The sequence below is a fragment of the Medicago sativa genome, chromosome 6, assembly GCF_051527215.1.
Source record: "Medicago sativa cultivar Bolivia chromosome 6, Bolivia_mono, whole genome shotgun sequence".
Taxonomy (NCBI): domain Eukaryota; kingdom Viridiplantae; phylum Streptophyta; class Magnoliopsida; order Fabales; family Fabaceae; genus Medicago; species Medicago sativa.
This window is the reverse complement of record NC_140754.1, coordinates 78,034,366-78,106,454: the sequence shown is the minus strand read 5'-3', so window position 1 is coordinate 78,106,454 and position 72,089 is coordinate 78,034,366. Positions and strand designations below refer to the sequence as shown.

Genomic DNA, 72,089 nt, shown 5'->3' with positions numbered 1-72,089 from the left:
AAGAATATAATAACAGGAAGAGATGTTGTGGTGGCAGTGGTGGTGGAGGAAGGAATGAAGAGACGAAACCAAAGGTTGCATGTGGGATCCACAACGACGTCAGAGGATGAGACGTCGTTGATGGATTTGGTATTAGGGTTGGGAGGCATTTTCCAGTCAATGAAGCTGAGGAGGCGACGGTTGATGGTGCCATTGGAACGACCGGTGATATCGCTTATGGCGGAGAGGATGGAAGTAGAGAAGCGCACTTTCCATGGTAGGCGTGGTTTGGTTTCTGAGGCCATGGTGGCTATAACTCTCTAATCAAAGTTGAGAAGTTGAGTGGAGAACGAGTGAGGATGTGTGTTTGTGTTTGTGCTTTGTTGAGTAGAAGAGAGATCATGCATGCGTGCAATATATTAAGGGAAAGAACATGAAGAGAGTAAACGAAGGTGCATGTTAACATGTTGATAACCGTCCCTTCAAAAATCATTGACAACCGAGTAGGACCTTCCTTGAATTGATTTAAATCTAACTATTTTTAGGCTCACCACTTGTTATGAACGTACCTATCCTTTTTAAGTATTGAAAGAGAATTCATTAATGCTTTTGAATGAATCTAACAATCAAAATTATAGGCATAATATTTTTTTGGGGTAAAATTACAGGCATAATATTTGTGAGTCACTGTTGTAAGTATTGCTCATTTTTCAATTTAAATTATTTACAGGTGGGGCGGATACATTAATTGTTATGTGGGGCTAAAGTTCTACATGATTTTTTCTTTTTTTAGTAAATAAAACACATGTTAAAAATAAGATCTTTTGAATGCTTTGTCACTTGTTAATGATACCAAAAATTATTTATAAGAAATGAGGAATGAGGGATGAGAAGAACTTATATCTAAAGTTATTAAAATTTACAATAAGCATGATATTGATGTGTCTAATATGGATGCACCGTATACGCAAAAGAAGTAACTTTTCATTGAAAAACACCAAATATTTATTAAAAAATTATATATTTAATATAAAATACACAAGTTACAAGACAAACTAATCATTTTAAATTTCATAACATGTGCAAATTTTCACATAATAGAAAAAACATTTTTTTTTTTTAATATAATTTGCATTTTTTTTTTTGAGGAAATATAATTTGAATTATTATTTCTTCAAAATTTTAGCCTTACGCATACTAAATGTCTGGATCCACCATGTATACAACGAGAAACGTTTTGAAAGAAAAATAAAAGAGAGACGTGTAAGATAAGCAAATCAAGTGGCAAACCTATTGACAAAACATCTTTAGATGTTGATTTAAAAAAATTATTTAATTTTGTTTCTTTGCCTTTATTGACCGACATATTTTTTTTTTTTTTGAGTAAAATGATTGGCCGACATATTTTGTTTGCCTTTGTTGTTTATAATTGCTATCAAATATATTTAGACTTTTTTTTTGACAAAAAATATATTTAGACTTATATTATGTTGTTTATAATTACTAGGGTTAGAGTACCATGTAAGGACAATTCGGGTAATACCTGCAAAAATAATAATATAAAGGGATTAGATTCGAACTTCAGACTACTTTAAAATGTGTGACCCTAGCTAGTAGACTATTAACGAAAAGAGTCTCAAATCATCATTAAATAATTGCTAAATGAGGTCACCTGAAATCATTTAACGATCATATAATTGTTGGTTGCTACAAAAAAAGTCATTTCTAAATGAGTTTAATATTGTTGAGTCTCAAATCCTTTAGAAATCATTTGATTTAAAAAACAAATTAGGTCACCTACCAACGCAATGTCCCGGCCTTTGAAAGATTGAGTTTATTATAGTAAGAAAGTACTAGGACCGAAAAGTAAGAAAGTTTGTTATACCATTATTATTATGAACAAGTGGAAGGACCGAAAAGTTTGTTGTGCCATTAGTATGGTTTTTTTATGAACAAAAGAAAAACGTGTCATTCTTATTGTGTTTTGTTTTCTTAGACTTTTTTTTATACACTTTGTATGCATTTTTTCTTAGACTTTTTTTTATACACTTTGTATGCATTTTGATGATGATGTTAGAAAATTGCTCAACATGACTTTTTAATTGTTCACATATGAGGGACCTGGGAGCATAGTTTTAAAACTCGGACCGGTAATCGACTCGGTAAGGCTATTGGGTCACTGAGTCAATAGTCGAACCACTGGGTCACTGGTCGAACCGCATGAAAAAATCGGATTAAATCGGTTGACTCAATTGTGTCACTCGGTCTTTATAATAAAAATCTCGTGTTACATTGGATAATTCTGTTCACTAAAAAATTTGTTACACTTATAAAAAGTCAAAAAATTAACATAATTTCACAAGTTTATTTTTCAAATTTAATCAATTGACTATGATACAATTATCAATCAAATACAAAAATTAATTTTAAGCACAAAACTGATTTTCGTAAAAAAAAAATTACACTATTTTATTTTTGACAAAAGAAATATGCTATTAATCACAAAAATATTTAGAAGCAAGTGTTTTTTTTTTTATAAAGATAATTGTATATAATTTTAAGTATAAATTGCAATATATCATTAAACTAAAATTATGAATAATATCATTGAAACATTAAAAAATAAGAAGTAAGACAGTAGCACAATTATAGACTATATCGTTAAAAATAATTTTGAATTTCAATTTTTATAAGAAAGAAATGTGAGTTATAGTGATTTTTGGCAATTGAATTTAATATAATAAATAAGTGGCTGGAGCACTCAAGAATTTAAGTGATGTTGCCAGTTCGATTGCCTCTCCCAGCAAAAGTGGAGTTTTTTTTAGAAAATAAATATATCACGTTGTTCCTTGTCCAAAAAAAAAAATCGTCCAAAAAAAACCGAACCATTGCTGACCCGGCCGGTTTGAGCAGACCTCCGAGTCGCCGATTTAATCCGGTTCTGACCGAGTTTGACCAGTTCACAGCGGTTCAATAACATAACCGATCCAATAAGCGGACCGAACCGGCTAACCCTCCGGTTCGATTGGCCGGTCCGGTCCGAGTTTTAAAACTATGCCTGGGAGTGTGCTCCTCCTTGAGGTCTCAGGTTCGATTCCCTCCGGTGCCAATTTGAGTGGGCTAATTTAACTTCTTAAAAAAAAAAAATTGTTCACATGTGACATTTCCCTAAAAAATCCTCAAAATGTCCATTTTGGAAGTTATGAACCGATCACATCTTGCAGTAACAAGTTCGGTTGTTACATTCCGATATGCTTTTACATATATATAAAATCCTCAAAATGTCCATTTTGGAAGTTATGAACCGATCACATCTTGCAGTAACAAGTTCGGTTGTTACATTCCGATATGCTTTTACATATATATCAGGCACTGGGTTTGTACTCCACATTATCCTCTACCTATACTTTTCATTTTGATCTTTTATCTGTAGTTGATATAATAGTCACAAGGAAAGAGGATTTTAATAGTGAAACTTTTAAATTTAATCTTGTATCTAAAAATGATTATCAAGTTGAAACTTAGAATGGCTAAGTTAAAAACTGACTTCAGAATGTTCTGAAGTGTTAGTGCAAAAACAGTATAATTAATTATACGTGTTTGTGTGTGTTGTGTTTACTGTAAGTAAAAGTATAAGGAAGAGAAGAAGAACACACAGAAATTTATAGTGGTTTACCCAACATGGGCTAATCCACTCCTCACAATCTTGTGAATATTTCCACTATGATGCTTGAGATACCGTCTCAAATCCTGCACCTTACAACCTTGTTCCCTTGGAACAATTACAACTATATTCTCTAAGCTTCAACAGGCTTACAACCTTGTTTGCTAAGTCACACAAGACTTTACAATTTTCTGCTCAACCTAACACTTTAATACCCTTAAAGCTAGATGAGATTTTCTCCTTACAAGGATTTGGAAGTTTGAATGAAATCAGGCAAGAGGAAGAAGAGGAATAGAGGAAGGTTATCTTTGAAAAGATAAGAGAGAAGTTTGATTCACACTTTAAGAATCTTTAGAGTTGATTTATGAAATCAAAGTTGTTATGAAGCGTTAAACACTTTTAATAAGATGTTTAATTATGCTTGTTAATTAGATGTGTGCTTCAATGCTGAGCCTTCCTCTCATTTTATAGAGTTTCTTGACATCTTGAATCTGTTGGAGTGTGACCAATATTCTTGTGCCACATGCCCTGGGACTTAGCAACTTTTGCTTGAAAATCTGGGTGAACATTCTGAACTTAAACACTTCAGAATGTTGTTGTGTTCTTCAGAATACTTTAGAATGTTGTTGTGTTCATCATGATATTGTTCTTGGGTTCACATGGATGAATGTCAGATGTGTTTCTGGGTTTCATCTTATGAATGTCACATGAATTTCTGGACTTGTCCAAGAGTTATGTTTTTCGTACATACTTTAGAATGTTGTTGGACAATAGTTTTTCCCGATCTCTCTCGGAACATGTTCAGGAGAGAGGAAAGTGGAAGTGTCACTTCATGCCCATGCTTTAGGGGATTTGGTTTTCTTTGTACAGTACATGCTCCCTTAGGTGTCGAATTCGTATTGAATCAGACTTGTAGATGCTTTTTGCTTTGCATTTTACTTTTCACCAACTGTATTGTTCAAGTCAAATAAAGCATGTAGCTGTAATGAAATTTCTGAACTCCAGAGACTTCAGAATGTTCCTTTTGTTCCACATAGGATGATTTGTAAGACTCCCATGTGATGTAATCCGTAACACTCTATTTCCCGACTATAATTAGAAAATATTAAGAATAAATTTATTAATTATGATGTTACAAAATTTCACGTGATATCACATAACAACATAAATTTTCTTTTTTAAATAATAATTCCACAACGGAAGGACAATCCTTTGATTTTATTATTAAAATTTTCTCTTGTCATTCAACATCGAGATAGAAATAACAATAGTTCTCAAGATTTAAACTTAAAGATAAATAAATCCAATATCAACCCCAACCTTGGTGTTACATATCAGAGCTCGTATTCGACTACATGTCTAATCGTCATAAAAATAAATTTGACGGAAGATGATTTCCATCGCAACCTTCAAGGTGTCCCGCAACTAGATCTCCTCGTCCTAAGTATTTGTACCCCACGGGCACATGTACATACGCCATAAATACAACAACAAGAAAGGGGTGAGAAATCCAGCTATAACATAAACATAGGGAAAAGACGCACATTTAATAAGCATCAGAATAATATAATCTCTACTATCACATTGTCTCAACAACCATTATGTATAATCTCTTCATTTCTCATATCACCAACACATCATTTTCACACATAAAACACCAACCACAAACATTCACATATACATGCATATGGACTCTCCTAACGACCTATATGAATGTGGTACCACACTTACCTGTCATTTTGCCAGAGTTATTTTACTGGACTTTGCTTGTCATAATTGCCAGGGTTATATTACTGGACTTTTCTCGTCATAAGCACGACACCATGCCTTAGACTCTATATGGACGTGGAGAATTAAATTCGGCAAGTATTACACGTATACACTTAATCACATAATCCACATATTAATGCAAGACTCCTCCTTAAAATGCACAACTTTAATACAAACACACAAATCATCACCACTCTCATCATCGTCATATACAATATCCTCACTATCATCATAAATTAACCATCAACACTCCCATCATTATAATTTAATCTCATCATAGATAAACATCATCACTCTCATCATTATAATAGTATAGTTATCGTCATTCTCATCATCACTAAAATATAAACATTATCATCCTCATCTTCATCATAATTTAATCATCATCACTCTCATCGTATTTATTTATTACATATATATAATATTAATCGTCGACACTCTTTGCCATAGTTATAGAATTCCCCATCATTACTATCTATCAACCGTTTATATCACCACTTATTCTATTCATTAATCTAACCCTTACGTGTGACTCATTTCTACATCAAAATCCCTATATTTTATTTGATTATTCATATTACGGACATACTATATCCCATCATCTATTCTAAGGCTCTCTATATACTTTACTTCTGATAGCATAATCTATTCCCCATTCTTAGTCTCAAGATGTATTCTTAATCATTATCATTACATATAATGTCTCATATCTTATATAACTAGGTTCTTCTCCACCATCGTTGTTAACTCTTTGTTTTATCTTGGTTTTTCGGGTGTCAAACATTGATTAAGTTTGAACCTTTTTAACCTTTGATATCTCATTTTTCTTGGGAAGGGAAAAATAAGAAAAAAAAACCCTTGAGAATCGAGGTCCGGGAGTTGTTTTCACTACGGGAAGGTGTTAGGCACCCATAACGACTATAGTATCCTATAGGAACCGTCTTTACTTTCTACGCGCGCGCTTTATTTTTAAATGCTATTTGAAAAATGATATTTACACCTGAAAGTTTACTAAGTCAAGAATTGGAGGGAGAAGAAGGTGTTTGAATTTTTGTTTTATTGGACTTGGAGAAGTTTTGACTTCTTGCCTACATACCCTTTCAAGGGATCAAACTCCATGTAGTTCTCTTCCAAAAAATGTTTTTGTTTTTGTTGGTTGATTTTAATTTTGAAAATGGGATTTTGAAGAAAAAGAGAGAGGCCTCAAGGGCATAAGATTTGGAAAATGTGAGGTGGAATTAGTTATTTTGCAAAAAGGTCTAAGTATTATTAGAATTCATTGAGGTTTTTGTTTAAGAAAATAAAGGGAAAATTCAATGGGATTTTGATCCCAAGGTTTCTTTGGAAAATTATTTGAGTGAAGTTGTTCATATTTTTTGGGAAAAGAGGATTTTTCTAAGTATCGTGATTCCTAAGCATACATCTAAAGCATACATTCCCTAAGCATACATCTAAAGTATCCATGTGATGTGTGTGCATGTGTCGGTGCTTGTGTCTGTGTACATCATTAGAGTCCATTGTCCTTTACATTGGCCCTAGTTTACATTCTGTAGTCTTGCAAGAATTTAAAATTGAACGAAGTAAAATACACCACCCTAGGTTTTACATTCTAAGTCTTGGCATGAGAATTAAAGTGCAAGAAATGAAACTAAAATTGAAGGATGAAATATGCTTATGGAATGTATGAAACATGAGATAAAAATGTTAGTAGCACAAGATATAAAGCAAGTAAAAGCTATCATAACAAAAGTAAGAAAATTGACATAAAAAGCAAGCAAAAATAATGTGAAATAGCCCTAAAAATTCATCACCAATGCAAGGCTTGAGTATGACCTATAATCCTCATAATTCAACATACTTTCAAGGCATAAAATCTAGGTTTTAAAATGAGAATCAAAGTGTCATTGTAAACTTTGCATTTTTATGTGAATTTAGACCTATTTGCACTATTTATTCACAAAACAAAACTTGCAAAGCAAGCAACCAAGCATCACATGCACATATTCAGTAAAAACCCATTCAAACAGTAGTAAAAAACTTCATAAAATCATATATCATGAACCACAAACATTTATCAAGAATTGGAATTAAATCATGCAATCTTCATGGATTTTTAACATGAAATTCAAGTAATAAAGCAAGAAAATGTCACCATATTTTTTTTATCAAGTTTTTCAGTAAACAAGTAACACAAAAACATCACAAAATTATCAAGAAAGTATATGTGAATTTTATGGAATTTTCTAAAACAAATTAGTCATGACAGGGGTGCAAAGATCACAAACAGCGGGGAAAATAGCAAAAAATAAGAAGGAAAACGAAGCTTGCAGGACAAAAAGGTCCAAGCCCACACGTAAACTGGATCAGGATCTCAGGGACGCGGCAGAGGCCGTAGGATTGATCCAGATGGATCAAACCCTAGATCTAATGGCCAGGATGCAAGGACAGGTGAACCAAGACTGAACCGGACCGGTTCAACTGTCTATATAAGGATTTGTGGACCGGTTCACCTCACTTTGCACTTCTCTTTCTCTCTCTAAGTCTCAGACTTCTCTCCCTTCTCTCTAAAACTCCGGTCATCTTTTTCGGCGGGTTTGACCCCCGCCGGTGAAGATTCCGTTGACGGAACCCTAACTTTCTCCGATCTACATGGATCTAAACCCTAAACTACTCTATTTTTCATGCTGATTTCGGATATGAGCTTAGATTTGAAAAATAAACGGTGAAACGCTGTAGATCTACGTTTGATGTTTTGGTATCAAATCTTTTTCAATCTTTTTCAATCTTTTTCGAATGAACAAGTCTCAGAACTTGTTAATCTACTTCGATTCACCGTTTATTTATGTTTATGAACCTTCGATGAAGCTTTGAAACAGAAACGAGAAGGTTTTATAAGTTTTACCTGAGTTTGAACGGAAATTCGAGTGAGAAGATGAAGAGAATCTTCGTGGATCTTCTCTGAGTTTCTGGTAAGTGATTTGTTGTTGCAAACTGAAAACGAACCGGTGAAATTCTTCTTCTTCTTCTCTGATTTGATTCTTCTTCTTCGATTCTTCTTCTTCTCAAGTTCGAACGCTGTGATCGTATGGATTTGTCACTTCGGTGACGAATTCGTACTGGAATTGCAGTGATTTTGGTTCGATGATGAAGATTCAGCTTTGAATCTCTGAGAACTTCGCGAAATTCACTTCAATTTTGTTCAATTTGTGATTCTGGAAAATTAGGGTTTGTGATTGTTCCTTTCTGTTTTTGATGTAATCGTTACTCCTAACAATCTTGTGATGCTGAATTCTGTGGGGATTGATGAATTTGGGTATGGATTTGGTGGTTTTTGTTGGAATTGTGGATGAACAAAACGGTTAGGGTTTGAAGCTTGCTTCAACCTTCATCGTGTTCTTGAGTTTTTTCTGGATTTAATTTCTTTGATTCTGGAGAGAGATGGGTAAATGTGTGTGTGATGTGGCGATGAATGAATGGTGATGTTGTGTATTGATGAGTTGGCCTGTATTTATAGCTGACATGTGTGATATCTGGGCCAATAGCTTGCTGACACCTGTACTGGACTTGTTTGATTCGAACTTCGACTAAATTTGGGACTTAAGGACCACCCTGCAATTTTTGGAACTTTGGGACCAATCTGCGATTTTAGTAAAAGGACTAAAAATAGACTTTAAGACAATAAGGGACTGGACTGCAATTTTAGAAAAAGGACTAAAAACAAATTCAAAACTAAAAGGACTTAAATGCAATTTTCAAAACTTTGAAGGACTAAAATGAAAATAATAATAAAATTGGAATAAAATTGGTAAATTGGAAAAAACGTAAAGTGAAACCAATAAAAAACACAAAATGGACTAAAATGAACCAACTACATAAATGAGGTACTTCAAAGTAACCTCTCTCTGTCAAAATTTTGTGTGAAATGACCAAAATGCCCCTGGGGACTAAAATGACTCAAATGCAATTTTAAAATGGTTTTTTAACAGGGAATTAAAGCAAGAGTTTATACAAGCAAATTAAAAGACTCAGAGACAATTTTCAGGGATTAAAATGAGTTTGAATGCAGGAAATGACTAAAATGCCCTTTTTATGAATTTTGCAAATAACATTGTAATAAAATGCAGAGAAAGATGCAATTGATCAGGGACAATTTCAAATAGCTTGGAATGCAAGAAAGACCCTTTGGATGGTTCAGAATGCAAGAAAACATAGACAAAGTTACAGTTGAAATTTTTTCAAAACAAAGGCAGTAAAACATGCAGCTAAAACATAGTGAAATATCAGGGTAAACAATATCAAATTGGCAATCTCTCAAGAGTAATAGACACATATCAGAGATGAAAAAATATTTTGAGCAAGTATTTTTTGGTCCAAAATTAGGGTATAACACTCTTTTGTACTTATTCTTCTAATTCAAAATGACTTTATATCTTAGTACTTTGTTCTCATATTCGTAGTCATTTATGCATTGTCCATTCCCCTAATCTTAACTTCGTTCTAATTTAAAGTTATTATTTCACCTTATCATTAATTTCGAATTCAACAATTTTCCTCACTAAGACTACATTATAATTCAAGGTTTCATTCTCTCTATACTAGTCGTTATTATTATCGTTAACCATTATAACTATTACCTCTTATCCTCTTTCCCTTTCATCTTGCTCTCTTCTAATCGATCCCTGTCTTATTCATCATTATCATCATTCGTATTATCTTTTATTACTTAATCTACAACTCATTATCCCCCCCCCCTTACATTTGTCTTAACGACCCTCTCATCGTGTACAATCATCTAAATTAGACTTCTATATTCTCTATTCATTTTTACACTTTATATGTTACTATCTAACATTCATCTTAAGTTCTTAACTACCTTGACTCTTTTACTCTTTCACTTAATGGTATTCCTAAACTCATTATTGGTTTAAGGATATTATGTTTAACCTCATCAGTTACTCGGAAAAGCACCTAGTTAATACCACCCTTTATCATCGTCTTATACCCTTTTTACTAAATCGTGTGTTTTTAGACTCACCACGTACCCACACTATTTGCTCTATTAAATTCTCATCTAATTAACCTTAGTTAACTGGATACATTTCTCACTGTTATTATCATAACCGACCTTAGCCAATGCTTTAACTCCTACTCACAACATAACCCACTTCATCCTTTACTCGTCACCTTAAACAAGATATGCAGTTGGTATTACTAAGTCATTCACAAACATAATTAATTACATCATTCATCATCACCATTCAAAAATTATTATCTCAACATAGATTTTCATCATACGACAGTAACCTCTCATCATTAAACATCTTACACGAGCATATGTACACATCACATTCCTTTATTATTCATTACTGCATTTTGGAATCTACTCTTGTCATTCGTTCCCTCCATTATTACATCTTTCATCCTAAAAGTATACCTCATTCTCCATTCTAATTTAAGTGTTTACCTTTCTACTAATATTCTTCGTAGCTTCATCCATATTATTTTTCACTTCCTATTGTCAAGCCATCTTGACATTCTTAGATTCTCATAGGCTACTTTCTTCGTTTCATATTTAAGCTTGTTATTATCATGAGGTAATCACTTCTATTTATGCTCGAACACACTCCATCATCTATATATGTAATCTAAGGGTCCTTATATTTACTTTACACACTAATGGCTTTCTTAAAATACTATTACTTTAATAGATGTTGAAGAGTCCACTAGAAGGAATGTACTAAAATTTCATTAACAACACATCATGATATAGGTACGGTGTTTAAATCATAACTCAAGTTCTAGAGGTACTAATAGATTCCAACCAATGGGAAATTAAATCTAACACTGTTACCTACATCTTTCATGAAGACACCAAGATCCAATTCTAGACGTAAAATGGTGGAAAAGTTTATTTTCTTAAGGTTTGGAGAGGTACACGACTGTGCTAACCTATGCGTGGTATTTTGATCGTAACACATGTTGTGGATGTCTGATTGAGATGAAACCAAAGCCATTGTAAATCTGAAATCCATACCTACAACTTTCATGAAGACATCTAAGCTCAATTCGGAATGGAAAATGGTCGACAAGTTGGTTTTTCTATGCCTAGACAGGGCACATAACTGTGTTGAACCATGTATAGTATTTTGATCATAACTCATGTTGTGAATATCTAAAAGAGGTCAAACCAAAGCCATTGAAAAATTAAAATCCATGTTTACAATTTTCATGTTTACACAAAGACCCAATTCAGAATATAAATGGGTGAAAAACACCCATAAGTGGGCGCTAGGCGCAAGGAACAGACACCTGAGGCGCTAGGCGCCTTTACTGCAGCGCTGCGATGTGTCCAAATTCTACGTTTTTGAGCTACAAAAATACTTCTAAATTGCCCTAGATGTCCACTTTAAGAGCCATTGTGATCCCAAACTGATATGAAACATTACCTAGGATTACCATATCATCCAAACACTACTTTCTCACACAATTTACCTAACTGCATCACTCTTCACATGATTAAAGGCTCTAATTCAATTATCTAATTCTCATAAGCATTTCAATAACTCTCCTCCTCTACTACAGTCCCAACAAGAAAAATAAACCCTAGAGATGAATAGATTCTCCCCCTTACCTTTAATCCGTAGAAACCTTCGGTTGGACTCGATATCGCTGCACTAGGGTTCCGTTTTTCTCTTTTTGCTTCTGTTATCTCTTTTCTCTGATCAACAAAACTGATTTCTAATCCCTAATATTCTTATTTATACATGGGCACACTATTCTTTATGGTTGCCCTCCTTTCCTACGCGCTACAATTTTACTTCTCCTCTCCCCCACTTATTTAAATCTTACTTTCTACACCTCCCACCCTTTATTTATCTTGTTTGGACTTCTCTCTTCGTTTCATTTAATTTCTCAAACCACTTCTCACTCAACATCGTTATCTTATTCTCTTTTCGACAACAACTCATCATATATAAGCAAAACAACACCAATCATAATATTAATTAAACTTTACATGTTCAACATTATTGAATTAATTAAAAATATAAAATTGGGGTGTTACATAATCAAATCTTAATAGTGAAACATCAATGAAGTGTGGTATGAGAAACATCTAGGATGACATTCTTGATGGAATATTTCTAATGTTTTGTACTTCAAATGTTCATAGTCTTGAATGAACATTGAAGATGCATTTTTGACCTTAATCAAATAAATGTATGTATTCCTTGATTGATCTAAGTCAATGTACTTTACTGGGCTTTTATTTATGTGACGTGAGCCTTGCATGTTCTTCATATTGTTCATGAATTTCTGGGCTTGTTCTTGATATCCATAAGAACAACCTTCTGAACTCTAACCAACCTTCTGAACTCAGTTTAACTTTCTGAAATCTGACTGGGTTCATAAATCTTAGAGCATGTTTGACCCTCCTTATTTTCTACTTATCTTCCACTTATAAGGAGAAGTAGGGTCAAACACAATTTCAATAAAGCTCTTTCTAAAAGAAGTAATTTATAAGGAAGAAAACCATATAGAAGTGACTTTGAAAATAAGGTGTTGAAATCAACTTCAAAACTACTTACACGGCATTTTACATTTTTGGTTCACCATTCGATACCTACATGGAACATTTTTACTTTGATTTTATTATTTATTGTGTACCTTATTTCAAATTTTGCAGGTGCCCCCAGCTCCAAGCATTAAATATTTTAGTTTTATTTTTTTTATTTTTATATTAATTAAAAATGCTATCGCATAGCCAGCCCAATGGCCAACGTTATTATTTTCTAATAATTTCAATATCAACGTATGTATACAACTAAAAAAAAAAAACTATCTCTTCGTGAGCTTAGCTCAGTTGGTTGGAACAATGCATAAAATATGCAAAGTTCGGGGTTCAAACCCCGACAACTACCAAAACAAAAAAAAACTATCTAATTTCTTTTGAGGAAAATATTATAGTAATATATACATGTTAGGCTATCTAATTTTCTGACCAGATATTATCAAAATATTAATTATCAAAATGATTAAATATGTTACATAGTATTATAATTTCTTTTGAGGAAAATATTATAGTAATATATACATGTTAGGCTATCTAATTTTCTGACCAGATATTATCAAAATATTAATTATCAAAATGATTAAATATGTTACATAGTATTATTATATTTATAACTAATATATTATTGAATTCTCTTCAAATTAATTACTCTTGTAAAATATTTTGTACGTGTTTCATAAAATTATTTATGAACTTTTATTTATCACATATGCAAAATTCATATCTTTTCCTTATTTATCAATTAAGATCAAGATTTTCAATGAAAATATATATGAATTTTGCTCTTTACCCAAATGGTTTTGCTCACTCCCAAAGTAAAAGTCCAAAATGCCCCTACGCAACTTAACATGCGCTAGTGTATTTTTGTACCTATGTTAAGTCACGCTACGTGACTTAACATGCGTTACTGTATTTTGGACTTAAGTTACGTTTCTGTTATAACTAGCGCACGTTAACCCACGTAAGTTGCGTAGGGGCATTTTGGACTTTTACTTTGGGAATGAGCAAAACCATTTGCGTAAAGAGCAGAATTCAATATATATTAAAAAAAAAAGAGTTTGTCTAATATGTATCCGGTCCAACAATAGACCATCATATTTTTAAAAAACTTTAATAAAATGTTATATTTATTTTCAGTTTTTTATTATCATAAAATTTATGTTGGGACTATTTTTGAGAGGTCTATATTAGACAACCTTAAAAAGTTTTACTAATTAAGTTGGAAAAAAACAACAAATACCAAACAACTTTAGCTTTAACTTTAAAGTTTTAATTTACAACTTTATTATCAAAGTAGCTTTTAGAACTCAAAAAAGTAGGGCCAAATGCACCCTTAATGTCCTTTGATTGCATGCTTCTTATATTGATTTGTACTTTGTTTTTGTCTTAGTTAAACACTCAAGAATACAAATTAAATACCAATAAATTAATCAAAGTCTATTAATTCCTTAATCATCAAGGTTTGTTATCTTTAAAATTAATTGGGGATTTTGCCTCAACCCCATCAAAGTTCAATTTCTGTTTTCTTCCGAAAAAGAGTCTCAAAAACATCATTAAATGATTGATAATGATTTATACATTCATTTGACGTCAAAGAACATATTTACATCTTTTGAACTGTTTACATTGATGATTTTTTTTTTTTAACATGTACCTCTTTTTTCCAGGAGTTATGACCCGAACCATGTTAGGATCTTAACTCTCAAACCAATCAGAAAACTGATTCCTCTGTTTTGAACCCATTTTGTTGATGTTTTGTAAATTTTAGGTTAGTTTTATTTTTATTTTATATTAATATTTATAGTTATTTTTTAACTCCCTCTTGATCCAAATTCAAACAGTGTCGAAGATTTCCCTGATTTGAAACCAAACATTGTTCAGTCTTTCGTTGATGTGAAACCAAATGATGTTGAGGTCTCTGTCAATTCGATAACTCAGGTATGGTGGTTGGTCACGAACAGTGCAGGAAAACTTGAATGGCGAAAATGTGAGGACAGTGTGAAACCAAACATTCCGCCGAACGTTAAAAATCTGTTATGGCGTATGTGTCGGGGATGCTTACCGAGTAGAGTTCGCTTGCAAGATAAAGGGGTCTCGTGTCCGACAAATTGTGAAAGTTACGGTGCTGATCATGAGGACTTGGATCATTTACTGTTTGAATGCCCTTTTGCAATTCAAGTTTGGAACTCAGCCGGAATTTGGTATGAGATTCAACATGCTGCCATGCATCCAGATTCTGCTATAAACACCGTTTTTAATTTGTTACAGAATCTGCCCATGAATATTAAACAACGAGTTGCTGCTATTTTCTCGAGTTTATGGAAGCATCGAAACCTAAAAATTTGGGATAATGTTGATGAAAATAGTGTGCAGGTTGTTGACAGGGCTAGGAGCATGATCGATGATTGGCAAGAGGCCAATCTGCCACGTACAGTCACAGCACAGCAAGCAGATGCGCAACTGCAGCAACCTGCTGCATCACTGCAGATCCACGGACAGAACTATAACAGACCAGCAAGTTCTGTTCAGCCGATGTGGACGCCACCGAGCAATGGGAGATACAAATGCAATGTAGATGCAGCTTTTTTGGAATAGTTTAAGAGGACAGGTATCGGCGTGTGTATTCGGGATGATTTCGGAACCTTTGTGCTAGCTAAAGTGTTGCAATTTGATCAAGTCTATCATGTAGCAGTCGATGAAGTGTTGGGTTTGTATCATGCTCTTCAATGGATGCAAGACATGCAATTTGATAATATAGACTTTGAGCTTGATTCAAAAATCACATGAGATGCTTTCCATTCTCGCACGGTCGATGTTACAGAGTTTGGCCATATAATTGATGCGTGCCAAGACATTTTTTCCACCTCTTTTACAAACTCCCGGGTCGAGTTCATTAGACGACAAGCGAATGCGGCGGCTCATGCTCTGTCTAGAGAAGCCACATTCTTAGCTAGTCCCATTATTTATTATGCTATCCCACGTTGTATTGAAACTATTATTATTAATGAAATGCTATAAGCATTTTTCCTTCAAAAAAAAATTATTTGGAAGTTTTAGGACTTTAACTTTATTTCAAAATATTTTAACTTTATTCCCTCCATTTCTTTTCTTTTGATGTTTTAGGACTTTAACTTTATTTCAAAATATTTGATGTTTTAGGATTTTTAATATTTTTATCCAATTTTACCCTTGTTGAAAAACACACCAATTAATTGGAAGTTTAAATAATAAATGCAATAATAAGGACATTTTAGTCTAAACCTTACAACTATTCTTATACTTTAATTATTCCTTGATACTTGTGCAATAACCTAAAACATCAAAAGAAAAGAAATGAAGGGAGTAATATACCTAAAACATCAAAAGAAAAGAAATGGAGGGAGTAATATACTAGGGTTAGATTCGAATCCCAGACTACAATGAAATGTGTGAGCCCAGTGAGGAGACCATTGACCAAAAGAGTCTCAAATCATCATTAAATGATTGCTAAATGAGGTCACCTGAAATCATTTAGCGATCATATAATTGTTGATTGCTACAAAAAAATGATTGGTAAATGAGTTTATTATAATTGAGTCTCAAATGACAAATCATTTAGCAATATTTGATTGAAAAAACAAATGAGGTCACCTGACCACATTGTACCGACGCAATATCCGGTCTTTGAAAGATTGAGTTTATTATACCATTATTATGAAAAAGTTTGGGGACCGAAAAGTTTGTTGTGCCATTACTATGGTCTTATTTTTGTGAACAAAAGGAAAACGTGTCATTCTTAGTGTGTTTTGTCTTCTTTGACTTTTTATGCACCATCCGGTCACTAATATAAACATTAATTGAATATATCTAAAAAGTGGATTTTTGTTTATATTAGTGACTGGATGGTGTACACTTTTTTGGCAATTTGATGATGATGTTAGAAAATTGCTTTATAGGACTTTTCAATTGTTCAAATGTAACATTTCCCTCAAAAATCCTTAAAATGTCCATTTTGTAAGTTACGAACCAATCACGTTTGGCTGTAACTCTCAGTCGCACAAGTTTGGATGTTACGATCCGATCTGCTTTTACATACATATCAGACACCGGGATTGGATAACACATTATCCCCTACACTATGCCATCCATTCAGGCACGAATCCACCCTTTATGTATTGGGGGCAGCTGACCCCACAAGTTAAATATTTGTTTGCCTAATAATTGGATACTTTGAAGCTTTGCCCCCACATGAAATAGAGTTGTGACCCCACACAGGTGCACAAACAAGTAAAACGGTAAAAGCTGTTATATTTTTTATTGGTAAAGCGAAGCTATTGTTGTCAAAATAAGAAGAGAGTATGAAAGACGTCATTAAAAAAGAAAGCGAATGAGAGAAAATGGGTTAAGTGAGCCTCGTATGTGCAACAAATTAAATAATAAAAAACAATCAACTTCTTTACTCCCAAAATAAAACATAAAAATGTACTAGACTTACTCTTTTTTTTTTTTTTATGACTATGCCCCCACTTGGTAAAATTTCTGGATCCGTCCTTGCATCCATTTGGATCATCCATCAAAGTTCAATTTTTGTTTTCTTTTGAAAAATATTGATAAATGATTTATGCACTCATTTGACATCAAAGAACATATACTACTTCTTTTGTACAATTTACATTGATGATTCTCTTTTTTTATTTTCTTCTAACATGAACCTCTTTTTTCTAGGATTACGACCCAAACCATGTTTGGATCTTAACAACCGAACCAATTCAACAAACTGATTCCTCTATTTTAATTACATTTTGTTGATGTAAATTTTAAGGTAGTTTTTTAATTTTATTTTAATATTTATAGTTATTGTTGAACATCCTCTTGATCCAAATTCAATCAATGTCGAAGCTTTCCTTGATTTGAATCCAAACATTGTTGAGTCTTTCGTTGAAGTGAAACCAAAAGATAATGAGGTCTATGTTGATTTGAAACCAAATGTTGATTATAAAGAGAGCATTATTAAGCACAACGTTTCTAAACTTGTTTATAATGAAGTTGATGCGGCGAAATACTTTCTCAAAAAATGTGAAATATAAAGTTAGAGATGATTTGAATAATTGGGCTCCTCATCAACCATCAACGACCAGATTTACCTTAATTATTGACAAATCCGATCATGGTGTTGGATGAAGACCAGCAAAGTTAGTCTTGGGGTGTGAAATGGGTTGTATGTACCATGGAACCAAGAAGAAATTGAAACATGAAGACAAAGGGTTACTGAAATGTGAATGTTCATATACAGTAGAAACTCTTTAATTTAATACTCGGTAAATTAATAAACTCTCTAAAATAATAAATTTGTCCGGTCCCGACTTGGGCCAATGTAAAAAATTGAAAAACTTGATAAAATAATAAGATAATAATTTTTCGGGAGATCCCTTTATAATTTTCGGTCCCAAGAAAATCATAAATTAATAATTCATAGAATCTGAAGAAAAAAAATATATTAAAAATACATTGAACACATTTGTTCTTCTTGTTTACATTTACTGTACTTCAAAAGTCATTATTGATTTCCAATGCATATGAACATAGTAGTTACTAATTTACGTTGAGTCTCAAGGTTCGCTGCAACGTAATTGTAAGAGGCATAGACTAATTTGCCTTTTTGTTTGGTACGTACAATATAATTACTTAAAAACTCTTTAAATTAATAATTATTAATTTATCGATAAATTAATAACTTTCTAAATTAATAAATTTCTCCGGTCCTGACATTATTAATTTATAGAGTTTTAACTGTATGTTGTATGGTTATTTGTTGAAATCAAATGAATGGTAAGTGAGTATTGGAAAACTTTGGTGTGGTGGTTGGTCCCAAATAATTCCAGAAAACTTGTTTCATGTCTGAGAAAGATGGCGAATACGAAAGTGGTGTTGGAGTTCATGCAATGACCGATCAAATATGTTTGACTATTGGAAATTAAGAATTGCTGCAATGACGTCAAAAAACATATATTACATCTTTTGAACCGTTTATATTCATGATTCTCTTTTTCAACATGAACCTCGTTTTTTTTCTTCACGAGTTACAACCCGAATCATGTTTTAATCTTAATTCCTGAACTAATCAGCAAACTAATTCCTCTATTTTAATTTTATTTTGCCGATGTTTGCAAATTAGAAGTTTGTTTTTTTTTTTTTTATTTCAGTTTAATATTCATAGTTATAGTTATGACATTGGTGGTGGAGGAAGGATTGAAGAGATAAAACGAAAGGTTGCATGTGGGGTCCACAATGACGTCAGAGGAAGAAACATCGTTGATGGATTTAAAATTAGGGTTGGGAGGCATTTTTCAGTCAATGAAGGCCAGTAAGGAGGAGGCGGTTAATGGTACCCTTGGAACGTCCGGTGATATCACTAATTGCGGAGAGGCTGGATGTAGAGAAGCTCACCTTCCGTGGAAGGCGTGGTTTAGTTTCTAAGGTCATGGTGGCTGTGACTCCAACTAAAGTTGAGGTGTTTAGTGGAGAAAGAGTGAGGATATGTGTGTTTGTGCTTTGTTTAGTAGAGGAGAGATCATACATGCATGTAATATATTAAGGGACAGAAAAAGAGAGTAAAAGAAGGTGGGATCGATCACATTGATAACTGATTAGGACCTTGAATCGATATAAATCTACCTATTTTTAGGCTCACCACTCGTTATATGGTCCAATGATATATGTACGTACCTACCTGACGCAGTACGAAAGCGTATGCTAGCAAGCGCTAAACCATAGATTGAAAAGAAACAAGTTTGTAAAGGGACAAAATTATGAAAATAGGGTTCCGGAATCCTCCGAAAATTGAGATAACTCTTTAAAATATTATTGAATGAATAAAAGTTGTCTCTTAGGCTACAACTGTTAAGCTTAAATAGGAAAGTAACAAAACCCTAATGGGCCGAAAATAACAAACTGAAACAAAAAAAGAAACAAATAATAATATTCAGCTTAAATAATAAAATTATTAAAGAAACCCTCCTACATCAGTCTCTTCCGTCTCTGAAGAACTCGACCCCAAGTTCTTATTTTGATAAAGAGCTTCCATGCATGTTGACTCTTCCAATGAACAAGAGACCACCCTCCTAGATCTCACTGAGTAAAATACAAAGAAGAAGTTATATATGCCAACTGTGAAAATAGTGGAGGAGGATTTCCAAAATGAATCTCAAGAAAATTAACATCCCAAAGAATGCAATTCTAAGTAGCACTCCTATGAGGAATATCATGCGTAACAGAATTTCTCCAAGGTGGTAACCCACCATTAGCTCTAAGAAAATTACCGTATCTCAATTTCAGCTTCACATGTGGACCTTCTCTAACCGGTTCCCACTCCACATACAAATTAAGTCTCCTTGGCAGTGTTAGAATCACTTTCCGGCCTGTTAGCCGAGAAGTAAAGGTTGTTTTGATGCTATTAAGTATTTGTTGTAACGACTTTCTGAGGTAATTAAACTTAGAGCCATTGTTCCCTCCCAACAAGGAGAATCGAAATCAGTGTCACTATCAACCAAATTATTAGAGAATAGATTTTGAGAAGTGCTTTTAGCATTCAAATTTTCATATGTAATTTCGATAGATTTTGATTCTCCATCATGTTCCTCACTTTCTTTTTTCGTGGAGCAATTAGTCTCCACTTGGCAATTTTTGTGTGGAGCAATCGGTCTTCTCTTGGCAATCCCTGTCATCATAACCACCTTTCACCGGCGTTTGATACATCTGCAGCAACGAGAGTTGTTTCCTCTCCAAATTTTCAATTGAAACAAGTGGCGAGAGAGACAATCTATTGCGAGTACTAAAGCTACTATTTCCCCTTGATGTTGTTGTTGTTGTTGTTGTTGTTGTTGTTGTTGTCAACCTTAGCTATCAACACCGCCATCTGATCTGATAGAGCTTTGATGGCCGTGGTAAGAGTCGCGGTTATTTCGATAAACTCTGCCCACTCTGCCCTTGTTATCAGTTGATCTCCCATAGCTGATCATGTTAGGAAAAGAATTGGAGAAACCTACTCTGATATCAACTAACGTAATCAGAAGCATAGGCTAGCAAGCACTAAACCTAGATAGAAAAAGAACAAGTTTGCAAGCGACAAACTTGTGAAAATAGGGTCCCGGAATCCACCAGATATTGAGAAAACTCTCTAAAATATTATTGAATGACTAAAAATTACCTCTTAGGCTACAATTGTTAAGCTTAAATAGGAAAATAACAAAACCCTAGTGGACCTAAAATAACAAACTGAAACAAAAAAAACAAACAAATAATAAAATTCGGCTGAAATAATAAAATTACTAAGAAAATCCTCCTACATCACTGCCTTTTTAAGTATTGAAAGAGAGTTCTTTAATGCTCTGAAATGATGAATCTAACATTTAAAATTATAGGTTTGGTATTTTTTTTAGGATGAAATTGTAAGGTAAGGCATAATGTTAGCGAATCACTATTGTAAGTATTGCGCATTTTTTAATTTAAATTATTTACATGTGTTTATACAACGAGAGACGTTTTGAAAGAAAATAAAAGAGAGAGACAAGGGTGGATTCTAGAGTGAGGGCTCCAACAAGTCCATCACAGGTGGACCACTCTGAACAACCATTTAGAGCTATCATATTGATCATGTTCACATATACTATTATACAGTAGATCACACCTTTCTTCTGATTATTTTATTTCTTTTATTAAATAAAACCATTCTTGCTCTCTTCCTCCCATTTTGTTCATGAAGCATGCACAGACTGCATACTAGAAAAGTTTTCTGTCGCTGTCCTCCCACCTCCTCCACTGACAGCTAACCACGGCTCATTCCGGAACCCGTTGGAATTCATGCTTATAATCTATTTTCCTCATGCTGAAGAAAACCACAACCATAGCCTCACCTAATCATAAATCTGAATCCCCCACTCTCAAGCTTCAAACATAAGATTAAGATGTAACGAAAAATACAATTTTCAATTATTATGGTGAAAATAATTTACAACCAAGTAACTTGTTGATTTTCAATGTTTCCTTTCAGCGAATAGTTTTTTTTTAATTAATCAATGATTGCTAGATTGAATGAAATTAAAGGGTTATGCATGCTACAATTATATCTTTCAAAGAATATTTAAGAGAGGAGATGTGGTGGTGATGGAGTTCTACTTCTAACAGGGCAAACAGAGAAGAGATGAGAAAGGGAGAGAGAGGGTGGAGTTAGGTATTGTGTGTGGAAATATAGATATGTTCTCATTTTTATTTTTAATTCATCTCAACCTTTAATTATCTTTGTAATAGATCTAATGGTGTATGAAAATGGTCCATCGGTGAACCACTTGTTTGATGGTTCACCTTAGATGCCACCGTATTAAAGTTGTCAAAATCACGACATAAATTCAAAAATTTCGGATCTTGCGACTTTATTCATCTTCATGGATAGAAATCCATTGCAGAATCCAATAACAAGTAAACTCCTAGTAAAATCGCATCGAAATCTAAAATCCCTGCAAATCGCATATTTTTACAGGATTTTGAAGGATTCTCATACTTTTTTTACACTGGTCAATTTTGACTCAGTTTGCATAAAATTGCAGGTTTCCCTGGCATCTAGGGTTTACTCATTTTTGTATAAAATATTCTGTGAACTTGAAACTTTGAGTCATTTATGACTATATGCAACTTATTGTTAGGAAATAACAGAGGGCTGAAGAAGGAAAACTAAACAACACAATCACTACACAAAAGAATATAACGTGGAAACTCCAAAACCGGAGAAAAACCACGACCGTTGTCTAAACCGACAACCAGAGAATTATTACTATGTGAAAATTGTTACAGCACATAGACTTCTCTAACTCTCACCCAATGCCCCAATACACTAACACTCTCACAAAGCAAATATTTAAACTAAGTCAGATATAATCTTAAAGTGCTACTGACTGGTGCATCTAAAAACAAAGAAACTAGGTTCAATATATAGCATTGGTCTTCCCCTTGCTTCACTGAACTAAGCAATGTGGGATATAATCACCAATAACTAATATTTTCTAACCTCCTTCTTTATTCAAGAAACTTGACAATCAAACCCAACAATCTCCACCTTGATTGTAAGAGTTTCATCTTCCGTTTCCATTGTCTATACCGACAATCATACTCCACCATAAGGAGTATACTTCAGTTGAAACTGAACCATTCCAAGAATTTATTCACGTCGAGACCTTGCTGAAAGATTATGGTGCAACTCCCACGTTGGCTTCCAGGAAGTTCTTCAACAATCGACAAATCTCACCACACACCCTGCATCAATGCCAACCAATGCCGGTGTGTTGTTCTGAATCCGCTAGCAATTACTTGTCATTTTGCATGGTATAGCGGAAATACCATAAGGACATACTTAATCTTCTAGATAAGATCATCATCATCTCCCAAAACAAGGGAGACATTGCTAGCACTTGCCTCAGAGTCTTTTTCAGAAACTGCTCCACCTGGACAATTTCTCTTTAAATGTCCAGACATTCCACACTTAAGCGCCTTGTGTAATCCTGATTGTATCAGCACATCCATGACTTGTACTTTCCACAAGTCAAAGTTGATTCTTCCATCAAACTTCTCTATGTCAAACTTCATTGCACTTGAATAAGACACAGCAGTTGCACAGTACCACCCTTCTTCCGCACATTCACAATATCACACTTCTTTTTCTGATGTGGAAGATCAGACAATGCTGCAACCACAGAGCACACTAAGAATTGTGATATCTCACGGAACCGAAGCTCTGATACCACTGTTAGGAAATAACAGAGGGCATGAAGAAGGAAAACTAAACAACACAATCCCTACACACAAGAATATAACGTGGAAACTCCAAAACCGGAGAAAAACCACGACCGTTGTCTAAACCGACAACTAGAGAATTATTACTATGTGAAAATTAATTATTACTATGTGAAAATTGTTACAACACATAGACTTCTCTAACTCTCACCCAATGCCTCAATACACCCACACTCTCAAAAATCAAATATTTAAACTAACTCTGATATAAGCTTAAAGTGCTACTGACTGGTGCATCTAAAAACAAAGAAACTAGGTTCAATATATAGCCTTGGTCTTCCCCTTGCTTCACTGAACTAAGCGATGTGGGACATTATCACCACTAACTAATATTTTCTAACCTCCTTCTTTATTCAAGAAACTTGACAATCAAACCCAACCCTTATAACATATATTTAACATTTTTTTTTGTTTTGATAGAATCAATTAATTTTGATTGTGATAATACGATTTTTGATTTTGCTATCCTAATTCAATTCTACAACAGTAAGATCTACTTTACATTTTACCATTTCCTTTCGATCTGATGCAAAATCTAGATTTTGACAACCTTATAATCAACAATAAGATATGACATTCGTTTTGAAAAAACTTGGACGTATAAAATTTACTTTGACTCATTGATTGATATCAAGTTGGTCAAACATAGATGCCCTCAAATTCATCCTCTTGTAGAGGACATACATCAGGTTCATCAACAATCTCGCGGTTGGTTGATTGGAATCATGTTTTAAGAGAAGCAACAAATCAAGTGGCGAAACATAGGTTATCCTCTATTGGTAAAAAAATTGTTCTCAGTTTTTTTTTTAAGGAATTTCGATAAAAAAAATTGTTTTTTTTTTTTTGACACATGATAAAAAAAAAATTGTTAGAAAATTGTTCGTAGTTTTTTTAAGGAATTTTGTTCCTGGTTTTGTTTCTTTTCCTCTATTAGCCGACATGCTTTGTTTGCCTTTGTTGTTTATAATTGCTCTCAAATATTAAGACTTTTGTGTATAATTATTGATATAATAATGTCACGTAAACACAATTTGGTTAATAACCGTAAAGAAAATAATTTCCTCAAAAAAAAAAAAAAACTGTAAAGACAATAATATTCACAGATTGAAGTTCGAACTTCAAACTTTCCACTTCTTTATATTTAAAATACTAGATTGTTGACCCGTGCGTCGCACGGGTTTATTGTTAAGGGATTGACATACGAATAATAAAATGCAATATATAATTGGTAACGGTGAAAAAAGAACAGGTGATAATTCATAGTAGACAAAATAAAACACTTCATAAAATGTATAAAATCTGAAAATATTATAAAACAAAATTCGGTAATCCTATCAATAATTCGGTAAAAGAAATATGAAAATTTTAGTACATTGACATGTAGTTTCATCACACATTGCGAAATACTTCCTCATATACGACGTTAATTATGTCAGAGGCCCGTGACCAATCCTAGTGTTTAAAACTACTGATATATGCTTCAGTATGTTATATGCTTCAAAAAACACTACTAATAACAATCCAAAAACCATTACTTAAGTTATATACTTCGGAAAACATGTTATTTTAGGTGTCTATCTAATAAAACAACACCTGCGTACACATTCTGTTCCATAAGTAATTCTTTTTGAGCAATTGTTCCATAATTATTAATACAATTAAATTGATGATGATATTATTATTTAAAAACAATGACCACCAGTAATATAAATGACTACTTATTTAACAAAACAAAAAACTACCAAGTACTGTTGCAGAATCACTTTCCCCTTATGCAATCCGATCAAAGGAAATGTGATTCTCACCTCAAAATTCATTCATAGTTGCACAACTTTGCTTGCAAAGAAAGAAATAATAAAAGTATGCATAGGAAATAAAGGCTAACGGCAAAATAAGGTTTTGAACGAAACAAAATTCAGATTAAGTTAAAAAAACATGATATTACACGACACAGTCTGAATCCTTAGATAATAGACCAAGAAATTGCGACAAAACTAATTAGGAAGACTGCCAAAATTGGTGTAAACATCTCAAACTAAAACCAAAAAACGCAAAAAGGATATTCCAATTGTAACATCCCAGACTGCTTACAGGATTGCCGACTAACCCCACAAACCAACACGAGTCTTTTCAGCATGCTTTGTCCTCACTCACATGCTTACCGGGAAACTTCCCGGTAGGTCACCCATCCTAGTACTACTCCAAGCCAAGCACGCTTAACTGTGGAGTTCCTATGGATTGAGCTCCCGAAAAGAAGATGCATCTTGTTGATATGGGTAGTACCTAACAATTCTTATAAGCCTTCCTTCAACCATGTAGTCCCATACCTACACGGCCTCCGGATCCCTCTCATTCCGATGTGTTTCGGTTCCTACTATTGTCGTGGGGGTCCCTTGCGGCTTAAACCGTTTCCCTTAGGTCGGGAACCTTTCGTATCCACCTAGCTCAATTCGTAGTGGGAATGCATTGAACTAGTACTTAACCCCAGGTACTAGGTTCGATTCCCACGGGAGGCAAAAACACCACTATAGGGGGTGTGGTGATTAAGCTTGTGAGTAACAGTGCCGGGGGGTACAGTGCCTAGCCGGGACCCGCCTGGGCTGTTACAAAAAAAGGCGTCTTTTTTTTGTAACAGCCCAGGCGGGTCCCGGCTAGGCACTGTACCCCCCGGCACTGTTACTCACAAGCTTAATCACCACCCCCCCCTATAGTGGTGTTTTTGCCTCCCGTGGGAATCGAACCTAGTACCTGGGGTTAAGTACTAGTTCAATGCATTCCCACTACCAATTGAGCTAGTAGCTTAATTGGTAGTGGGAATGCATTGAACTAGTACTTAACCCCAGGTACTAGGTTCGATTCCCACGGGAGGCAAAAACACCACTATAGGGGGGGTGGTGATTAAGCTTGTGAGTAACAGTGCCGGGGGGTACAGTGCCTAGCCGGGACCCGCCTGGGCTGTTACACCAATTCTCAAAAAAAAATATGCATATTGATAAAATGCATGTTAAATTAGAATACCAGTTAAGCAGTGGTATGAGAGGAAGGTTGTAAGGTCACGTCCTTCCATTTGCAAAAATCAAAATATCAAAATATATGATTCTTCGACTGTCTGTGTAATTTACCACGGTTTAGTTTTTTTTTAGAGAAACACGGTTTAGGGTTTGCTATATATAGCCGAGTTTGCAGGGAAATTAGGATATTCCAATTCTGTTTGTCAAAAAAAAAAAAAAGTTTACAGAAACAATAGATATATACAAACGATGACACAACGTGATAGGAATGAAAAGCTCATCAGTGAGGAGAAATATTAAGGATTGCTGCATCTTAAAAGAAATTTGTTAGGTTAAATTGGTGCGCTGCATTTTAGATGAAATTTGTTAGGTTAAATTGTTGTTAATCTAATGCATTTTAGAGGGAATTATTAGGTTAAGTTGTTGCAGAACTAATAAAATTAATAAATAAGGATGTGAACCCGATAAAAAAAAGAGGTCACTTGACCACATTGCACCCTCGCCATATCCGTCCTTGAAAGATTGAGTTTGTTATAGGATGATAAATGTAAGAAAGTTTGTTGTAACCATTATTATGAAAACGTACGAAGACAGAAAAGTTTGTTGTGCCATTATGTGGTCTTAATTTTGTGAACAAAATGAAAACGTGTCATTATTATTGTGTTTTGTTTTCTTAGACTTTGTGAACAAAATGAAAACGTGTCATTATTATTGGGTTTTTTTTTTTTTAAGGAATTATTATTGGGTTTTGTTTTCTTAGACTTTTCTTTATACAGTTTTTATTTCTTTCATGATGATGTTCATATCAGGCCCTAGTTTTTCTAGTGAGAGAAACTCCAACTTTTCTCTAAGCTTTCTTTCTCTTTCGTTCATCGAGGAGGGGTGGTTTTAGGTCATTTTTTGACCTAGAATCACCCCTCTACATCTTTTTTCCATTTTCTTTCAATTTAAATAAGTGATTTTCACATATATCAAGTTTTTCCTGTTGTGTTTTTTGTGATTTCGTCGTCTAAGTGCGACGTTGTGTTGTTCGTCGTCTTGTGCGGCATTTGTTTTCGCGTCTTGTTGCGGTGTTCGTTTAATTCCTATTGAAAGATCGACATTAGTCAATTACAAAATCAACCAATGATTTGGGCGTCAACTTTGCAGATCCGGAAGCATGAGTATTTCAGTGACTTAGGGTTTATCATATTATTTGTAGGCATTTTGCCGTCGTATGCTATTAACCTGGGTGCTGTGAGTTTGTTCGCAGATTCATTCTTTGCGTTTTTAGCGATGTTTGTATCTGATGTACTCTATCAATTTGAATGAATGAATATCGTTTTATTTTTGTCAAAAAAAAAAATTGTTCAATATGACTTTCCAATTGTTCACATGCGACATTTCCCTCCAAAATCTTAAAATGTCCATTTTAGAAGTTCTGAACTGATCACATCTAACTTTAACTTTCATTCTCTCAAGGAAAAAAAAAACTCTAACTTTCATCCGATCAAGTTCAGATGTTACGATCTGGTATGCTTTTAATAATATTTAAGGCATAGTGTGGCGATAGCCACACCAGCCCAACCCAATTTTTTTTAAATAATAATAATAATAATAATAATAATAATAATAATAATAATAATAATAATAATAATAAATGAAAAATTAATGTTTTGGTGTGGGAAAAATTAATTAAAAAATGCTTAGTATAATGATGAGAGTAAGGGGCGCAACTATCATATTTCTAACCAACACACCTCGTGTCCCTAAGTTACCTCTCTCACCACTGATTTAAGGTCGTTTCCTATTTCATCCATTCAATGTCCTTTCTCTTTAATTTTTATTTGAATTTGAATCTTATTTCCATGCCTTCTTCTCTAGGGTTTTTATCATCTATAAATATGGATTTGTTTGATCAATTTTGAAAGGATTTTTTACACTCTATTTTCTAGAATGGTCTTTGATTTAGTAAAGATATACTTGATTCTAGTTAATTCCTAGAATAATATTCCATTTTATGAATATTATTTATTTTATTTATTTTCTGTTCAATATTAAGTTTTATTAAGTTTAGTTTATTTGTATTGTAGTGCAACCCTACCTTAGGTACTTAGGTTGTGACATGGCTTAATATTGATGCTTATATCTTGATATTTATACCTTCATATCTAGAAAGTAATTAGTTAAGAAACTAGACGAAAGATACCGAAAGTGTGTTGACTCTAGTAGTAAGTACTTAGGAGGTGACATTACTAATATTGAGTAAAATATGCTGAACCTAGGATGTAACTAGTAATTATTAACTGAGGAAACAAGTAATGCAAGATCTCGACCGAACCTAATAGAACCATTCTCTTAAACCCTTGGTAAGGTAGACGCTGATAGGGCTGCCCGTTTGTAGAACTACTCAGAGAGAGAGCGAGAGAGAGAGAGAGAGAGAGAGAGAGAGAGAGAGAGAGAGAGAGAGAGAGAGAGTGTGCGTGTGCGCGCGCGCGCTACGAGATACCTAAGATTCATATATGGGAAACCCTTTTAGGAACATTGGCATTCATTGCCTTTGGAAATTTAGGAATGCCAATATAAAATCTATGTTTCAATTACCTTTGAGGGAGTAAGACCCCACATGTAAGGATGGTCGTGTGATCAATAGGTGCAACTCAACATTGGAGGGATAGACCTAAATCGACCGATATAGTACACACCCTGCAGTTAGTATCATTGTGCAAACAGCAGGTGCAGCTTGACAACTGATTAGATTAGCACATCCCAACGACCTCCTCACTTGTATAGTCTACTTAAGATAAATAAACGTGACATGAATGTTATTTAATATCCAAAAAATAAATAGGGGGATTTGAAGAATCCTAGCCGCTGCTTACTTTTCTGCAACCAAAACAGATAACTCGCTCTGTTGCAAACAGGTAAAAATTGCAATCTTTATCCCTTCAACTCTTTTATTTTAGTTACTGTTTGAAAATAAGTAACGCGAATAGTTTGGAGAAAACGACAATCCATGTTGATACGATACTCAACTTATCACTTTATTACTTGGTAAAAGATTTGGTACACTTGCCTAATTCGACTATCATGATCTTAATACTATACATGTGTTCATATTTCCTTTATGTTAAACGTATATCTCACCCTTCAGTGGTTGTTGGTCGCCTACATCTTTGTTGTGTAGACTTGCAGGTTGAGGAAGCATAGTTGATGTGAGTACCCCGAGGACGGCTTTGGAGCCTACTCATCTTTACCGCTTTGATTTCGTAGTCTTGTATAGTGGTGCTCTGATTAGGATGTTGGGGTTTCATTTATGTTATTGAATTATATTGTGGAACCTTGAGTTCATTTTGTTGATGTGCTTACTTTGAGATATGATGCTGAGACTTATTTTCTGTTGTGACTTGATATTATATGATGTGATTTTTATTATTTGATGAATGGTGAAGAGTAACACCTTGAAGTATTTGATTAATTGTTAAAATATTTTTTAAATATTATATGTGGGATTTAGGGTGTTACCAATTGGCATCAGAGCCATTTCGGTCCATTTCGGGCCATCACTTATTTATTTTCGCCATGTATGTGACATGTATGTAAGTACTGTCGATGCTTATCTAGTTCTAGAAGGCGGTTAGTGGGTCTGAGAAAAGTAGGTTTTGTGCATGGATTATATTTTAGGGAACTGGTTATTGTCTTTTGGTGTTAATATTAACTATTTGACCAAGATCGTTACATTTCCTAGTCTGAATCTCAATTTTATAATAGCCGTGATACTATCACAATGTATTAACACTACTGGCAACGGTTTTAACACTAGGGTTCTCAACTAGCAAGCATTTTCTCAACTTGCTTCTTCACTAGTTTTCTCTAGTGTTCTCATATCAGATTCATTATGTAATGGACTGAGTCAATATTATCTGTTTCAACAAAAAAAAACTCTTCCAATGATGATCAGTGTGTAGCCACTGGACGCTTAAGACTCAGCTGAAGGATGTTCTATTTTGTATCATTGTACCATTCAAGTATAATATGATACTTCTCATAATGTAATCCTAGAGTCATTGTATTTTTAAGGCTCCTTACAACTCTTTCAATTGCATGTCAATGCTTCTAACTTGATCTACTAGTAAACTTACACAAGAGTTCTATGACATAAGCAATGTCGGGTCTAATACATTCAGTGGCATACCTAAAGACATCCAAAGATGCTCACATATTCTATTTGTCTAACTCCATCACAGGTGTTCTTGAAGAGTTTTACACTTGGATCATAAGGTATGCTTGCAAGTTTACAGTCAAATAATTACATTTCCTTATGATCTTCTCAACATTGTGAGATTTGATTGAAAATTCTCTTTTTTGATCTAGTAATCTTGAAACCAAGAATTACTTCAACTTCACATAGGTATTTCTTATCAATATTGTTGATAAACAAGGATTTCACATAATTTATAACATAAATCTTTGAACCAAATATGAGCAAGTCGTCTACATAGAGACATATGATCATGCAAATGTTATTTCCATATATTTGTAGTAAATGCATTTGTCACTTTCATTCACTTTATACTCATTCGATATTTCCAGGTTTTTATGTCATTCCTTAGGAGTTTAAGGAGTTTAATTTAGACCATATAAAGATTTATCTAACTTCCAGACCTTGTTTTCTTGTCCATGAATCACCAAACTTTTAGGTTGTTCCATATAGATTTATTCTTCTAGTTCACCATTTAAAGAGGCAACTTTCACATCCGTCAAGTTATGAACAACAACTAAAGGGACTAGTACCCTTATGGATATGATTCTAGTGACTGGTGAATGAGTGTCGAAGAAATTTATATTTAAAACCTTTGACTACAAGGCGAGCCTTGTATTCATCAACTGAACCATCAGGTTTTAGTTCCTTTTCCAAAATCTAAATACGACTGTCTGGTTTGCAATTATGAGGCAATTCAACTAAGTATCGTGTTTCGTTAGACTCTAGAGAATCCATTTCATCGTTTATTGGTTCTTTTAAAAAAAACTAATGGATCTTCTTCCGATGTATAAACCATATAACCAGGTTCATACTCTTTAGCAATTCTAGTTTTCTTACCTCTTTGAGGTTCTATAGCATCCCATACGATGTTTTCATAACTATTTATGATTATTGGAGTGTGATTAGATACAATGCACATGAGAAAAATCAACACATTTCTAATCACAAAACCTCTAACCCTTAATCATAATAAACCAACTTTATCATCACAGTGTTTGTAAGTAACCTTTGACTACAAGGCGAGCCTTGTATTCATCAACTGAACCATCAGGTTTTAGTTCCTTTTCCAAAATCTAAATACGACTGTCTGGTTTGCAATTATGAGGTAATTCAACTAAGTATCGTGTTTCGTTAGACTCTAGAGAATCCATTTCATCGTTTATTGGTTCTTTTAAAAAAAACTAATGGATCTTCTTTCGATGTATAAACCATATAACCAGGTTCATACTCTTTAGCAATTCTAGTTTTCTTACCTCTTTGAGGTTCTATAGCATCCCATACGATGTTTTCATAACTATTTATGATTATTGGAGTGTGATCAGATACAATGCACATGAGAAAAATCAACACATTTCTAATCACAAAACCTCTAACCCTTAATCATAATAAACCAACTTTATCATCACAGTGTTTGTAAGTAACCCCCCCCCCCCCCCCCCCCCCCCCCCCCCCCCAAGAGGCATTGTCATCTTCCACCACTTAACTTCAACTTCGATAGTTGAGGTAAGTCGACTTTGGATCACTTCCAAAATGTTTCAACATAGTAATGAAAGGTCAAAAACAAGAATATTTTTTTTTTAACTAACATACTTTTGAAGAAAAAAATATCCAATCTACCCTATATTGAAAATAAATATAAAAAATGTATGCTTTGCTTTTCATCCTTACACGACGCCATCTGAGATGGCCCCATCATCCTTCTGTATGGTTCCCTCTCGGATGACCCCATCCTACTATTTTTTTTTTCTTTTTAGATTTCATTTTTTTTTTTTGGAGCCATCCTGATGGATGATGGTATCATTTCAGAAAGTGCCATGTGAGGGTGAAAAACAAAGTAGGGTATTTTGGATATTTATTTTCAATGTGAAGTAGATTGGATTTTTTTTTCTTTTCAAAAGTAGGTTAGTTATAAAAAAATTTCAAAATCAGATTGGTGGTTACTACAAGAGAGAAGATATTTATGAAGCACGGACACTCCTCGGACGTGTCCGACACCGACACGACACCGACACTTGTAATTACACTGAATTATGTGACTTTTTCCAATTATTAGTTGTGTCGGCGTGTCAGTGTCCGTTGTCCGTGTCCGTATCCGTGCTTCATAAATAAACTAAGTTATACTATCATGATCCTAACTGTTGTCTTTGTAATCAAATTTTTCTTGATTTGAAAGTTAGGTTTCATCTTCTCAACCAACCTCACTCCAAAAATCTTCTAGACAAAATGGGCATCATCTACCTGTACCACACAACCGAGTAATTGACTATTTGTGCACAAGTGGAGTGGATTAGTAGCAACGCCTATTATAAATTTCTGACATGTATATCAATTCCAAACCATAAGCTCATCATCTGGCATATCAAATTATGCAAACCAATATTTATGCATACCAAGATTCAAGACATGTATACTTCCAAAGTTTACACTAAAAACATACTCATAGGTATGAAGAAGATCACTCATATTATATTTTATTAAACTAAAATAAATCATAAAGATACCATATTCCCATATGTTGTGATCAATTCTGACGCAAGGACTTCCAACATGTACGTTCTAGCTACAAATAACTTATCACAACTATGAATTTTTTATTATCATAACAATATCATTACAACAATAATCAATAATCAATAATCAATCATTTAGAACTGGAAACTTTGTTGATAAAATCCTTGACTTGCATAATCAACTGAGTAGATTCAGGAAAATCAGGAAAAACATGAAAAGCATGAACCATGTTTGGATATTCAATCAACTCAGCTTTTTTCCCACATTTTTTCAACCAATCATAATACCTCTTTTGCCAATCAATCAAAGGATCAAACCCACCAACAAAAACAAGCGTATCCGGATAATCCAAACCCGACAAATCCTCCGCGTTCGACCCACATACATTAACCGCGCCATGATCCCGGTCCGATCCCTCCGGTAAAAACACTTTCCACATCCAATCAGTCCTTGCCACTGACACAAACGGCATCCCAACTAGATGAATCTCCGCCTCCGTCCGTTCTTCTCCTCCGAAGAACGGTTGGATCAATATTGACCCGATAACCCGGATATTCTGGAGCCCCGCGTTGCAAGCCCTAACCGCAACATGGTGTGCCAAATTTCCACCGGCGCTATCTCCGGTTAGGAAACATTTTGACAAGTCAGCATTTCCCGGTAAAACTGTTACGTTCTCGTCAAGAAATCTCAGAACTTCTTCTCCGTCTTCATATTGCGACGGATAGCGATGCTCTGGTGCAAGTCGGTAGTTGACTGAGACGACGACAGCGGAGATTTTGCGGCAGAGTCTACGGCAAACAGCATCGTAGAGGTTTGAGGAAGAAGAAAGAAAAGTGAAGCCACCGCCGTGGAAGAAAATGATGACAGGAAGGGAGGTTGTTTTGGTGGAACCACCATCTCCGGTGACTTCTTCGGCAACAATGGGAGTAAAGAGACGGAACCAAACGTTATTTTCAGCGTTAACGGTAACGTCTTTGGTGGAAACGCCGTTAACGGGAGTGGCGTTAGGTGAGGATTTGAGATCGAAGAAGTTAAAGAGACGGCGGTTGACGGTGCCGTTAGCTCGACATGAAGCATCTGTTAAAACTGTAAGAAGTGAAATGGTAGCGCGGACCTTCCAAGGAAGAAGGGGTTTGGGTTTGTTTGTAGACATTGAAGTTTTCGGTTTCTTGATTTAGCTTAAATTAGAAGATACATGATAAATAAACCATCCTTTCAAAAATAATAAATATACCATAGAAGATAAGATGATGGATGCTATTGGGGTAGGTAGACGTTGTGGGTTTGACTAAGTGCGTGTTAATCGTCAAACATTAGACTGTTTATTTGCCTGCAAAAAATGAAAAAGAAATGAAGATTATAGGTAATTGGTGTTTATGTGGTTATTTTGATGTTATTCACTTAGAGGAGGAAAGAAAATGGAGGGGACAACCGGATTAGGATTTTCTCCATTGAAAATTCTCTCAAGTTTTCTCAAATGAAATCTCAACCATCAAATATGAGACAGAAAGTGAGAATTAAATTTTAATGAAAAGTGGTTGTTGTATTTTAATTGTGAGGATTGAAAATGGAGAAAACTTGAGAAAATTTTCATTGGAGAGGATCCAAGTCCATTTGCCTAGTGACAGGATGACTTTAATCATTTATCAAATATTAGTTGATTTTCTTCTACGTGAGAGACGGTTTACTTGGTTAGATTTAGGCAAGTGCATCAAATTATTTATCAAATAATAAAGTGTAAGTAGAGTATTGTATCCATATGAATAGTCGTTTCAACTAGACAATTTGCGTTACTTATTTGGAAACAATAAAAATAAATCTATATAAGCGTTACTTATTTGGAAACAATAAAAATAAATCTATATTATATATAAAGAAAACTATCCCTTTCAGCACACTTTTGGGTTGGAATTTTCTTTCCAAAAATACCCTTAATTTTAAATACAAATAGCCAATTATAAAATAACACGTGGATTAATAATCAATGTCACTAATCGTCACCGTTAACTTTCTTTTACCACCGTTAACAACAGATCAAACTCACAAAAAGTTTAAAAATTATATTTGCATTCTTTATGTCTCTTCTCATGAATTCAAATCGATCCAGAATTCATCATAGTACCCTCTGATCACATCTCATCACTTCTAAAAAATTAGAAAGTTCCAAGGCTCACGAACTTGATTAATACTTCTGAAGCACCATTGAATGGAATATCTGTAATGTTCACTTCATGAATTGAATATCTTTCTGTTTTATCCTTCGAGCAATTTACTTTCCACCAACATTACAATTCAAGCTTTGTTTTTACTTTTTTTTTGTTAGAAGAATGAATGAATCAGAATTTGAGAAAATCAAAGTTGAACAATAATCACTTATGAAAAAAAATCCAAAGTTTATGTTTTTTCCTGCTTTATTTCTCACGAGTCTATGAGTTTTTTTAATTTTTTTTTAAACAAAAATAATAGCCGATGAGGATTCGATTATAAATCCTCTAAAAAAAATTAGTAACAAACGTGAGCAAAAAATATTGTTAAAGATTGTGCTTTAAATCCTCTAAAAAAAAGATTAGTAACAAACATGAGCAAAAAATAATGTTAAAGATTAGACTTTAAATCCTCTAATAAAATATTAGTAACAAACGTGAGCAAAAAAAAAAGATTAGTAACAAACTAAGCAAAAAATAATGTTAAAAATTGGATTTTAAATCCTGTGATAAAAATATTAGTAACAAACGTGATCAAAATATTATGATTCAAAATCTTTTAGAAAAAGATTTGTTAGCACTATATTAAATGGACTATAAATCCTCTAAAAAAAGATTAGTAACAAACGTGAGCAAAAAATATTTTTAAAGATTGGATTTTAAATCCTCTAAAAAATATTAGTAACAAATATGAGCAAAAAATAATGTTAAATATTAGACTTTAAATCCTCTAATAAAAGATTAGTAACAAACATGAGAAAAAAAAAAGATTAGTAATAAACATGAGAAAAAAGTAATGTTCAAAATTGGACTTTAAATCCTCTGATAAAAATATTAGTAATAAACGTGAGCAAAATATTATGATTCAAAATCTTTTAGAAAAAGATTTGTTAGCACTATATTAAAAATATTAATAAGTAGGGTTCTCACAGTTCATAGTTCGTTCCCGCATTGTTTAGTTTTTCTCAACATCTCTCCGCCCTCTGCATCAGAATTCAGAATTAACCTGTAAGTTTTTTTCTTTTTTCTTTCATGTTACAACTAATCAAAGTTGATTAATTTTATGGATTATTTGACTTTGCTGGTTTATAAGTGATTATGATTCAAATTATTTATGATTAATTTTAAGAATTATTTGACTTTGCTGGTTTATAATTGCTTATACAAACTATGATAGTGTGCTTTTTTATCTATAAGCACACCATTGGGTTGAACTTTTCTTTCCAAAAATACCCTTAATTTTAAATACAAATAGCCAATTATAAAATAATACGTGGATTAGTAATCCATGTCACTAATCGTCATCGTTAACCCTTTTTTACCTCTGTTAACCAAAGATCAAACTCAGAAAAAAACTAACACAAAACAACAACTCATGTTACTTTTTTATCAGCCACTTTTATGGTGTACATCTGTGTTGTTCCCCTCAATACAGCCGACAAAGATTGTCAAATATTTTCATATCCCTTCCAAAAAAACAGTATTCCATATTAATTTATTGATATAAATTACTCATCCTTAGTCTTTGATCAATTGTAACAAACGTGAGTAAAAAATAATGGAAAAGATTGGACTTTAAATCCTCTAAAAAAAAGATTAGTAACAAACGTGAGTTAAAGTAATGTTAAATATTGGAATTTAAATCCTCTAAAAAAAATTAGTAACAAACGTGAGCGATTGGACTTTAAATCCTCTAAAAAAAAGATTAGTAATAGACGTGAACAAAAAATATTGTTGAAGATTGGACTATAAATTCTCTAAAAGAAGATTAGTAACAAACGTGAGCAAAAAATAATGTTAAAGATTGGACTTTAAATCCTCTAAAAAAAGATTAGTAACAAACGTGAGAAAAAAAATAATGTTAAAGATTGAACTTTAAATACTCTAAAAAAAATATTAGTAACAAACGTGAGCAAAAAATAATGTTAAAGATTGAACTTTAAATCCTCTGGAAAAAAAAATATTAGTAACAAACGTGAGCAAAATATTATGTTAAAGATTGGATTTTAAATCCTCTAAAAAAATATTAGTAACAAATGTGAGCAAAAATTAATGTTAAAGGGCAGAGCATTCCCAATGTCGGAATCTACCTTCCACGACATTTTTTCAGTCATAGTCAATTATATGTAGCTTTATCGAGAGGAGTTTCTCAAAATTCAACAAAAGTTCTCACTAATGAAGGGAAAATAGAAGGAGAAGATGGAGACTTTACGAAAAATGTAGTTTTTAAAGATATTCTTTTATCGCAATCACAACAATGTTTCTTTTACATAAAATGTCATTTATACATTTATGTTATGAAGTTACTAATTACTATTAGAATAAACAATAAAAGATCATTATTTTTTCTTTATTTTATATGCAGACAAACTAAAATATGTTGAGTTCATAAATAATTGTCATATAACTTGACAATATTTTGTTTATAAATCAATATATCAATAATTTATATTAATATTTAAAAATTTAATCAAATTATACAAACAAACATAATAAAATAATCACATGTGTAACACCCATAATAAACGTATCTAGAAAGTTTAGCATGAACGTTATTCTTGGTACTGGATACATTAAAATATACAACATAAAATTTCTTGCAACATATAACAATTACATCAAGTCACGTTCGTATAAATAATAATACAATTCATCTCATCCATACATAAAAATACATCCTTGATGTCCATAACGTCCTGCAGTGATACGAACGAACCCTTGAAGTAATATCCATCCGGCTCCGAACATGCATAATCATCCTGCTTATCTGAAACAAATAAGGATTGGGATGAGACATAATGTCTCAATGAGTTCCCCCAAATCCTAGGCTATAGGCAACCTCAAGGGGAAACCTACGGTCACCTCGTGTCTACAATACAACCTGGCGGTTGATTATACGTGTGTGGTCATGCTTTCCTAGACGGTAGTGCATGCTAGACCTGTCATAGGCTTATCTCACTTGTTATAGGCTTCACTTACTATACGTGTCATGGTGGTCGAGGGGGAATCTAGAACCGCATTGCCAAGAATACGCTCTACGTATCGAGGCCTAAACATATCATAATCATGGCACGATTCTAAATCGGACGATTAGGGGAAACCTAAGATCGTCTTCGGTATCATGTTCATTACTTGCTCTATTCCATGCCTTGTACTTATCTTATAGCACCTAGTGCTCTTGTTCTTAATCATAAACGTGCATGGATTCATTCTTGCATAATCGTGTACATAATCATAAACATAACATACATAGTCGTGCATAAGTTCATTCATTAGGTTAGCGTTGTACAAACAGTTATTATCTCGGTTCATTTTACGGAGAGCCCCGGGTGAAGTAACCCCGAGAACAATCCCATACATGACCGATGTACGTACATCGGACTCCCTCGGTGTCGTGCGGGTCCCTTGCGGCTTGAACCACTCCCCTTAGGTCGAGAACCTCCCGTATCCCCCTGACATGGATAACAAGAGACACGAGCACCGCTATGCGGTTATAATCTTAGTCTTGTCATCGTGAAAGATTAAACCTTTACATACATACATGTTTACCTCGGAACCTTGATCGATCCGATTAACGGTAACTTATACTTAATCATACTTGTACAAATTTATTCATGGTGGAGAGAAATAACTTATCAACCACAACTTACATACTAGCTAAGTCTTTCTAGCTCATGTGCGAAGGGATTATCCTTTGAGTCTTATCATTCTAGGGATTCTTGCTATCTTTCTAGATCTCGACTAGCTAAGCCGAGGCTCTACATTCTTTCCCTTTCTTAGTTCTTTACTACCCCATCATGCTTAAACTCTCTTGAGCCATCCTTGTGTTACATGCTAAGATTGCCATGACTTTTGATTCAAGGATCGATTGATGATGTGTGCAAATATTCAATAATTTCTAAGGACCGAAAATGCCATAAACCCAAGTTCCAAGCCGTTTATAAACTTTATGATTTGATAAAACCAAGTTTGTTCCAGTAGAAATATAAGTGAAAACAGTCAAAGAATACTTCGAAACGATTGCTACGGACCCCCACACGACTGCCCCCAAGCACCCGAACGCAAGACAACGCGGACGTTGCCCTGTCTGGGGCGCCTGGCGCCAGGAGTGGAGCGCCTAGCACTAGCTCCCTGACATTGGGCGCCTAGCGCCCTTGTTCAGGCGCAGCGCTCCGTAACGTGCATTTTCGCGTGTTCCGGCCGCGGGTTTTTGCCATTTTCGACCCAAAACTCGTCCAATTAGACCCTGTAATGCACCATACATCCAACAACATGTATAGCCTCATTTAAACATATCTCATGGCAATTTTAACATATAAACCACATGAATTGATCAAGAGAACATTAGGGTTCTAAACCTCAGATAAACATAAATCTATACTTAAAACATGAAATTTACACAACCCAAGAAAGGTAAACTATCTATGGAACTCACCTAATCATGAAGTGAACTTGATCCCCAAGCTTCCAAACATCACTTCCTCTTTCCATCTCTCAATACTCTAGTTCCTTTCTTTCTCCAACTTGCTTCCAAAACTTCTAGTTGTTCTTGAGGAAGAAGAAGGAGAAAACCATGATGCAAGATCCGTCTCCAACCTAAGAATCTTTGAGGAAGAAGGTTTGATGAATTGATGAGGCGAGGAGAAGAAGGAGGGGCCGATGGTTAGAGAGAAGAGAGAGAAAAACTCTTTCTCTCAACCCTAGAGAGAGAAAGCAAATGGAAAATGAATGATTTTGAGACCAAATCCAAATAAATATCCTTTGGCATGCAATTACCTCTTTGCCCTTGTCTTAAGCGTGTTTAATCTGACACTGATACTTAATTTGTAATAAGCTGATATTACATAATAAATATTCTTCATACTTATCACTACAAGAAAATCTGCATTTTGCGACACTTCAATTGCGACCTTTACCTTCAAACTGCCTCTGAATGTACACTTGCGACGGTTTCTGCAACATTTGAGGCCAACTGCCGCAGGTTTTTTAAGAAAAATTGCGACCCTTAAATAAACCGCCGCAGCTTTTTGTGTTATATCACAATTTTTGCCCAATTTACTCACCCCCCCTTTGTCAATTTCACTCTCCCGCTTCCCAATTTCACTCTCCCGGTTCCCAATTTCAAACCCTAAAACCTCCAATTTCAATTTCTCTCAATCTCAAAATCTTCATCTCACCCTAAATCTCTTTCATTTCCTCTCACCACAATCACTAACGATGCCTTCGTCGATCAAATGGTTGCCAACTTCAATTCTCTTGCAAGGAACCGAAACCCACCGATGGGGTTGACTGAAACATGTCACCAACATTTCTCTCCACCGGTAACCCTTGTCTCAATTTCTTCTTCCATGTTGTCCCTGATACTCCCTCGGAGACCCTAGTTGAGAGACTCAAACTAGCTTGGTCCCAAAACCCACTCACCGCCCTCAAACTCGTCTGTAACCTCCGTGGTGTTCGTGGTACCGGCAAGTCTAATAAAGAAGGGTTCTACACACTCCGTTCTCCACCAGCCACTCAAATCCATCTCAGTATCAATTTCGTCCTTCTCTGACTCCATCTCTCCACAAAGCACAAACCCTAATTGACAACTGTAAGTGAAAATCCTACTGATTTCATATTTTCACTTTGATTTTCGAATCCTACTGTCTTGTTTAGTGTTGAATAATTACGATTTGTGTAATTTTAGTGTAATTTTAGGAAATAATTTACACTAATAGGGTATCAATGAATAGTTACGATTTGTTCCAATTCCGCTATGCAGTAGAGATATAGCTCCGCTATAGCAGCTATTTAACAACACTATTATGTGAGGCCGATGTTCGACATTGAGTAGAATGCGTCTACTAGATGCTCAGTGGACTATTTAAGTGGCTTAATTTTTTCTCCTTTATAGCTAGCTTTTAAGAAAGGGTTCTCAAATGTTTAGATACTTATTAGATTCTCTTAGTTACACTTCCACACAAAGGTAAAAAAATGGATTTTTTATTTCAACTGGCATTATGTATTTAACTAATTACAGATTTTCATAGATATAGGTTTGATGACATTTGTTTAATTGCATTCTGTGTTCTTGTTCTGTTTATAATCGAATATTTTGTGTTTGAATGTTCAGGTGTGTTAGAAGTTTGAAGGAAAGAAGTATGACAAAGGTGATTTTGTTTTCTCTTTCCTTTTCTTTTCTTTTCTTTTTTTCTGCCCAATTATTGTAGAATTATACCAAAATGTATTGGATTTTATAAAATTATCAGGGCCTTTTGATAGAAAAAAGACAGCACCATGGGATTGTGTGTGTGTATGTTTGTGTGTGTGTGAATTTAAATGACTGTTGGAGATGCATAAACTGCTCAATTTGCTGTGACAAGTTTCGCTTTGAGTCGTGTCTGGTTTAAACTGTAATTTAATTTTACAGGTATAGAACCAATCATAGACCCGAATCTAGTAGCTTAAATTTTAAGAATAATTTGTTTTTGAGTGTTGTTAGTGCTAAAAGCCGACAAGTTAAACCTCATTGGTTTTTCGTTGTCATGTGTTCTGTATATGTTATTATGTTATGTGATGTGCTTCTCTGTGTGGAGTCTGAGTTTGTTGAAGGTTGTTTTGTAGTTTGAAGTTTGGCATCATTGATCTTATTAACAAATAAGACGGTTATTTTGTTTGGAGTTCATGTTACTGATGCGTCCCTTTGTTATAATCTGCCCTGCCGGCTAATAAAATTTGGAGAACACTTGTTCTAAAGTTAACTTATTACTATCATTATTATTTTTAGTGGACAAGAAGTAGGGCCATTATTAATGGAAGTACCATATAAAATCAACTGTGTGCATAGAAAAACTATCTTTAACGAGTTTATCATTTAAAGTCCTATATATACTTCATACAAAATCTCCAAGTACCATATTTCTGGTGCAGTTTCTTTATGGAGTTATTGTAGCACATAATCTCATGATTCTCCCTAAATCCGTGTGGCTAGCCATGAAGTGCCTAAGATCATATATGCCCCTTCTACAGGTACCAATTACACCAGTATTCACAATTCATGCCCATTGAACTATGACATGAAGCTGTTGCATAACCTCTTCTGCTATCATTGTTTGGCCATTTCCTGCTAGCACTTTAAAACAAGGTATTATTTCAACACTTATTTTGCCAATCTGACCTTAATTTTGGTGTGTCAACATTGTTTACTCCTTTCATAGCATTTAGAGACAAATGGCATTCTCTACCTTTATATAGTTAAGAATGTGAATCAGTGTTCCAATGGTCATCACATGGAGCATTTAGAAATTGACTAACCACACTGACAGCAAAAGTAATGTCCGGCCTAGTCACTGTGAGGTAATTAAGTTTTCCAACTAGACGTCGATATTGACCAGGGTCGTTCAATGGCTCCCCTTGACCTAGTAGTAGCTTGACGTTGGGATCCATAGGAGTGTCACTAGGTCAACAATCAAGCAAGCCAGTTTCCTCAAGTATATCAAGATCAATTTATTGTTTACTTTGTTGTGGATAGCTTGGTTTAGTCTTACCTTCATTCTTTTTATGGAGTGAATGCTATTAAGGCGCGAGAGTCTATCTTGTATATTGAGCTATAATTTATTCATCAAATTTTGGCTCCATTCCTGCTCATCATTGCAGCGTTATATTTGCATTGATATAATCCTACAAATTCATTTGAATCGATTGATCACCAAAATATATGAATTTTGTTTTTACTTGCTATAAGCTGTGTGCTTTGCTCTTTTCAGAAATACATGACTTGGAAGAAAACCGGAGAAGAGATGAATTTTACATATGTTGAGTGCTTGTTGTACACATTTCATCACCTAGCTCACAAAGTAAACCTTTTTTAGATCTGTAAAAAAATATCAAGCTGTTGCGAGCCACTTATATGCAGCACATAATCGAACTTGGTTCTTTTGTAGGTTCCTAATGCCACCAATAGTTTATGTGGTTACAAAATTGTTACTGGCCAGCCATCTGATAGGCTTGGAGAAGACTTATCAAAGAAATATGATGATTTTACCGAGAGGTATGGACTTTTTTTTGTTATGTTATATAAATAAAGAATTTACCTACTCGTTGGTTTGTATATTGTAGATAATTTCTTTCAGTACGCACATGTCATTTAGGATAAAAAATGTTGAGGGGAGGTTAGGTCATGCAGAAGCCTTTGTGAAGGTTTACGGTTGTTCTAATTCAAACCATACTAATGAAGGACCACCGCTAAGATTCCAAGACCTTTGAGTTTAGGGTAAAATATTGTTAATTTATGAATCCAGCAAGTTGAACATAGTATATTGTTCACTTTGACTTGTATAGTTTTTGGAACCCTCTCCCTCTCTATTTGTCTTAAGAATCTATAAATTCAAGTTATTTGTACTCATCAACTTCTCTTCGCTTTTCATTACTTCATGAATATGTTAATGTTAATTCTTCATGCCAAGACAAATAGGGATTATCTCATGTGGATGTTACTTCTAATCATGATGTATTCTTTTTCTGCAAACTACGACAATTCCAATGCCTCATTAGGACTTTACACAGTGGTAGGCTTGGATACTTTGGTTAATTAGTTTTCAAGCAGTTTGTTATTTGTAATAGTTGTTCTTACAATGTGGCCTACCTGTTATAAACTGATTTATTTCATCTCTCTTTTCTCTTAAAAGGATGCGTGCTTATTGGAGTCATTAGAGGATGAACTCAATGCTCTCCTATGTACAGAAGTAAGTTTGTTTCACACGGTTGCTTGCTTTTCTTGGTTTATCCGTTACTGCTTTTTGGATGCTCTGTATAAAATTGCAACTTTTCAGATAACTTCATATGCATGGCGTTACACAATTGTAGTAATTGTTATAGGTTAGTTTGTGGTGAAACTCTACATGCTTATTAGAAGTGTCAAATTAAATTCAACTTTGAAGATAGTTTTATCAGAAAATAGTTTAGTATTATCGCATTTTTCACCATTTGGAGACAATGTAATTATCAATGTATTACTTAAGGCATATGCATGGATTAGTTCAAAACTAGTTTCACCATTATGTTTGTTCCTAATTGGGATCAGGTTTCACTATTAACAAACCTAAAGAAGCTATGATACAAAATCAAGATGTGTATGTGCTGAAAAGTGCAAAATGGTATTTCCTTAAATCATTGAACGGAGTGTTGGTGGTTTTGAGAATTCATACTTGTGTTTTCCAATGTTTTATTCAGTGCAAGACTTACATATTCTTTCCGTCTTTTACCTACAATGTTATTCTGTTTGTTAATTTCTGTAAATGTCGTAAATTTTGTAGTGCTCCACCACCTCCTCTCCAAGAAGCAACATTCTCACGCGGCGTGGTGACCATGCGCTGTGATATATCCACGTCTAGTTCTGCTCATATATCACTTTTGGTGTCCGGTAGTGCAGACGCTTGTTTCAATGATCAGGCATGGGCGAATTGAATTGTCAATGTTCGACTTTTCACATGATTGCTCTCTTAACTTTTTACTGAGTACTTTTTTCTCTTATGTGTTTCCTCAACTTTTGGAGAATCATATTAAGAAAGAGCTCACCGAGAATAGTCAACTTGTCCAGTCACTAGTGTTTCGGTTTTTTGAATGTTTAAACTTGGTACTATATATTTTTTGTTTTAGTTAAGTTGATGTATGGATCAAACTTCTTACTCTTGAATTATGTATATTTTGCATTTTAAGTCTTTAGTAATATATTTTGAGATTGTCTTCAAATTGTAGAGAAAAAAAATTCTAAATCAGGGCTGTTCAAAAATAAATTTGTGATTTAAAAAAAAAAAACATTTGCGGCTGTTCAAACAGTCGCATTTGTGATTTTAAAAAAAATATATATATACATTTGCGGCTGTTCAAACAGTCGCAGCCATAATAAAATAAATTTTTAATTAGACATTTGCGACTGTTAGCAAATGTCGCAAGTCCCTTAAATTCCATATAAATCTCCTCATTTGCGACTGTTAGCAACTGTCGCAGCACCTTTGCGGCTGTTGGAGCGGCTGTTCCACGAAGGGTCGCAAATGACAGTTGCGACCCCAACAAATGTGACTGTTGGGGAACAGTCGCAAATGTACATTTGCGACCCTTCTAACAGTCGCAATCAGCGTTTTTAAAAGTCGCAAAATGCAGTTTTTCTTGTAGTGTATCTTCCATGAATTTAATTCCTCTGACACGATTAACGGGTAATATACCGATACTGACAGGCGGGATATTACAATATGCGTTAGCGCAGTAGAAAGAGCGGACAGACGGGCACGATAGTGCCCGTCTTTCCGCTAGTAACAATAAAGGGGTTTAAAGTTTTGCAATTTAATATGTTTGCAATAGAGCAAAGTTTAACTGTTTTGATTGCAAAATGTTAGCGGCGGCTAGGATTTTACGAATCTCCACTATTTATTTGTTGAAATTACTTAACAGTCAAGTCTTATTCATGTTTTAGCGTTTTTTATCCAAGTGATGATTTTATCGGGTTTTACTACCTATCAGCTGTCGAGTTGCACCTGTTGATTGATGAGTCATAGATTAGTCTATTTCAATGCTTTATTTAGTACCGTTTTATTTAGATTTAGTTTTATTTTATTTTAGTTTTATTTCCTTTTTGAATATTTTACTTCAAATTGCTTTTTATTTTATTTTAGGAACGAATATATGGTGGAAGGTGTCTTGGAGCAAATGAAAGAGGATTGGAGCAAATACAGTGCAAAAATACGAAGATACGAGAAAAAAATATGCCTCTACCAAGTCAGAAGCTTGGCACGGCCCATGCCAACATGTGGCACGGCCGTGCCACCCTCCAGGATGCTCTTTTGCTGCTTTTCTTCAAGCCCAAGTTACCCTGTTGCAGCTTTACCGATTTGCCCTTATAGTTGCTTAGTTTTTAAGTCAATTGTAAAGCTATAAATAGAGTAGCTCTCCATCATAAACATTCACCTCTTTTTAGAACATTTCAGTACAATTATTTTAATAAAGATTCTTTTCCTTTCTTTACTTTCTCGCAATTTATTTTCTTCTCTCTTCTTCCCCCATGTCTACAATGAACATGAGTGAGTAGACTTCTCTGTCTTGGGATTGTTGGGAAAGTCTAATGACATAATCCTAACGAACCAAGCTTTAACCCTAATTTTATGTAACCGTAATTTCTAATTTAGATTCACCGTTTTAACATGAATTAACCATTATCAAACTGTAGAAGCGAAAGTGGAGGGTTTGATAATTGTTAATCCATTATCCCAAACATCAATTCATAATGCGAAAGCGGAGCTTTGATGTTAGAACAAGTGAATCTAGACAATAATTGCAAAGGCAGCGAAATAGTCTTTGCAATTATTGAGACACAAGTAGTTTCAATCCTTATAAGCATCTTATAGTAATCAAGTCAGCGAAATAGGCTTGGTTACTAGAAGTAAACTCTCACCGGACTTTCATCGGAAAGGTGAGGGGATAAAGGGAAATCGGTCTTTAGATTTAGGCAAGTGCATCAAATTATTTATCAAATAGTATTGTATCCATATGAATAGTCGTTGCAACTAGACAATTTGCGTTACTTATTTTGGAACAATAAAAATAAATAACAATAAAGGGGTTTAAAGTTTTGCAATTTAATATGTTTGCAATAGAGCAAAGTTTAACTGTTTTGATTGCAAAATGTTAGCGGCGGCTAGGATTTTTCGAATCTCCTCTATTTATTTGTTAAAATTACTTAACAATAAAGTCTTATTCAGGTTTTAGCGTTTTTTTATCCAAGTGATGATTTTATCGGGTTTTACTACCTATCAGTTGTCGAGTTGCACCTGTTGATTACACGGGTAGGTACATGTAGTGTAACGCCCCAATATTTATATTTGTCCTTCTGAACAATTTTATTGAGTTATCATTTTTTTTTTGGTAGTATGCATTATCATTTAATGGGTGGATTCTAGGGTGAGGGTTCAATGAAGTCCCTCACCGGTGTACAATTTTATTTAACCGTTGGATTTAATAAGTTCATATTGCTTCATTATACGTGACCACACTGGATTTAAATTTAACAACTCCTCTCTGCAACCAATTCTCTCTCTCATGGCAGATTTCACCGTCGCACACTAAATGGAAAGTAAAATTAAAACAAGTTTAGGGAAATTTTAAGAAAAAATATTTGAGGAATGAAAAGGGATTTTGACAATAACTGTCGAGGAATTCAATTAGGAAATTAATTTCAGATGAATATTTATAGGAATTAGAGAAAAGAATTCCATTGTAGTTTTTGAGTATTAGTCCCATATGAATTGTTGTTTATCACGTGAAATTGATATCTTCTACCCATACACTACCAGAGCATGGTTATCAATGGGCAATGGCCAAGAAGAATAAATCATTCATTTGAGACAAATCGAAGGATATTATTTACATCTAAAGGCAAAATGATAGGCACTTGTGGGGTTTATTGTGTGATCTCAGGAGTAAATATTTATATGTAGCGGTCCGCAATCAGAGCTCCGGCAGCATGGTTATGCTTCGGAGTTCAGTGAAAGGAGATTTGTTAGACAAGAGAGAATTGGTCGCGGAGAAGAGGAATTATATCCAGTGTGATCACTAATAATTAGATCCTATGGTCTTATTAAATCTAATGGTTAAATAAAGTGGTACACCGGTGAGGGACTTAATTGAGCCCTCACCCTAGAATCCACCCATTTAATGTCCTATTTTTTAAAATTTATTTTAAAGTACATTTTTATATTATATTTTTAAACTTCCTTAAAAAAAAGCACATTTTTAAATTATACTAGGTATTAACCCGTGCGTTGCACGGGTTTGATTGAAATAGTGCTTATAATATTATTACAAATATGTGGTAATAAAAAGTGTGATAAGTATTATCATATACAATTCAATGATTTTTAATATTTTTTTATCAAATAATTTATATTTTTTCTTTACATGTAGTGATATGATTATGTTTAATATTAATTTATACAAGGAGTGTTATTTAAAAATATGAGAATTTATATTAATTTATATCGTAGGTTTATGTAATATTTGAAGGAAAATGAATATAGTTTTTGGTAGATCTTGTAATATTTTATAAGGTTAAGGACATGTCATATTTTATTAGCTTAGTGTAATCATATAAGAGCATTTCCTTTTTGAGATCGCAATGGTGCAGTCATGCCTTTTGTCAATATTGCTCGTAAGAAAGTTTGTAGTAAACTCCGGTTAGCATATGATTAATCCTTGGTGGTCTTGTTTTTGTTTTTTCATCTTTTTATCATGTTCTTGTAAATTACACAATGTGACATAACTGTTTACTTTTATTTTCCTATAGCTTATTTAAGGTCTCTCATATAATTAAAAAGACTATTATTGTGTTGATAAATTAACATCTTTTGAAGTTTCATATGAAAACTGTTGATAAATTAACATCTTTTAATGTTAAGAATGGAAAGGAAGACACAAAAGTAAAATCCTCAATATTGCATACCTTTTTTCTTTTAATTTTAGCAAGGAGAGAGTAAATTTAAACGATATATTGTCAATTGCTAAACACACCAAACAAAACCTAAACAATGGCCCAAATGAAATTCTTCTTTCATAATACACAATATATTTTCAATTGTAAATATTTCTCCCTCTTTCAAGGAGGGAGAAAGTAAATTGAAACAACATATTTTTAATTCTCAAACACACCAAACCGAACCTAGAATATGAACACGAAACATGTGTGATTCCTCTTGCAAAATACACAATATATATATATATATATATATATATATATACATATATATATATAATGAAATATGTAGGCCACTATTTATGCGATTATGAATGTATGTTTGTTGGAATTCTGTAAGCCATGGAATTTCAATCAACCATAGCAGCCTAATAAAAAATCTTGCATTAGAACGATTCAGTGGAGGAATTACTATACTAATAATGAACTAAAAGAGATTGAATAAGCCGTGACTAATCAATTGGCCGAACAAAGAAGTTACAAAATTGAAATTAATCAATTCTTTAAAATATAGAATAAGAGAAGATGCCAAATTGTTGATAATAGTGTAAGAAAGTTTTTTAGAGGTGCCACATAGGCATAATCCTAACATTAGAACGAATGAGTAAAGTTTAAAAGTGCGTTGCACGGGTTTTATTAGAATGCACTTATATGGTGCTATTTGATTTTATCAAATTTGGACAATTTTTGGAAATGGTAGTACCAATTTTTTTTTAATAAGTCAAAATATATTCAATATTGAAACATTGAGTGAAATGAATATAGTTTTATCAATAACACTATGGTTGAAATGCTCAAAGATTGAGTGAAATTGTCATGGCAAGATTTTATTGAAAATATATGCAATCTTCTTTATTAGGTTGCACATGTTGATTGCTCTATAAAACATAAAGTAAGAGGTTGTCAAAAAGTATTTTTTAATAAATAATTGTGTGATAAGAGTAAGTAAGAATACCTTTTCCTTTGTGTTATAAGAGTAAGTAAGCATATCTTTTCATCAAGTAGGATCATATTTGTAGTGAAAAATTTCCATTTTAACCTGCAAAAAGTAAAAGAATATAAAGTAAGTTTAGTACAAATGAACATGGTTGTACCAATAAAACAAATTGATCTCAAAGATTGAGTGATTGTCAAATCAAATGTGCAGGAATGAGTAGAAAATGAATGTGAGATAAGTGATGGTTATAAAGGGTATGAGTGAGAGTGAAAAATCATGCACTAAATTTTTTCTATATTTTAAGGTTATATTTGGAGGAATGCTAAGGGATACATTCAATTATGTTGGTGTAATTAAAAATTTGGAGAGTGTAAATTTTATAATCTTTTAGACATATGGACGTTACTTTTTAATGGATTTTTTTTTTAAATGGTTATGCTTCTAAGTTTAGAGATATTATTATAAGACACACACATTGATTTTTATGAGAGTATCATCAAAAGTGCATACATAATAATAGAAAATAGAAGGGACCAGAAATCATTTTGTGGTGTGGATATCCATAATATGTTTAGGTCTATTTTTTTAGTTTTTTATATATTGATTTCTTTCTTGTTCTATTTATCTTGTCTCCATCTAAATTATGTTTATTTATATTGATTTTTCCTTCTTTCAGATCCTATAATTATAATTATAATTAAATTGTGAGTAGTAGTAAATAAGAATGAATGGCTATGAATTATTAGTGATAAAAATATACTGTGAATGGAAAAGGGGTTATAAAAATTAATTAGAAAATTAATTGAGAGTTACACTTATATTAGAAATTATAAAGAAGTACATGGGAATATGGGTACACGTAGAAAGAGAGCAATTTATATGGCAAATTCTATGGTACACCCATGATTTTGAGTGTATCGGTACACCAAATTATTAAATTAATAACTAAATTAGGTGTTTTTTTGAAGAAAAATAATTATTTTCTATCATTAACAATTATAATAATTAAATCTTATTTATCGAAAGCATCTACGACATATAATTTACTTTTTTTGAATTTTTATTACTTATAAACAAATAATATTGATTATTTTTTATGAAAAATGTTAAAAATTTAATATGATTCTTATAAACAATGGAATGAGGTTTTTTCTTATGAATTGATGTTTTTTGAAATATAAATATTGACAAATAACTATTTATTTCATAAAATGGACGTTAATTTATAAATTTATGAAGTAAGAGTACCGGTACACCTCAATTTGTGAGGTGTACCGTAGAAGTTCCCAATTTATATACCAGAACCAACATTAAATTGATTTAGTGGAGAATAAATAGAGAATGAGAAATTGAACTCATCTAGACATGCCACATCATCAAAAAATTTCATAAGAATAGTTCAAGTTTTTAATTCTAAGATATATGGATTTTCTATTTGACACGGTCATGTTAATTAATTCTACACAGTCTTATGTTGGCTAATTGCCCATGTTGAACGTGTTGTTTTGTTAGCTATATCATATTCAGTTGGACTTTTTCTACCACTTAGGATATAACCACTACTCATTAGGAATTGTTAGTGGGAGTTGGTTTCTCCACAATCCACGTTTAAATTAGGGAATTGATTTGGTGGAATAATTTAACTTATTCTTTTATTTTATCGCAAGGCTTTTTATAAAGCACTACTTCGTTCTTAGCCAAACAATGACCATCCCTTTAATTTTCAATTAACGACCCAACTTTAGTAGCAACACCTCTTTCATTTCCTCATATTATACAAAATGTCTTCATTCCATTAAGAGAAGAGGAACACGAGAAACGACCGTAGGGAAAGCCAAAATATGGTGTTGTGTGAATTAAACATAAAAATGACTGAGAGATATTGTGTACGTATTGGAGCAGCAAATTTGTAGAATAAACTAAACGAAGCAAGATTGACGTACATAGATTGAGAGATTTTGCTTGAAAGGTCGTTAGGGCTCTAGTCTTGACCATGATTTAAGTGAAAATAATAGGTTATGATATTAAATTTGATATGCTTCTTGATTCAATGGATGAGTGAAGAGATTAATTATTTATTAATAAATATAAGAATTGTTGTTTAGTAATTTTTGTTATTGACTTTGAAGAATATGTGAATTTTGGTAATTATAGTATGATTGATTAGTTGTGAAATTGGTAATTTGTTGATTGATGTATATGATTGTTGATATTTGAAATTGTGAATTTTATTGATTTAAGGTGACTCCCTATTGAATTTGTCTCTAGAGGTTTTGAGAAATTTTATTAATTTCAAGGTGTGATGATTTTGTGGAATTGATAAGCTATGTGGCTTGAGAATATAAAACTATAAAGATTTGAAGAAAAAAAATACATTGCATTCATAGCATGGCATATAATGGTGTCATAAGTAATGGGGCGATTCTTATTCATGTGCCAATTAGGGCTATGCATGTGCCAAATGGGGGATTAAAACTATTTTGCCAAATGGGGCGATTAAAATCATTTTGCCAAATGGGGCGATTAATATTGTTATGCCAATTGGGGCGATATCCGGATCATGGTTTAGTTACATTTCATGCATCTGCATTAACATTAAGTCTTGTGTCTCCTTTAAAAAGAAAAAAAAACATTGAGCTTGTGGTTGTTTCTTTTAGTATATTTTGGAGTGATGAATATTTTGAACATTTAAAACGAAAAAGAAATATCTTAGCACAATTCCTTGATAATGATTGTATATTCTTATTTGATGTTGTAATTTATTATTGATTTTATTCATGGGTGTTGAAGACTAACCCTTACAACCAACATTTTAGGTACCAAAGGAGATATTCATGTGTGCTTGATGTTTGCTTGAAGCGTGGATGCGGAGAAACAAATTTGGGTTTCTAAATTGTAATTAGATTAGTTTAACTATTTTTGTTAAGTTTTTGTTAGGGAAAAAAAATAGTCATGATTTTCTAAAAAGAAAGAATTAGACGTAGTGTCTGGGATCAAAATCCGAGACGTTACATGTAGGGTCTTATTCTCTCAGAGATATGGGTTCACTGCCCTCCAGCTGTCAGTTACAACCATTACACCAGAGTTCTACAGGTTTCAGTTTTTAGGGTTGTCAGTCCTATAGAGAGATCCACTTACACTCAGAGGTTTACATGTAGGTTTTTACTCCTTCAGAGGTATTTGCAACAATAACGGATAATAGGGGTTCCTAAATTCAAAGTATCTTAAAAGTTCCATTGCCTATTGAATCTCAAAAGGGCATCAACACTCTCTCTCTCTCTCTCTCTCTCTCTCTCTCTCTCTCTCTCTCCCCCCCCCCCCCCCTCTCCCTCTCCCTCTCCCTCTCCCTCTCTCGGTAGTTCTATAAACGGGTAGCAATATCTCGTCTACCTTACCAAGGTGAGAGAAGAATGAAGTTACTATGCTGATTTTCTTCATGAAGTCACTTGTTTCCCTAACTATCATGGTTTGTTATCTTAATTACTTCCTGATTCGGGCAGGTATTCACCAATATTAGGTATGTCACCTTTCTAATTACCATTATTTCAGGGTTATGCTTCAGAGGAGACAAATCTTAGGCAACGATAGTAAAATTTAATAGGATTCAAAAAATACTTGAATGAAATTACAAAATAGAGGTTTATCTTAGAACCCTAGCCTAAAAAGATTTAGTTACACGTGGTGGCTAAAGACAAATTACAAAAGAAATAAAATATACCCTAGAGACTTGGAGTGAGGAGAGAAACTTATCCCTTGAAGCTCCTAGTGTTTGCCTTCCTCTTGAACCTCTTCGTTATGAATTGGAAATTATGAATGAAAGACTTGGTATTTATAAGTAAAGTTTCCACCTGAAGTTGGGCTAAAAAATCAGACTTTCTCCACTTAAAAGTAGAAAAAATTAATTCTAGCCCGTTTTTACTCATGCTTGGGGTGCACAACACATCCTCAGGACGCATGAGAGTGTAGAAAATGCACCCTTGGGGTGCCTAGGTCATGCCTGGGGCACATTACCATGCTCGGGGCGAATGGGACCTTGCTCGGGGAGCATGTGAGTGTTGTCATGTGAATAAATGTATGTTTCTTTGTGTTTCTGGGTGTTTGTTCCATACAAGATGTTTTGGGACTTGGTAGCAGAATTTCTTCCTCTACAATGTTTTCTAAGGCCTTTTGAATCTTCATTTTTGTTACAATGAAATTTGTTGAAGACGCCAAAGAAGCAATTTGAACTTTTAATGGTTCTAGACAATGATTCAGGTTTGCTAATGGTTCATTACATCTTTATGTTTTTAATTTCTCTTTTTGTTTTGAATTTGTTTGAGTGAATTATCTACAATTTTTCAATTCCTCATTGCACAGACTATGATAATTAGGAAAGGAATAGTTTTAACTTCGCACCCGTGCATGAAGATTAAAAATATATATTGAACATGCTTCATGTCAGTAATTTTTATTTTATTTTGCACATGAATTTTGCTGAAAAGTTCTTTGAATTGTATAATTATCATATTTTTATTTGTTATTCTAGTTAAATTTTGGAAGAATTTAACATTGAAGAATATCCCTGAAGAATTGTTCAAACAATGAACATATTTTATGATATAGCTCTCGAAGAACATTTTTGTTTAATATTAAAGCATCCCTGAAGGATTGCTCAAAGAACGAATATTTTTTATATATTTTTTCATTGTTTATAAAGATTGAGATATAGTTCTAAAAGAACTAATAATTTAATATCAAGCATTCGTAAATGATTGCAAAATAAAAATATTGTGATTTTCATTTGTCATTTTCGATAGAGGTTTGTGATGAGTTCTTCAATAACTAGATCTTTGTTAGCATCTACTGAATTTATATTTTTGTCATGCTAATCTTTTATATTTTTAATATAGTTTTTTGTTGATTTTAATTTAGTTAACACATTATCATATTTAATATTCTTAATAAAAATTTTAATAATTTAATATGGAGTATCTCTGAAGAATTGTGTAAGAGAATTGCTCTTGATCATTATGAAGATCATGTGTAATATAATTCCTGAAGAACTAAAAAAAAATTAAGATCAAAGCATCCCTAAAGGATTGCACACAAACAAATTTTTATCCTTGGTTATGAAGGTTTGCGATATATATAATTCTTGAAGAACTAAATATTTAATATCAAGCATCCTCGAATGATAGCAAAAATTATGATCTTCCTTGGTGTTGATAGATTTATGGTTGAAAATCAGATCTATTTTGTCTTTGTATTATTTTTTTAAAAAAATATTGAAGACTTATAAGTTGAAAATGTAATGTAGTTCTCGAAGAATAAATTTGTTTTTTAAGGATCTCTGAAGGATCACTCAAATAAATAATTTTCTTGAACTTTGTTTATGAAGATTTGGAAAATAGTACCTGAAGAAATAAAATTTAATATTAAATCATTGTTAAAGGATTGCGGAATTGTGATTTACTTGCTTATTGTTCATAGAGTTCTGTCGAGTTTTTAACCACAATTCAAATATTTAAGATCTATTACACATTAAGAATGCATTATATTCCTCTAAGTCTCATAGAGATTTATTACATTTAAAGGATATCATTATAAATTGATAACATATTGAAATAAGAAATGAAAGAGATGTTGAATATCTCTATATGAATTGAAAAAGTTACATGTATTTTCTTTTGGATTGTACTTCACTTATATTTGTGCAATTGAAGCACATATTATTGCAAACCAGAAGTTTACAAAATTATTTTAAGTTTTTTTTTGTTGGCAAGACCAGTTGAGTCATCTTGAATATATTATGATGCGAAGAAAAAATAGTTGATATATTCTTTTTGGGATATGTATTGAAGAGTCAAAGGTATCTTCAAGTCTAATAACTTTTGTGTATTTTTGAAAAGCCATAAGTTTTTTCAAATATAATAACTTTTATGCATTACTAATTCTATAAAATAGTTGAAATAGTTGATAATTTGAGGAAATGAGTCTCACATTTGGAGATATTTGTGAATCAATACACACATAATGATCATATGGACAAGATATATATATTTTATAACTTTAATTGATGCATCAATTATGGTGACATGTATGCTTATTGTTAACTATAATTGATATGAATCTATATCTATTATAAAATATCTTGAATAAATAATTCAATTCATAGCTCCATAGGTTGATTATAAATTGATAAATTAATTTTCCAATATTAGGAAGAGAGAATAAGCAGCTGAATATATGAACCAGAAGTTCAAATGAATCATTTTAAATAAATTATTATTATTATATCATCTTGATCCTCATATAAATCAGTGTGAACCAAAAGTTCAAAATATAATTTTATTTGCAAAGTTAAGCAAACAAAATATCATTTATTTATGCTCATATCGAAATGGATGTCAACTACGCCTGAAGCGTGGTAGAGCAGTCGGTTTCACAAACAAAGGATATGAAAATTCTGGAAGTGAAGTTTAACTTAATTTATTCTTTTTAGTTCCAATAAAACTGATCACGTACCTGAAATTTATGTAAATAAAGAGATCTCGATAAATTATGTCATGAATAAAATGTGATCGAAGCGAAAAATAGAATTCAATGTTGACGATGTTTTACATAAAATATAGCTCTAATGAAAAATGATAATGAAGGTCTGTTGTTGACAAAATCCTTATTTGATATTTTAAAGATTACAAACATATTAAATTTATTTCATCTTATTATCTACTAACTTGTTTTCTGAGAATTGTTTGATGAGAATGATCATGAGAACATTTTGGTATCATAAGATAAACAAAGCACTTACATCAAAAGATTAATCAGCAAAAAGGCAAAATTTGACTTTACAAGAATATTCAACTTTTGTATCATTAATATCAAGATCAAGACATTTATATGCCTTACCAAAATAAGAGATTTAATCATTGATGATTGACAAAATGAAGAAAGAATTGTCTTGGGCCTTAATGAAGATTTTTGATCCATTAAGGAAAAGAAACAAGTCCACTAAAACAAAATATCTCATAAAGGCTTTAAGCACATGTGAATTAAATGTAACATCATTAAATGTCACTTCTTACAACTATCAACAACTCATTACAGTTGGATGCCTCTCACGTAGAAGCATAAAGCAAGCTGGACATCCAGAACGTTCTGGATGTGTAAATTAACATTCTGGTTGTATTGAAGAAGGAAAATGAAATCAATTGAAGCTTTGGACAAATGTAAAAACGTGCCCAACAACTCTATTTTAACACTTGATCACCAAGACACTCCACATCAATAAATACATGAAGACTTGAAGAATCAAAGCAAGAGTTTTGAAAGCAAGCATTCTCTCAAGTGAAAATCACCACTACATACAAGCTCTTCACAAACAAACAAATTTCAAGCTCTCTCAATATATCATTTGGATCATGCTCATTCGAATTTGTTTATTTAAATCTCAAACATGTGTTGAGAATTTTATTTGATCCAAACCCATTTCATCATACAAAGTGTATTGTGTTCTCAAGTCTATTCGTAACAATAGTTTGAGAAAGAATTGTAGCAACCTTTCTTGTGAGAAAGCAAAGAGTTGTAGAAGCCAGCTGAGGTTGATAATACATGGTGTAACAGAACGATCTGGCGTGATCAAGAATTTATAGTGTTAGTAAGAAGTTTCTGTTAGCAGATATTATTGTGGATAATCTTACATGAGGTGTGGGGACTGGAAGTAGTCGGGTTTAGTGAACCAGGATAAATATCCTGTATTATTCTTCTTCCCTTTGTCTCTTTATTTAAGTTACATTATATACACACACTATCACAATCATGTTTTTTTTTTGGAGAGGTTTTATTAGCCAACTCAAATTGGCACCAAATAGAATTGAACCCGAGACCTTGTAGAGAAGCACACTCCAAGGTCCCAAGCCAATTCCACTACTATCACAATCATATTAATAGCTATTAATCTCTCCAGAATATTCTGGTCCTAATTAATTACAATCAAATTAATCTAGAAGTCCTAATCTATTTCATCCAATATTAATTATACAACTGCATCCAGAACATTCTGGATAAAACAATTGCATAAATAACTAAAAGACAAACTCACATTTAAAATCAAAATATAATATTATTTTATCAATCTCCAGAACAATCTTGTGCTTGTTAAAATAGTTTTACGTTTCAGCTTAATATCATTTTTCTTATTCTGCTTATATATATAATCATTTAATCCAGAACATTTTGGTCCTGGATAAAACAATTATTATAATACTCTAATCTCATTATACTAAAATTTACCAAGAACTTTCTTGAGTATACAAACTTATTTAAGTTTCAGGAATAATTTTAAAAAAGGGTCACAATTCAAATCCCCCTTTCTTGCGACGTTTCTTGCTACTTCAAATTACATAAGAGTCTGATCTCTAAATTAAACACCTAACAACTGTTGGATAAAAAGATTCAGGAAGAAGTAATGTCAAAAGAAATATACATACCAGAAGGTCTATCATGCACAAGACCACCGTTCTTCACTGGAAGGAACTACTACTTATGGAAAGGAAAAATGGAACTATTCCTAAGATCCCAAGATGTGGATATATGGAAAGTAATCACTTATGGAAATCATGTACCCATGACAACTGATGCAACCACTAAACTAGAAATAGTTACACCAGAGGCATCATGATCAAAAGAAGATAAAGAAAAAATACTCCTAAATTCTAAAGCTCGACTCTATCTATCATGCACACTAAGCATGGAAGAGAGTGAAAGAGTTGATGAATGTCATACTGCAAAAATGGTTTGGGACACTATAAAAATACATCTTGAAGGAACAAGCCACATAAAAGAAAACAAAAGTAGATATCGGTGTAAGAAAATTTGAAATCTTTGAAATGATTGAAGAAGAAAACATCGATGAAATGTACTCTAGATTCACATATATAGTAAACGAATTAAGATCACTGGGGAAAACTTATTCTTCCCACGACAGAATCAGAAAAATATTAAGATGTCTTCCAAGCACATGGAGACTCATAATTACTGCAATCACTCAGGCTAAAGATCAAAACACCTTCCCTCTTAAAGATCTCATTGGATCACCAAAAGCTCATAAGACATTACTTTAAGAAGATAAACCGATAAAAAAGGGAAAAATGATTGCTCTCAAGGAATCTCAAAATGACCAAGAAAGCACGTCCAGACAAAGTGAAGAAATCAAAGAAACTGAAGAAGAAGAAGAAGAAGAAGAAAACATTCAAGGAGAAGCAGAAGATGAACTAGCACTCATCTCAAAAAGGAGTTAAAGAATGATGAGGAAAAGAGATCAAATAAAAAGGTACTTCCTAAACAAAAGAGATAATTCAAAAGGAGAGGTTGACAAAAGTCAAGTAACTTGCTTTGGGTGTAACAAACAAGGACATTACAAAAATAAACGTCCACCAAACAAAAAGAGTCAAAAGAAATCTCCTTACTCAAAATCGATGTTTACATGGGATGATCTTGAAGAGCTAAAAGAAGAACACGCATAGGTCAATATTGTTGGTCTATATGGCTAGATGGTTACCAAGCTAGAGGGGGAGGGGCTGAATAACGCGTTTGAATTTTTTTCGGAGATTTAGTAAGAAATGATTTTAACAAATTGACTATTTGAAATTTGCTTGAACAATCACAATCAATGAATCAACAAATAGCAAATATATGTGGAATAAGATTTTATCTTAGAATTGAGAGATTCACGATACAAATCATTTTTACACAATCAATTATTAACAATCATTGAACAAGGTACAAAAAAATACACAATTTCAAACCAAACCTATGAACAAGAATAATATTCTTTCAAATCCAAAATACAATGCAAGTGTAATTGAAGAATTGAATAGACTTTGCAATCAATTGATCTAAGCAAATTGTATGAAACCTAATTCAATGAATTAGGTCAATTTTCAATGAAAAACTACTTAGATCAATACTAGAAATTAACCTATCAATTATTCTATTAATCTCAAGCAATATTGAAAAGTAAAAAGGATAAGGAAAGAGAGGGAAAACACCGGTGTTTATAGTAGTTCACCCTATTCCGTCCTCGCTTAGGGCTACGTCTACTCCACTTGATGAAGTACACCTTAACCAAGGTCATCCACTATGTAACAAATGCTGATTACAATGTTTACAAGAGTTCCTTCAAATTAAAGCCCTAATTCTTCAACTCCTATGTAAACTACTCCCCCAAACTTCAAGTACCCCTTGAATTTGGTGCTCCATGAATCTTCGGATCCTTGAATTACTCGTGCATTCCTTCGAACTCTTCACTCGAGTCTTCAATGATACGTCCGGAAAACGAACCCCTTCGACTTCAAGTGAAGGAAAATCGAATGGAAGAAAGGAGTAGAAGCAGCGGAATAATTTCGATTTTCTTTCCTTGGATCATTACGAAATTCAAACATGAATCAGTGATTCGATTGTTACCTCGAAGTTTGGAATCTGAACGTGGGAAACTGGAAACTGGAATCTCGATCACAGCCAAGCAAGCAGCAAGCAGCAAAGCCTCTAGCAAGTCCACAGGAACAGTGCTCCTCCAAAACTCGGTGCTAGCCAATGAATCGGAAGTGCAGAGAAGAAGGGTTGCTCCAAAACGTGTAACCTAAAACTTCAGCACTAGAGTTCTATTTATAGAACATCTAGTGTGCTCTGCAAGTCAGAAGTTACTATTGGGCTTTAGTAAGCCCAATAACGAGTTTAGTAACTCTGCTAACTAATTAGCATTATTTACTAAACGCACCCCTTATATAAGTCATACATATATATTTCTCTTTTGACTGTTCTTTGTGTGTGACCCTATAGGTTCTAGTCACGTTGGCAATAATATTAAATCTAATATTTAATACTATAAACAATGAGCGGTATCTAGCAACACATCATTGCTACCCAAGTGACAAGAATGTCAAGTGATCTGACGAAACCTTTCCATGATAACACTCATGTGTATATTTACTCCTTTGTCTCGATATCTTCATTGATCCCAAGGCATAGTTATTGTCACCCTTGTATAGATCAATATTTATATTTCTTGATTCCAAAATATACTGAATAACGAATAAGTCCAATATCTTATATTGACTTAGTTCGGCATGGCCATCCAATTTTACAGTCATATTTCATCAAGAGGCCTAAAGATATATCTCCTGTTTATGAGGAGGGACAAATCCCATCTAGGACACTCATGTCCCTCAGCATGATTCTTCAAGTACCCATCAACCAACATTATAGTCATCTAGTTACAAACAACGTTTGAATGGCAACAAAGCACCTGAGTCCACATCTAGAGATCATAGTGGTTTCAGGTCTAAGAGTGATATACATCATTATCATTGTGAGAATATCTTATGACATTTTCATAACATACTATGTAGTATTCTCACGGTGGGTCAATCCAGTATAAATATTACTCCTAATATTTATACCTATGTATAGACTTAATATCTCAATATCAATGACCCATGAGATGCGGTCATCAGTCTACATACATAGTAGTCTTTATGCTTTATTATTATCCCAATTCATATTAAAGCTTGACTATGGATATGTTTAAGAATAGCGTTCTTTACTTAATGTAATCTCATGATTAAGTCACACTTAATATTCCATTACATGAACTATCTATTCTAGGGACTTTATTATTTTGAAACATAACAAAATCAATAAAGAAATGCCTTATTATTATATATATTCACAATATATATTTATATCAATATCATGATACAAAGCCAAACCCAATGAATATTGATTGGATATTAGGGCTTACTCCAACAATCTCCCACTAGCACTAAATGCCAATCAAATATTAACTCAATATATATTGATCAAGTGTTAGCATCAAGCACACCCTGGGCATGATACTATTCTAGTAGATAAGGAACTCTTTCCTATGTTGGTAGGTTACACTTCTTTCAATTTCCACTTTCGATCTTCCATCGAAAAGAAATTGAAGTGTCAAAGTATACATTTGGATTATTGGTGAGATCAAGTATTCATTGCTCGCAAGATTAAACCAATTTCACCTCAGACGGGATCAATGGAATCCGCAACGCAAGAGACACATGGTTTCGCTCAGTTATGAGCTAAACAATCCAAATCATATATATTTGACATCTGTAATAGAAACAACAACTATTTGAAGCTTGTACTTTTACAAATTTCATAGTTGATATCCAAGCATAGCATTTATTCCAAATTGCGATTTGGATATACTGTACACCGATATTAAAGTCAGCATCATTGTAACTTCTTTACAATGTTCCTTTAATCCGTGTTCAAGAAACAATCCTTAGTCCTTTAAGACATCCATGGATTTTCGTGAAAGTATTCTAGTGTCGAACACTACAATCAATTTTGGTACATATTGAAAATAATTTTCTAACCATGTCTCACATGTGTAGATAAATTGTTTTGGTGACTAGTATGTCATCCACATACTCCACCAAACTAATATCAATGCTCCCACTATTCTCCTTGTGTGCACAAGATTTTTATTAATCAAAGTTTTTCATAAAACTTCACTAATAAAACAAATAATTCAACTTCAAGAAGCTTGCTCCAATTCATACATGAATTTTGTAATATATATACCTTTCTAGCATCCTTTGGATTAACGAAACCCTACATATATGTCAAATACATATACAAGGTCATTCTAATTAAAGAATGCAACATCGTTGTCCATCTCCTAGAATTTGCATTATACAATAATGACAAGTGGGATCGTTAGATTTAAGCATTATGATGATGTAATAGTTTCGTCATGATTTGCATCACGAGTTGCATGAAACCTTCTACAATCAATCACATTTTAAAGGTATTCATAATACCATCCATGTCAGTTTTCTAAAAGAAAAATCACATTCCAATATCCATATATGGTTTGTGTACATAGATTCTTTATAAGATCCCATGGCATATAGCCACTTCTCAAAGTTCAAGCCATTTAGATCTTGTGCTACTCAAACTGATGATTTAACAACAACCCTTTGTTGAATCAACTCGTGTTCCATTCTTAGAGAGATGTGTATTTTGTGTTACTTGACTTAATTCAAGTTCTACATCACTCCCACTGGCTCCTGTAGAGACATACTCCTTGAAAAGGAATACTCCAGTTCTAGCGACATACAAATTTTGTCAAAGAAGAAGATGTAAAAATAATATCTTTTAGTTTCCTAAGGATAGTTACACAATTATACATTCATTAAATTTGAAGTTTAGTTTATCTAATAAACCATATAACCTGAAATTATCATAAAGTCAAAACTAATTACTCTTACCTCCATATCTAATATGGTGTCTTTATGATTACTTAATTGGAACATTGTTGTGGGTGAAGAATAACTGTAATTTAATTAATTTCAAGATTCATTGAGTTATAATCAAACTATTTTTATATCGAGTCGTGTCAAACATGAAGCGATATAAATAATCATTATACTCATTAATCAAGCATTTACCATCACGACTTACTCGTATAGTCTTTATACTTTTCAAACTTATTCCTTTTACTTCATTATTAAAATCTTTGAACAATTTCAAAGTTTTCTTGAATTGTGTCAAATACACTTTGCTTATCTACTAAATGATTTAGTAATGTTAGATGAAGTAATAGAAACAATATCTAGCAAATATGTTTAGTTCTCCATATACATCTCATATGTATATCAATTCAAATAAATTATGTGTCCTTTCACTTTTGTTGGTGACCGGTGTACTAATCTATTTTGAAAAGTGGGGCTCACATCCTTCAAATTATATAAAATCAAATGAGTCCAATAGTCCATATCCATGGATTTTGGAAATGTGAATCACAATTGTTTGTACTAAACGTTGATGCCAATAATCTACAAAAGGTTCAAATCTCATTTGATCCTCTTTTCACATAAGTTATAGACCAGCTTATCAAGATCATGGAACTCAAATCCATTACTTGATTAGCATACTTCTATAGAAAACATAATTTGCATAATAGGACAACGTTTGTCTATTATTCAACTACACAATCATTCTCTTGTCAATACAAGATTTATGATTTAATGCTTCTATTTTATATGGAATTTAATAACAATTATTTGGTTCCATATCAAATTAATTTTAAGTCCAAGCATTAGCTCCTATGTCAATGAAACAATTTGTTTCATTCTAGACGTAAGTGAACTTCACTTATAGTTAATCTCCCGCTTCTTTTAAACTCTCTATATTTCAACAAATATGAGATTTAATCATCAAGTATCATATACCTATGATGCAGAAGTAGACATTTAACTTTCTATAACTATATGGGTAGATAAGAAGTCTTACTTCTATTTTGACTCTTTCAAAACATTAACAGTTTTTTCTCATTCTTATGAACAATTCTTAATTTTGTACCAATTCAGAAACTCCTTTCTGAAGATTTTGTTCTTCATAAGAACATTTAACAGTATAATAAAATATATATGCCGAAGAAATTCTAAATATAGAAAATAAAAAAAAAATGTATCATGATATAAAAACATAATTAATTAGGCCTTTAATTAAACATGCTCCCACTATTTTACTCAAAACAAATGACCTTCAACATTTGAATCGGAAAATCTCATTGGAAGATTTTCTAGTGGGTTGAAATCCATATTTCACCTTGCTTTAAGTCAACGGGGGCTGTACTCAAAACTCAGTTATTTAGGTAGGAACTCCTTCCAATTGTATCTCATACAACTTTCAAATCATTTGAGTGAATAACTCTTTACTCTAATCTATCATATAGATGTTCCCAAATATTGCTTCTAAATTTATTTTAATCTTATTAAAATTAATTTAGTTAAGTTAAACCTAAAAGAATAACACTTGGGTAAATTGGATTACCGCACCGCAACTTACTAGTATAGAAAGTGAACCTCGCGGAGGCGAAACCTACACATTTCGATATTAGTCTTGAAGGGTGTTAAACTTTTGGAAAGCATTAAACTTAATATTTTGAATTGAAGGATTTTTTATTAAGTTTGATCTCACCTCACGACGGCTTATATATCATATATATTCGCACTCCAATCATAACATGCATAACAATTTATACAGAAATAAAGTGACATGATTATGGCCATCCTAACGTTATGACTCTCTCAAGCCAATGAGAGAATCCAAACTAATCCTAGAAACGACCTTGCTTCTCCAAGCTTGACTTCCAGGACTATCCTAACGTCTTGAGCCCTATTACCTCCTTGTATTCTATTTACATTACATATGAAAGAAAACTCGTTTTACATACGAGGGAGTGGATGAGAAGAGAATGTACAATAGAGATATAAGAGAGAGAGGCACGACACGCAGGCCGTATTTCAAAATCCAAAAGAAATAAAATAAAAGGACTAAGGCCATAATCATTCACATGATAATAATAACAAACACACTTTTATTATTATTATTATTATTATTAATTATACCTTATAATTAAATAAATTAAATTAAAATTTGACATATGATCACACTACGCAGATTAGTTGGGGTTTTAATTGAGTACCAAAATATATTATATTGAGTACAAAAATATATTATATTAAGTACAAAAATATCTCATATTATGTACCAAAATATATTTTATTGAGTACCAAAATATATTATATTATGTACCAAAATATATTTCAGATCAAGTACTAAAATATATTAGATTGCATACCAAAATATCTCAGATTGTGTTCCAAAATATTCTAGATTGCGTATTTCGCATCAACACTTGACACGTTTATGAACACCCAAATCGTTTCGGCAAATATTATGATCAAATCCAAAAGATCATATATGATATTGAAACTCTTTCAAATCATGATTCTTTTAAATTATAAACAAATCAAGTTAAAGTCATGCAAATCAATTAAATAATTTCAAAAGATCATATATGACATTGAAACTATTTCAAATCATGATCTTTTAAATTAACTATCAATTTAGGATCGTTTATTACCTTTCAAACAACTTTTGAAAAACAATCCAAAAGGTAGAATTTTTATTTACTTAATTATAGTAATATTGACACTCAATAATTATTATAATTAAATATGCTTTATTTAGGCAATCAATTTGTTTCCAAAACAAATTACAGGGCTAAAATTAAGCAAATATTTTATTACCAAATTCAAAAATCATATCTGATATTGAAACTCTTTCAAAATCATGATCTTTTAAATTTACTACCTTTCTCCAATTAAATAAATTAATTAAACATAAATTTTTTCAAGGATTGTTTGTTTAGCATGAACAACCGGATCTATGATGCTTCACCAGATTCGGATACTGAAGCTCACTCTCACGAATTGTTCAAATTCACAACAATCTCTTTGAAAACAATTGATCGAATGATACAACCATAATAATACAACGCTTGTATAGTTAGGTATCCTAATACAACAATCAAACATCAATAGTTTTAACAATTGTTTGTTCAGTATGGACAACCGGATCTTTGATGCTTCACCAGAATCGGTATTCGAAGCTCAATCTCACGAGTTGACTACAAATTCACAATCAATTATATAAAACCTATTGAACGAATGATATCATCAATATATCACATATAATGATGTTGTATTAAAATCATATATCACATATATGATATTGATCAATCAATTTTAATTAATATTTAAATTTAAATAATAAAATATTAACACTTAATATTCTATTTTATTAACGGATTTGCATTCCAAATTAATTCCTTATAGAATATCAAAATATTAGCAAATCAAATATTTGCGAAAATATTATTATCTCTTAAAACAATTTTAAAAGATAATCTAATTTGATCTGTTTCCAATCATGTTTCCGTCGATATGTATAATCGATATGTCGATACTTCACCAGAAACGGTTTCTGAAACATCAAACAAATCGAAAAGCCATGCACAGAAAACATGATACGATGCCAATTTTAATTCTCTTTATTATTTAATTCCGATTCAAAATGTTTAATCATATTAAAACATAAAGCAGTAACAAAGCAATCCGATTCATGGTTTCGTAATTGGCTCTGATACCACTGAAGGAAAATCGAATGGAAGAAAGGAGTAGAAGCAGCGGAATAATTTCGATTTTCTTTCCTTGGATCATTACGAAATTCAAACATGAATCAGTGATTCGATTGTTACCTCGAAGTTTGGAATCTGAACGTGGGAAACTGGAAACTGGAATCTCGATCACAGCCAAGCAAGCAGCAAGCAGCAAAGCCTCTAGCAAGTCCACACGAACAGTGCTCCTCCAAAAATCGGTGCTAGCCAATGAATCGGAAGTGCAGAGAAGAAGGGTTGCTCCAAAACGTGTAACCTAAAACTTCAGCACTATAGTTCTATTTATAGAACATCTAGTGTGCTCTGCAAGTCAGAAGTTACTATTGGGCTTTAGTAAGCCCAATAACGAGTTTAGTAACTCTGCTAACTAACTAGCGTTATTTACTAAACGCACCCCTTATATAAGTCATACTTATATATTTCTCTTTTGACTGTTCTTTGTGTGTTACCCTATAGGTTCTAGTCACGTTGGCAATAATATTAAATCTAATATTTAATACTATAAACAATGAGCGGTATCTAGCAACATATCATTTCTACCCAAGTGACAAGAATGTCAAGTGATCTGATGAAACCTTTCCATGATAACACTCATGTGTATATTTACTCCTTTATCTCGATATCTTCATTGATCCCAAGGCATAGTTATTGTCACCCTTGTATAGATCAATATTTATATTTCTTGATTCCAAAATATACTGAATAACGAATAAGTCCAATATCTTATATTGACTTAGTTCGGCATGGCCATGCAATTTTACAGTCATATTTCATCAAGAGGCCTAAAGATATATCTCCTGTTTATGAGGAGGGACAAATCCCATCTAGGACACTCATGTCCCTCAGCATGATTCTTCAAGTACCCATCAACCAACGTTATAGTCATCTAGTTACAGACAACGTTTGAATGGCAACAAAGCACTTGAGTCCACATCTAGGGATCATAGTGGTTTCAGGTCTAAGAGTGATATACACCATTATCATTGTGAGAATATCTTATGACATTTTCATAACATACTATGTAGTATTCTCACGGTGGGTCAATCCAGTATAAATATTACTCCTAATATTTATACCTATGTATAGACTTAATATCTCAATATCAATCCATGAGATGCGGTCATCAGTCTACATACATAATAGTCTTTATGCTTTATTATTATCCCAATTCATATTAAAGCTTGACTATGGATATGTTTAAGAATAGCGTTCTTTACGTAATGTAATCTCATGATTAAGTCACACTTAATATTCCATTACATGAACTATCTATTCTAGGGACTTTATTATTTTGAAACATAACAAAATCAATAAAGAAATGCCTTATTATTATATATATTCACAATATATATTTATATCAATATCATGATACAAAGCCAAACCCAATCAAATGTTGATTGGATATTAGGGCTTACTCCAACATCAAGAACGGTTAGAAAGACCCCCAAGACCTTTGGAGGTGGAATGAGATTATTTAATTCACTTTGAAGCCTAGATTTGTGAGAACCAACTTACAATCCCTATTAGCACCCTAGAGAATCTACACACTCAAAGAACAAAGTGATTCTAAGAAAAAGTGTTTAATCTTGAAGAATGTATGAACTATGAGTTTTTGAGACCTAGTGGGAATAGATGCAAATGATTCAATACTCTAGGAGGAAGGAGGAGAAAAGTATATATAGAAGTGAGAGGAAAGGCTAAAAATTCGCACAAAACCAACTAAGTGAATCTATTCACTTAATGTATGAATCTATTCAAACCATATAAGACAAAAGAAAGAGAAGGAAAAATGTGATGAAAAATGAAACGACTCAAAAAATCCCAGAAGGATATTGATACGATTCAAAGCTAGATTGAATCAATTCAAGCTATGTCAGAGAGTTTGATGAATTGTTTCAGACAAGGAATGATACGATTCATAATCGAATCGATTCATTGTATAAGTGATACGATTCAAAAGAAGTCAGAGAGCATCAGAATGGTTCGAAAGTTGTTTGAATCGATTCAACCTTTGTGTGATATGATTCAACTGAAGTCAGAGAGCAAATGCAACATTTCTAAGACACATAAATGCAATTGTGTAAAAAGGAATAAGTTTGAACCACTTTGTCCATGAATACCTGACATTCTAGGGTGTTATTACAACATATCTAAACAACAATGATATACAAACAAAAAGGGAACATCATCAAAAACTATTTAGCTAGCTAGAGGCTTCAATCTCCCCCTTTTTGATGATGTCAAACGAGGATATGCTGAAGGTTTAAACTTAGCTCCCCCTGAAACTTATAGCAGGCAACAACATGTATATATATATATATATATATATATATATATATATATATATATAGCATGTATCACAATATACCACAGTCTAATTAGAGCAAATCACATGAGCAAGTATCACACAAACATAAACATAGACAACAGGCATACAAGTACCACAATATATCACTTGAAGCATCACTCACACAAGCATAAGCATATATCAACATACATATACATACTCCCCCTTTGATAACATCAAAAATGGATATAAAACATAGTAAGTTTAAAAAGAGAAAATTGAGCCTCAACAGGCAGAAGAATTAAAGTGCAAGAAAAGTAATGCCACAACAGGCTAACCTGGTATTAAAAGTATGAGACAAGAGAACAAAAACAGAAATGTTTATAAATTATTTTTGCATGAGAAAAAAGAAACTCCAATGCATCCATCAGTTTTCATTTGTTGGATCAAGGGATTCGGGTACATCATTTTCCTCAGGAAAGAAGTTAGTAGATGAGCCAGCAAGATTTATATTCCACCTGTGAAACTTGTAACTCCCTACTTTTAATATTTATTATTTAATTGATTTATTGCATTTAGTAGAGTATTTTATGATTTATTATATATATTTTGATGGAATATATATATTAATAGTTGATATTATAAGTATTAATATCATTATTATGTGGGGGAGGAGTATTATTATTACAAATAAATAATTATTAGGGGAGAGAGTAGTTTTTAGGGAGAAGAGCAATTAGAGAAAGGGTTAAGAGTTAGTTATAGAGAAAGAAAATTATAACACGTACAATTGGAGAAAAGAGGAGAAAAGAGGAGGAGTCAGAGAGAACCCTAAGAATGAAGAACGCAGCCGTTGGAATTCAGAAAAATAATCTAAGGTAAGGGTGAGGCTAACTCTCATTAGTATCAAGTTTTGATTCATGAAGTTTGGTCAATTGTGGTAGTTTAGAATTTGGGAATTAGGTTAATCAGCTGTTGTAGCTTTTGGAGGAGTTGAAGTTAGGTTTAATTCAATAAAGATTATAGAAAGTGTATGAATTCTCACGAACTGTTGTGTTTAATTGATGTTTAGGTGGTAAAACAGACATAGATTGAGTTCCCTATTGTTTATGGGTGTTGGGGGATCAGAAATTGGGTTTTTGGGGGTGAAAATGGTGTCAAAATCGTAACAGTATATGAAAAACTCGCCAGAAATTCGCTATCAGCGAAACTCTCTGGAACATTTTTGCTATTAGCCAGAATTTTTGCTATCAGCGAAATTGCCCAATGACACCATTTTCTGTTTCGCGTTCTTGCGTCTTTTTCATACATTTTTGTTTAGAACAGGCTTTTGGTGTAAACATAGAAGTTGTAGATAATTGAGTTAGCTTTCTAATGGATTTGGAGTGACTCGAAAATGTTTTGTGAATCTTATGTTATGATAAAAATAGTCCAAGTAGGTCTCGGAAAAACCATTTCCTATTTTGCGTTCTTGCGTCTTTTTCAGCCGTTTCTGTTTTGAATTAGCTTTCGGTGTAAACATCAAAGTTGTAGATAATTGAGTTAGCTTCCTAATGGCGTTGGGTTGACTTGAAAGTGATTTTTAGATCTTAAGATATGATAAAAATACTCTAAGGAGGTCTTAGTGAAATTTTATGAAAACTAACCCAAAACTTATAGATTGTCTCCAAACTTCAAAGCTTGAGTACTATGAGTTAATTAAGGTGTTTATAGGTATTTAACCTATGTTGTGATGAATCCAACTTGATTTGATATGAATGAATTTGATGTATTGAATTCCTTGTGAATAATTTGTTATTGAATTTGTCATTAAAGATGAAGTTGTTGCTTTAGAGTCGTGTCGTTGCATAGCATAGTCAGAGATGGGGGATTAATGCTCGACAGGTCCTTTTATGACCTTAGAGATGGGGGCTTAATGCCCGACATGTCCTTTTATGACCTTAGAGATGGGGGCTTAATGCCCGACGGGTCCTTTTATAACCTTAGAGATGGGGGCTTAATGCCCTGATGGTACCACATACATATTGAAGTTGTCTAAGATGTTGTTGTCTAAGATGAGGAGTTTTTGTTGCATTGTAGGGTCGTCATAACATGAAATGAATGATGATTGCTTAAGACGTTGTTGTTGTTCTTGATGATGTTGTTGTTGTTCTGACAATAAGATGTTGTAGGATGCTTTATCCTTATTAAATGATGTTAAGTGAGTATATTAATTTAAATATATGTTGTTGATTATTCATTATGAATTGTTTCTTGCTATTAATGAATGTGAAATCTCATCCCTTCTGCTTGAAAATGTTGCTCTTCGTATGAGTAACTTGCAGGTAACGAAGAATAGTGCAGTTGTGAGTGATCTTCGTCGTGTCGTCTAGGATGCTCTGATACGTAACGGGATGGGGATTTGTTTGATGCATTGTTTTCCTTGATACGTATTTCTTTTTATTATTGTTGGATTAATTTCATGATGACTATTTTAAGATGTTAAGTTGTGGCCTTTTTAGTGCCAAGGCCGCTGCATATGATTATTGGATTTTTTTTTTACAA

General features: G+C 33.1%; 2 long non-coding RNA genes and 2 pseudogenes across 5 annotated transcripts in view; 2 read left to right on the top strand and 2 right to left on the bottom strand.

The window, feature by feature from the left end:
• LOC146917039 (putative carboxylesterase 18 pseudogene) overlaps window positions 1–529 on the bottom strand; it is a 1,412-nt pseudogene extending 883 nt beyond the window's left edge. Inside the window, exon 1 of the transcript XR_015015425.1 lies at window positions 1–529. This exon is cut by the window's left edge and continues 883 nt beyond it. The product of XR_015015425.1 is annotated as a putative carboxylesterase 18 pseudogene (transcript).
• Window positions 530–28,510: 27,981 nt separating this feature from the next.
• LOC146917038 (uncharacterized) lies at window positions 28,511–30,263 on the top strand. Its single transcript, XR_015014090.1, has 2 exons — window positions 28,511–28,593; window positions 29,982–30,263. It is a non-coding gene; the product is annotated as an uncharacterized LOC146917038 (long non-coding RNA).
• A 3,241-nt stretch (window positions 30,264–33,504) lies between these two features.
• On the bottom strand, window positions 33,505–34,766 carry LOC146917037 (putative carboxylesterase 18 pseudogene; annotated as a pseudogene). Its single transcript, XR_015015424.1, has one exon. The product of XR_015015424.1 is annotated as a putative carboxylesterase 18 pseudogene (transcript).
• Window positions 34,767–42,588: 7,822 nt separating this feature from the next.
• On the top strand, window positions 42,589–45,475 carry LOC146917036 (uncharacterized). 2 transcript variants are annotated; one of them, XR_015015423.1, is made up of 4 exons: window positions 42,589–42,896; window positions 43,519–43,608; window positions 43,696–44,496; window positions 45,067–45,475. It is a non-coding gene; the product is annotated as an uncharacterized LOC146917036 (long non-coding RNA). The 2 variants fall into 2 exon arrangements; XR_015015422.1 differs by lacking the exon at window positions 42,589–42,896 and having other exon boundaries at window positions 43,421–43,608.
• Window positions 45,476–72,089: the final 26,614 nt, after the last annotated feature.